This window comes from Caretta caretta, chromosome 22 (genome assembly GCF_965140235.1).
Source record: "Caretta caretta isolate rCarCar2 chromosome 22, rCarCar1.hap1, whole genome shotgun sequence".
NCBI classification, from domain to species: Eukaryota; Metazoa; Chordata; order Testudines; family Cheloniidae; genus Caretta; species Caretta caretta.
In genome coordinates, this window is record NC_134227.1 from 10,707,721 (window position 1) to 10,779,809 (window position 72,089).

Consider the following 72,089-nt stretch of genomic DNA (forward strand, 5'->3'; position numbering starts at 1 on the left):
TAAGTGGAGGGAGGAGTGGTGGTGGTGGTGGTGGTGCTGGGGGGAAGTCACCCTGGAACCTTTCCAGCATGAGAAGGCAAAGCCGAATTGAAAACACACCCCGGTCGCTTAAAATAGAGCGAGCGCGCCCGTGCGCCCGGGATCCTCCCAGCCGCGAGCTGCGGGAAGCATGGAGCGCAGGGGATGAGCGCTGGAGAAGCCGGAGGCTGCCCTGATTGACAGCTGAAGTGTCCTAAAAAGGGCTCGGCGAGATGCTTATCGGGAGGTTTATATAGCAGCCGAGCGAGCGCACGCTGGAGAGCGCTCCCTCGCCCCTGCAAAGCCAGGCGAGCCGCAGAGACCGCGCCTGGGGTGCGGGCCCCCCTTTGGCAGCCCTGCTCCGCTCCCCGGGACCCTCTCCGCTCCCCGGAGAGAGAGAGGTCTTCCCCCCGGCGTCCTAAAGCCTGGGCCGCTCTTCGGGGAAGGAGGCTGAACCCGCGGCGGCTTCCACCATGCACTGCCATGGCGAGCTGAGGCTCGCGTCCCCCGGGCAGCTCAAGGCAGCCAGGAGGCGCTACAAGACTTTCATGATCGATGAGATCCTGTCCAAGGAGACCTGCGATTACTTTGAGAAACTTTCCCTTTACTCTGTCTGCCCTTCCCTCATCGTCAGACCCAAACCTCTGCACTCCTGTACTGGTAAGAGCTTGAATTTTCTCATCTCTTCCCCGCGCCCTTCCCCTTCTGCATCTACCTCCCAGGAAGGCTGGATCTGGGGGGTGAGTGTGTGTGTCTGACCCTGGCACCAAGCTCCCTGGGATTTTGCAGCACCCAGCCACCACAAGGGAAGGGATTTTTGTCTCTGCAAGAACCCTGGGCACTAGGGTTTAGCCTGGGATTGGCACAAGCCAGTGTGTGGTGGGGAGCTGAGAGGGCACAGAAAAGATTTGCAAGCAAAGCCCTTTTTGTGTGTGTGGTGGTGGGGCAATAAAGTAGCTCTGTTTCCCAGTGTGGACTCTGCATGCACAATGACATATTTGTAGCGGAGAAGCTAAGGGAAACCCTTTCCCCTAAACTATCTCCTCTCTGGCCAAAACGTTCACGAACTCCTCAGCCAGTCCATGCATCTTTCCTCTACTCTCTGTATTTTTCTGTGGTTTGCTCAATATCCAGTGACACCCTATTTACTTCCCTATTTACAACAGACCCAGCTTCAGCTCTCTCTGGAACATCCACAAATAAATGGAGGTGGGAGGGGGGGAATCCAGAACATATATACCCCCTACGAGATGGATTAAAGCCCTGATCAAGACTCATAAAGACAGGTTTCAGAGGAACAGCCGTGTTAGTCTGTATTCGCAAAAAGAAAAGGAGGACTTGTGGCACCTTAGAGACTAACCAATTTATTTGAGCATGAGCTTTCGTGAGCTACATCTGATGAAGTGAGCTGTAGCTCACGAAAGCTCATGCTCAAATAAATTGGTTAGTCTCTAAGGTGCCACAAGTCCTCCTTTTCTTTTTGCGAAGACTCATAAAGTCACTTATAAAATTGTCAGTGACATCAGTGGGAACACGAATAAATAATAATTTAATTAATAGCCCTAGTAATAATAGTTCCACTGTTGTTCAATGGCTTGATCTTGCATTATTTGGATACCCAAATCTCCCATTAGCTTTGGAATAAGTTAGGACGTACCAAATGGGAAAATGGAAAACATTCTGTTCATGTTACAAACACAGGGCTGGATCCTATATACAGATTTGCACTAGTAGACCCCTGAACAGTTGTGGAGCCCACTCACTGCAACTGATGGATGCCTTCAGTGGAAGTGATTTACAGAATCAGAGCCATATGTGCTTTTGAAAACAAATTAGTCTGATGCAGTTTGTTAGGCGTGCACCCAAAATAAATGCCACTCTTCTGATACATTATAGGCAGAAAAGTTTTCTCCTCGCTAAGACACTGTGAAGTTTGCAAGACCGCTAAGCAGTTAGATGGCTCAGCAGACTTTTATTCTCCCCAAAACTCTGTGTCCTCCCCACACGCTTTTAGTAGAAACATTTATAACTTTGGAGAATCTAATGATAAAAATGATAATTTTTTTAAAAAAATCAAAGTTATTTCAAAAAAATGTTTCTAAAGGACCAATTCCTGGTGATGCGGATGTGAAAAATTCATGGAATGTTCTGAACCTGAAAATACAAGAAGTTTCTGCTGAAATCAGTGAGGAGTGCTGCTTACAGATTGATGCCCCACAGTTTGGCCCCTGATTCCTCTCTCAATTACCTGGGAGTAAAAAGACAGTAGGTTACCAAAAATGCTCCAAGACTTTCAGAGGGGCAAGAACCCAATAATTTACAGGGCTGTAAAAATAGCTCAGCATTATAAAACAATTCTTAGCTGCTTATCTGGGGTAAGCGCTTCTGATTTAGTTTTGATGGATGAATAAACGGTCTTTAGCTGTTACGTTATCATCAAGCCCGTGGGAAGGTTGAGTGTATTTTTATGGGTGATTCCATGCCAGCTATGGAAAACATTGGTTTTGCAAGGCTGAGATAATAATTCATAGTCAAATGAACTGACTTAGCAGCTGATCATGGATGATGCTATCATGACACACATGTTCTAATTATTTAAACCCTGTTACTTTCTGTGTTTAGTAGTTCATTGAATTTCCACTAGGGATTCTGCTAATAGCCCCAAATCCATCTGATTTATACCATGACTGGGTTGACTGAAGATTCTGGTTTCTACTGGAATATGCTTCATAAAGTTTCATTGGTTGAGAAGCACTGGGAGGGATTTGCTGGTGGGATTAAAACCATAAGAGAAGAGGCTACAATAGTCCACACTTTCAACCTGTAAGCCACCGGTTGTGTGCGTGTCCTCTCAGGTGTAATTCTTAACAATAGCTACAGTTAAAAATTTAGGTCATGTGAATCCTTTTATTATAAGAGAGAGGAAATTCTGTCATTGGCCAAGAAATGGAGTTAAACCCATAAATAAAATAAAGATGAAAGAAAAAAAAAACATAAAGCAAATCAAATAATCACCTACAGTCCACACCAAACATTTCAAAATAAAAGGTCGCACTGTGGCATTTGCCCTACTGCTTGGCTGTCTTTTTACATTTTGATGCATTTACTCTCCAAGCTGGCTAAGGGAGATAGGCCAAAAAATTTGTTTGAGGTCCCCTCTCGGGTTGGTGATATAAAATGTCTTATGTCTAAGCAGCACAGGTATCCAACATTGCCCCTTTCTGATCGGAAGAGAGCTCTTAGAAGCACTGGAAACCAAAGGGAAAACATTTTTCTTTTGCCTACGGTCAAGAGTTAAATATTTAACATGTGCAGTAGAGTTAGCACAGAATGAGCTCACCCTGCAGAGTGTGCTAGAGAAGGAGAATGAAAGTTCTGAATCGTTTCAACGTATCCAAAAGGGGCAGACTGAAGTTCTGATTGAGGGGGATGTTCACATCTCTGAACCTAAGCCTGTTGAAGTCAATGGAAAGACTCCTGTTGGGTTTGGATCATGCCCAGCGTAAAATTGGGAGGGGCAGGGGGAATAACCTCACTATAAAAGAGACCCATTATGATGTCCATACATTTTCTGCAGAAATGTAAATGCCTGACATTTGTTGACAAAAAGCAATGAGAAGGCCCTACAAGTATATAACTGAGCACAAAACAGTTAGCCAGGTACAACTATATGTGATGGTTAAGATCCACCATAATCAGATGCCAAAAATTATATATTCCTAATAAAGAGGAATATTTTTCAGATGGTTGTTAATAGCTCTCTGATGCTAGCTTCTTGGACTCTGATATCTCGGACAGTAAGAATATCCCTGTTCATTCATTTAAATGGTCTTTGCATATTATGTAGCAACTAACTAACTAACCTGACTTATTAATTGCTGTAGTTCTATTGTTTAAAGTTTTCTATTTTGGGGGTTTTGTTACTGTATGATTTGAAGGTCAGAGAAGCCTTCAGACATCACTTCCAACTGAGTAGGAATCCATTATCAAAATGCATAATATTTATCTTAAGTAAACAAAAATATGCTTGAATGAACCTGTATTAATTCTATCCTGTTTATTGGCTTTTTTTTTTTAATCTTGATTTCACTCATTAAACTTGACACCCGGTTAGCTCTTGGGGTGATGTATACTGTAAGTGTTTGGAAATCAAAGATGTATCAGTTTCTAGGGCCAACCTGTAACTTCATTGTGTTTTCCTGGAATTGGTCCCTTCAAAATAAGTTGGATCCTTTGAAAAATAAAAGCCAGGGCACTGGATACTTAAAAACAAAATGTTATCCCTGGAGTCCCTGATGTTAAATAGTAATAAAAACAAATAGTATTTGCTCTACGCAGCTTCTAAACTATTTACATTCACTGGGTTTGTTGAATATAAAAGAACCCCAAGAGCCTTGTGTCAGGGCTCCATTTCAGTTCATCAAAGCTGACATTGCAGGGCATTCATTGTGTTTGCCTACTCTATGTATTCCATCTCCCACAACATCTGTACTGTTGCTCAGCAGAACTTGAGTAAAATTTTCAAAATGCCCTGATGACTTAGAAGCTTGGTCTACACACAGTTTTTGTATCAGGATAACTATTTCAGTTAGGGGTATGCTTTTATTTTATTTTTTTAATTGAAGTAGTTACACTGATACAACCCCTAGCGTGGATGCAGTTATATTGGTAACAAGGTGCCTTTCGCTGGTATAGTTTATTTGCCTGCCCATATGGGAATGCTATTCTAGTATAAGCACTTCTATAACTGCATCCACATTGATGGGAGTTGTACCATTTTAGCTATATCGGAATAGTAGAAGTGCTACAACTTTTGTGTATAGCCAAGGCCTTAAACTCCTAAATCTCCTTCGGCCCTTTTGAAAATGTTAATCCTCTCCTAGTTATCCTCCTTGATAGATACCAATGGAACAGCATGCTTCCAAAGGTGACTTTCCTAGCTTTATTCTGCTCCCACTGAAATGATACTTTCCGCTGATTTCAGTAGAAACATGACTCAGTTCTATATATATATTTTTTACCTGAGACTTGAGAAATATGACTCTCTAATGTAAAACCTATTGGAAACTTGAATAGTTGTTTGACATCTTTCCCTAAGGGAGATAGGGAGAGGCCCAAGTTAAAGCTTTTTGGGCTACTGTTTTCTTTTCTCTCTCTTTTTGGTATGTGGATTAAACTACAGGGCATCTGTAAATGTTGGATCCTATGGGAAGTTGTGGGCTTACGCAGCAAATATTTGATATTCCTGAACTTCTGTCAGGCTTGTCAACTTTTAGGAAACCACATGGTGAACGTAGATTTCTTATGTCTTAACACAGCTCAGTTTTAAGACCAATGACTGCAGAGCAATATGAAATCCCATGTGGTCTGGGTTGAAAAAGCCTAAGAAATGGACAAGCTAACTCCACTTTGAATTTGATCTGGGACACAATTGAAAATCAGGGTGGAAACCAATTGTGTTGGGCTAATGTTTAGCCAGACCTTTTCCTTTTAATTGAAGGGATACTGTTACGGAGTTCCTGGGGGAGAGCAGGGAACTGTGGGAAAGGAAAGGGGAATGGATACAGCATGTGTATCAAAGTGTGGAGAAAAATGAGATCCCCTTCCATCCAAAGCCTATGATCTGAAATGTAACAGCTGTATTAATCCAGTTAAATAAAACAAATGTAAAGTTGTGGGTAATACCTTCTACCAGACTAATTTACACCTGAGTACACCAAAGCTCCTGTCAGTCATGCATCTTCAACTGGGATTGAATTGCCATCACAGGAGTATAACACAACTCTATCTGTCCGGAACTAAAAACCAGAGAGAGAGGCCAAAATCATCAATTTTTTTAATATAGCCCCAAAACAGCAGCAGGTGCAGACTTCATCAGATTCTATCGAGTTCAACATCTATAAAAGGTTCTGCGAACAGGAACTGATACTGCTGTCACTTTCTTCTTGTACAGTGATGCAAACAAGAAAACAAGTCTCTCTTTTTAAAAACTATTTTATCTGTCAGTTTCAGTTACAACGGCAAATAAAATCCTATTGATTGATGTCAAACAGTAAAGACAAAATTCAAAAGAAAACAGTAACCCTGGAAAAAATATGAATAATTATTTCTCAAGTATAAGTCTCCAGATCACTCTGGATCTTTTATTAAGATAATCCTAAAAATAGTTCCTAAATATTCCTAATATTAGTAAGGCACTTGAAGAAATACTTTACAATGTAGGGAGACTGTATGATACATCCATGTTAATATACAGTGAGATATATCAGCATATCCAAACATTGTAATTTTTCTTGAGAAAATCATAAAGGCTAGACTTTGCCATAAGACTCTCCTCCGAACCATCCACGCACACATTGTTCTGCCTTTCAGTCATAACCTAACAAAAACTTGAGCTTTGTCAGAATCTCAAAAGACAAATATCTTCCTGTCTAGCATAAATCAAAGTTTGGCAGGAAAAAGTACTGATGCAATTATTATACCAAAGAAAAGCCAGATCCTCAGCTAGTGTAAATTGGCATAACTCTGTCGACTTCAGTGGAGTTGTGTCAACCTATAATGACTGAGGATCAGTCCCTAACTGATCTAATAATAATAATTTTAAAGATCTTGGTGTGCTTCAGGGTGCCTAGACTTTGTCCTATGTGTTCTGTATATCTGCAGCAGAAAAAATAATTTATAAAGTGGCAAATGCCAAAATATAACACATGAAAGAAAATAAAGAGTTGGCTAATGATAACAATAATTAAATATTTAGAGAAGAGCCTGAGCCAATGTCTCAGACCTGAATACACTCAGTCTTTGACGATGTCTGAGATTCAAAGCTGAATCGGGGGTCTGCATATTGCAAATGACCCTTCTCTTTCTACTGAAACCGAACAGAAAATCCCAGATCTGAACAACTCCAAATTTTGGGGTTTCTAAAATTTGAATCCAAACCTGAATTTTGTAGCTTTAGCCCATTGCTAATAATAATGAATAAAGTAACTAACAAAAGGGAAAACTGCCTGGAATAAAACAGTGGCAAACACATCAAGGGAAGAGGAAATAGGACCACAACACAGGAAGCAATCAAAGTTCAGTCCAGTTGTGGTTAAGTATGATTCAGCATTACAAAGGAGCCCTATACTATATCACTTTTGTATCACTGTGTGAAAAATAAGCACAGACATAAGCAAGCCAAGATTTTCACTTGGACAACACGTTTGCTTAAAAACTTGACTGAGTACTACCTGAGCCCACCCAAGGGTATTTTCAGTGCATTACCTTAGAATCATGTGCCAGTAGGGTGACCAGATGTCCTGATATTAGGGGCTTTGTCTTATTATGCAACTATAACCCCCTGTCCTCCTGAAAAACTGTCCCTCATTTTTCACATCTGGTCTATCCTATGTACCAGAGATTTTTAAATAGAACACCCATTGGAATCAATGGAGCACGCTGTTGGAAAACTGATGGTGTGATACGGCACATAGTATTTTATTAATTATTAATGGTGGTGTTTTGTGGGCATCCGTAAAATGCAGGCACCACAGAATGAACATCTCAAAAGTTTTGAATTCAGGAAGGACACAGCCATCGGCCGTGGTGGGGGTTAATTTAGGGGGCTTGGACGATAGAGAAGGGTTCCGGAATCTGTGATGACCTTCAGATACCTTTGTGTCTTTTGTCCTCATTGAAAAATGTATAAGTGAGGTATGGTTATATGCTATTGGAGGCAATATACAGTAGAAATATGATGTGTGGAATGGGCCCTTGACAATTAGCAGCTGGACACTGCAAAAAGATTACTAGATGTATTCATTGTACATGTTTATTAACCAGTGCTGATGCGTGTTGAGAGGGGGGCCAAACTCTGCTCATGGTTACTATTGTGCAGCCTCCTTGATTTCTGTACATTTGGATACAAGCATTCGGTTCTACTCAGAGGGGCTGCATGGGTGTAACTGACAGCAGAATCTGGTCCACAAAGGGACTGGACCCTGATTTCCTTGCACAGCCCCAATCATTCCCTGATTTCCATGAGAGTCTGGGGTGTACTCTGGGTCGGACCATGGGTCTTCAGAGTGTATAAAAAACAACCTTCCCATCAAAGTGAAAACATGAAGAGTCCCTCCAGCTGGGTTGTGGAGGCTGGTAGCATATACAAGTGTAGGGAGGTACCGGTTTCACTAAGGGCTGTCGATCCTTACCTGTTTTAACTGAATTAGCTAGAAACAGGACATAGGGCCTGATTCTGCTAACATGTACACCAGAGGAAAGCAGGTCTAAATTGATGGAATACACTACAATACAGTGGTATAAGGGAGAGCAGGAGTAGGTCTCATGGAAATGACCTCAACTGATATCCACCCATACCGTTCAACATAGATACAGATGACTGTCCCTCGTTTGCTTTGCTTTTAGTTTCCAGGCCTGATAGGAATGTTTTCATAGAACCGTGTACTTCATCGTTCACACATGTTGTCTGAGTGTGAAGAATGTGTTTCAGAGCAGGCTTAAGTATAGCACATTATCCTGAGGTCTTGTAAGTGTTTGCATCCAGGAAAACACCAGAGGTGGATTCCTGTTGTGTATTTCTGCCTCCGGATGGCTTTTATTCTGAGTGTGCTTCAGTTCCTAGCAACTGAGCAGGGTCTTGCTGGGAAGCTTCTTGTGGGTCAATGTGAAATTGACTAAAAAGTTTCATTTTAGTGGCATCTTTGAAAAATTCTAGAATTACGATCTGGGCTCACAAAGTAAATATTTAATATTTTTCTTCTTCCCCTCATTTTACCATCCATTTTCATTTATTAACTGAATCCTTTCCACTATCCCTAATGGACAGAATGCAGCTCTAAGGAACTCTGGGTAATCAATAACATGCTATGGTGAGGAGGCCATTTAAGTACTTAGGTGGATACTGAGTTTAATATAGACCAGGGGTCACACAAAGGGTTTGATTTTGCTCTCAGCTTCCCTTGTGTAAATCAGGAGCAACTCCAATAAAGTCAGTGAAGTTATACCAGCGTAAAGTGTAAGCTGTAGCAGCAGGAGGGCCAAGCTGTTTATTTTTGAAGAAATATACTTGCTTCCTTGTGACGATTCCCCTCTCCCTCGAACATGAGATGACAATTCAGAATCTTGCTAAGTTATCTACCCCAAATTATTTTCTTTTAGACCATAACAACATTTATTCTATATGTACCTCCACATAGCTGTGCGGTGTATGTATATATATTGCAATAAGGGAATTTGCTCTCAGTGAAGTCAATGACCGGTTTTCTGGGATACCAGGATCATGTCCATTATTAGAGATGGCTGGGAAATGATTTGTTTTTTCTCCTCTGGAAAAATGTTGATTGAAAAAAATATTTCTGTCAGCTTTTCTTTGAAATGTTATGGGTCTAAAAACCACAATCCGCAAACTAACAAAAAGGCTTATTTTCGGGTTTCAAGGTTTTTTTTATGAAAGCCCATTTTGGGGGGACAAAAACGGACATTTTCACCAAAACTTTTGTTTCATTGAAAAAGAGACGATTTTTTTCACGAAAAAAGTTTTGATGGAAAAATTTCAAATGTTTTTGTCTCTGAGGCTTGGAAAACACCCTAACAATAGCTCTGTGTGTGTGTGTGTGTGTGTATTCTAGTTTGCAGAACTTTACCGCATTCGTATTTTTGACTCATGTAATCAGTTGACTGATTTTAATGGGACTGCTCATCCAAGTTAAAACTTGAACTATCAGCTCCTACATTTTCTGGGTATGTCGTGTAGTGTTCTTACACTATTTACAGATTTCTTTCAAAATAAGAGAGAGCTTTCAATATAAACCTAGTCCAAGTACAGTACTTCACTCACACTGCTGTTTTGGAGGAGAAGCCCTGCATTTTAGGGATCCATATATTAATAGAACATTTATACTCCAGATTACGCATGGCAAAAACAATATGTTACTCAGGGCCATATCCTCAAATGAGGCAAATCCCTTGATTTCAGTGGATTCATCCAAAAAATCCTGATCAGCTTTAATCCTCATTATTAAAGCAGAAGAGGGAACAGGATTCTATCTTTTTAGGCATACAGGAGCCTATTCCCTGTATACTACACATATATAATAAAACCTCTTTTAAGTAAACACACAAGGATGGGTGGCTTGAGAGAGGTGTTCTGCAAGGCAAAGAAATGTTTGTGGTTACTTAGGAGATCTTTTAAGATTAATAAGGTTGATCCCTGGATATGATTCATTGTACTAATGTACTTATATGGAAGAGCTAAAAATGTAGCCACAAAGCTATATTGAAATATATAAAAGCAAGCAATAAAAGATGTGAAAAATCTCACTGAAACCTAGAATAATAATGAATAATCTCCTGTTTTATTGCCGAGCGTTTCCATGAATATTTTACAAACACACCTGTCTTTATCCTTCCATCTGTTTTTGTTCAAAACTCCCATTAGACCTCAACAGTTGCAATGCTTTTTATTTTCTGAGGGCTGAATGCTGGAATACTTGATATTTGAAATAGTCTATAAAGCAGGAGGGTGATAGAAGGAACTGTAGATAATTGCAGACTGATGTCCTTTTTACTTGCTTTTCACGAGCAGATTTGTTTTAGATCACTTGATAACAGTGAAGCTTGAAGTGTTGGTGTAGCTGTGTTGGTCCCAGGATATTAGAGAGAGAGAAGGTGGGTGAGGTATATCTATTATTGGACCAACTTCTGTTGGTGAGAGACACAAGTTTTGGAGTTTACACGGATATGAAGAAGAGCTCTGTGCAAGATCTAAAGCTTGCCTGACTCACCAAAATGAAGTAAAAGATATTGTCTCGCCCACCTGCTCTCTCTAATAGCAAATTTGGCCATTGAGTAGAAGGGGACTGTGTCAGAATTGGAATAGTTGGTTTTGCTTCATTGCAATACATTCTAGAACAATAATTAATGATGGAACAGAGTTTGGGATGTGGGTGAAGAACAATTGATGGATTGTTTTATTAAGAATGACTCCATTCCACTCCTACTGAAGTCAATAAAATATGAGTTGGATCAGTGCCTCAATGAGTCAATTTGAATCATGCTTTCATTGTAAATACTTAAGTCACATTATAAGGTAGTTTAGCACCTATATTTAAGTCATGTTACAACAAAAGTTTTTATGAAGACTCAGACTGATAGATTTATTTTTTTAAATTTTAATGGACCCATTTTGTTGTTTGGATTTAGACATCTCTCACAGTACTTGGAAGCAAATGTTGCAGCACTTGGCTGTTGTTAAAGAATGTTATAACAAGTAACGTTATAACTATGTTTCTATCTATCAAAGCCTATATTGTTGAAAATCACACGAGAACAAGCAAGTGAAGTTGACTAGAGAATAACTTAGAAAGGGCCCAACCCTGCACACCTACTTGCATGTGACTTTACTCATGTAAGGCCATTGTGTTAAAGGGACTACTCATGTGAGTAAAGTTATGCTTAAGCATTTGCAAATCAGGTTCCAGCATGATAAGGATTATAGTTTGTTTCCGTTGTCTGAGCTGAGTGAAGCACAAAGTACAAAAGGTACACAACATACATGATAAAAAATGAGGTAAGCTTGTAAATTCTTTCAGGTTTAATAATATAGGTTTAATTGGTTCTACCTTGGGATGGGGGAATAGACTAGATGACCTCTCAAGTTGCCTTCAAACCCTACATTTCTAGGATTCTTGTAAGGAGTTATCAGCAACAAAGGTCAGGGTATTTGCTTTGTAAATTATTACTTTTAACCCTGACTTTCTCTATTTCATGTTATGGGCCTTTAAGTAGGAGAGAGAGTTCCTGGTTTTTTTAAAATCCAAAATATTGATCCTTTTTATATTCAGTGCTTCCCAAAATTTCTCCGAATGTAATTATTTTCTGCAGAATTCAAAGGTATGTTCCCAAATGTGTCTATTTATAGCACTTGAATGCTGACAAGTCTAGTGTCCCCATGCTTGTGTTTGTTCTGAGGGACAGGCCGTGCTCATGGGGTTGGGTTCCTAGTGCTGTCTCCGTCGATCAGTCAAAAACTTTGGACATTGTGGATTGTGACTGTATAAGTGGGAATGAGTAGGGCTCATTCTTATCTATCTGAGTGGACTATATTTGTCCTTCCATAGACAGGAGGCCTTTTACTCTATGCCAAACATTGAAAGGAATTCTGCAGGGTTTGGTGTTGGGGCCTGTTTTATTGTCACACTTTGTAAACAGCTGTGTCAAAATGAAAGATGAAGGGCCCGATTCCCATTTTCACTAAGGTCGCTTTACATTGCTCCGGCTGTGTAAAAGGGTCTTAAAGTGGATGGAAATTCCAGAGCAGTGCAAAGGAGCCTTAGTGTAAATGAGACTGTGGTCCAGAATGTTTCTAATGGCTGTAAGAAAAGGAGTACTAGTGGCACCTTAGAGACTAAGTTGCCACAAGTACTCCTTTTCTTTTTGCGAATACAGACTAACACGGCTGCTCCTCTGAAACCTGTCTAACGGCTGTGTTCACCTTCTACTACTGCCCCGTAGGAGCAGGTGCAAATGACAAGCAGCAGTTAGATTTTGATTATGTTTTGCAAACATTCCCAGATATTTCTCTTCCCTTTCATAAAAAGGAAAAAGCCCAATGGCTAGCGGGACTAATTACGGCCTGATTTTCAGAAATACTGAGCCACCCACATTCCTAGCAAATCGGGAGCTCAGGACCTCTGAAGATCAGGCTATCTAACTCTGTAGTCATTGTGGCCTTCCGCTCATTTTAAAATACAACTAAGGATGTGAGTGAAAAATACTGACTAAATGGATTGAGGTTCTTTTAGGACCATCTCAGGTCTTTTATTTTCTTTTTAAATGAGACTTTCCACTGAAATAAATGGGAAGCTGCTTAGAAATTGAGAGCCCAGTTAGCACAATAGCCTTTAAATTCTGCAACATTGTTTAGCCAGGTAAATTGGCTGTATTATGGGTTTGGCGATTTAGGAAACTGCTTCCTATGAGACATCACATATCATCTTCTTTTGCTCTATCAAATAGTTGAATTGTGATTTCATCTTTCCTTTTACATCTGCATTCTGTTTTCAGTGCAGTTCCATAAGGGACAAGCCCACTTAAGTGGTCTCACAAGTGTTTTACAAAACACTCATTGCAATTTTATAAATACACGCGTAACAGTGCAAAAAAGACACACCCCTGTCTCCCTTTGTCAAGAAGAATGGAATTCCACACCACCCACAGAATTAATGCAGTGATAAGTGCTTTTCATGTTACACATTCCAACTTAAAAAATATTTGCATTTTAATTCTCTATATGTACTCTAAGTCACTACACCAAAAGCAGTCCAAAAGCAGTCCATATTGTATGGCTTTGTACCACATGTAAGAAGACTTGGGTTCTATTCCTGTAATAGATCTCTCTGTGTTCTTTTGCTCTCTGTGTCTCAGTTTCCCCTCTGTAATGTGGACATGATTATACTTATCCTTGGTTTGTAAACTGCTTTGAGATCTGCTGATTAAAAATAATATATAAAACTGAATGTTATTACGTATTCATACATACTGAACTTGTAGACATGACTGGTGTTAACTCACTGGTGATGTTAACCTTGATGCCAGGTTAAAAAAATAGATAAATATAATGTTTTATCTATTCATTCATATTCTCTCTCTCTCACACACACACGTAATGGAACCTGCTTATGATGAATTCACATACAGAAAAACTCCATTGACCATGGCGAACAATGAAAGCCCCAGAATGTTTCCATGCGTTGCAATGTACCAGTTGTAATTTGAATTACACAAAACCTCTGCTTAGAGGGAAGTTGTTCTATGAAAAAAATGCCATTCATAGAATCATAGAATATCAGGGTTGGAAGGGACCCCAGAAGGTCATCTAGTCCAACCCCCTGCTCGAAGCAGGACCAATTCCCAGTTAAATCATCCCAGCCAGGGCTTTGTCAAGCCTGACCTTAAAAACCTCTAAGGAAGGAGATTCTACCACCTCCCTAGGTAACGCATTCCAGTGTTTCACCACCCTCTTAGTGAAAAAGTTTTTCCTAATATCCAATCTAAACCTCCCCCACTGCAACTTGAGACCATTACTCCTCGTTCTGTCTTCTGCTACCATTGAGAACAGTCTAGAACCATCCTCTTTGGAACCCCCTTTCAGGTAGTTGAAAGCAGCTATCAAATCCCCCCTCATTCTTCTCTTCTGCAGGCTAAACAATCCCAGCTCCCTCAGCCTCTCCTCATAAGTGTTCCAGACCCCTAATCATTTTTGTTGCCCTTCGCTGGACTCTCTCCAATTTATCCACATCCTTCTTGTAGTGTGGGGCCCAAAACTGGACACAGTACTCCAGATGAGGCCTCACCAATGTCGAATAGAGGGGAACAATCACGTCCCTCGATCTGCTCGCTATGCCCCTACTTATACATCCCAAAATGCCATTGGCCTTCTTGGCAACATGGGCACACTGCTGACTCTCATCCAGCTTCTCGTCCACTGTCACCCCTAGGTCCTTTTCCGCAGAACTGCTGCCTAGCCATTCGGTCCCTAGTCTGTAGCTGTGCATTGGGTTCTTCCGTCCTAAGTGCAGGACCCTGCACTTATCCTTATTGAACCTCATCAGATTTCTTTTGGCCCAATCCTCCAATTTGTCTAGGTCCTTCTGTATCCTATCCCTCCCCTCCAGCGTATCTACCACTCCTCCCAGTTTAGTATCATCCGCAAATTTGCTGAGAGTGCAATCCACACCATCCTCCAGATCATTTATGAAGATATTGAACAAAACCGGCCCCAGGACCGACCCTTGGGGCACTCCACTTGATACCGGCTGCCAACTAGACATGGAGCCATTGATCACTACCCGTGGAGCCCGACAATCTAGCCAGCTTTCTACCCACCTTATAGTGCATTCATCCAGCCCATACTTCCTTAACTTGCTGACAAGAATACTGTGGGAGACCGTGTCAAAAGCTTTGCTAAAGTCAAGAAACAATACATCCACTGCTTTCCCTTCATTCACAGAACCAGTAATCTCATCATAAAAGGCGATTAGATTAGTCAGGCATGACCTTCCCTTGGTGAATCCATGCTGGCTGTTCCTGATCTCTTTCCTCTCATGCAAGTGCATCAGGATTGATTCTTTGAGGACCTGCTCCATGATTTTTCCAGGGACTGAGGTGAGGCTGACTGGCCTGTAGTTCCCAGGATCCTCCTTCTTCCCTTTTTTAAAGATTGGCACTACATTAGCCTTTTTCCAGTCATCCGGGACTTCCCCGGTTCGCCACGAGTTTTCAAAGATAATGGCCAATGGCTCTGCAATCACAGCCGCCAATTCCTTCAGCACTCTCGGATGCAACTCGTCCAGCCCCATGGACTTGTGCACGTCCAGCTTTTCTAAATAGTCCCTAACCACCTCTATCTCCACAGAGGGCTGGCCATCTCTTCCCCATTTTGTGATGCCCAGCGCAGCAGTCTGGGAGCTGACCTTGTTAGTGAAAACAGAGGCAAAAAAAGCATTGAGTACATTAGCTTTTTCCACATCCTCTGTCACTAGGTTGCCTCCCTCATTCAGTAAGGGGCCCACACTTTCCTTGGCTTTCTTCTTGTTGCCAACATACCTGAAGAAACCCTTCTTGTTACTCTTAACATCTCTGGCTAGCTGCAGCTCCAGGTGCGATTTGGCCCTCCTGATATCATTCCTACATGCCCGAGCAATATTTTTATACTCTTTCCTGGTCATATGTCCAACCTTCCACTTCTTGTAAGCTTCTTTTTTATGTTTAAGATCCGCTAGGATTTCACCATTAAGCCAAGCTGGTCACCTGCCATATTTACTATTCTTTCGACTCATTGGGATGGTTTGTCCCTGTAACCTCAACAGGGATTCCTTGAAATACAGCCAGCTCTCCTGGACTCCTTTCCCCTTCAAGTTAGTCCCCCAGGGGATCCTGGCCATCCGTTCCCTGAGGGAGTCGAAGTCTGCTTTCCTGAAGTCCAGGGTCCGTATCCTGCTGCTTACCTTTCTTCCCTGCGTCAGGATCCTGAACTCAACCAACTCATGGTCACTGCCTCCCAGATTCCCATCCACTTTTGCTTCCCCCACTAATTCTACCCGGTTTGTGAGCAGCAGGTCAAGAAAAGCGCCCCCCCTAGTTGGCTCCTCTAGCACTTGCGCCAGGAAATTGTCCCCTACGCTTTCCAAAAACTTCCTGGATTGTCTATGCACCGCTGTATTGCTCTCCCAGCAGATATCAGGAAAATTAAAGTCACCCATGAGAATCAGGGCATGCGATCTAGTAGCTTCCGTGAGCTGCCGGAAGAAAGCCTCATCTACCTCATCCCCCTGGTCCGGTGGTCTATAGCAGACTCCCACCACTACATCACTCTTGTTGCACACACTTCTAAACTTAATCCAGAGACACTCAGGTTTTTCTGCAGTTTCGTACCGGAGCTCTGAGCAGTCATACTGCTCCCTCACATACAGTGCTACTCCCCCACCTTTTCTGCCCTGCCTGTCCTTCCTGAACAGTTTATAACCATCCATGACAGTACTCCAGTCATGTGAGTTATCCCACCAAGTCTCTGTTATTCCGATCACGTCATAGTTCCTTGACATCACCAGGACCTCCAGTTCTCCCTGCTTGTTTCCAAGACTTTGCTATAAGAGGCTTCACTGGTGTAGTTTTTATAGATGAAAAAAGCTGCAGTTGAATAGCTTCTCTTGGCACTGAATTATTCTCTTTATTTTATTACTTAGTTAAAAAAAACAAAAACAAAAACAGAAGAAGCCTAGAGTTAATTTTTGGCTTCTGGTGTGTAGGACAGTTTAAGGTGCAATGTGTTGTTAAATATATTTTTCTCAAAATGTTGGCTTTTTCACCTGTGCTCAGGGAAGGATAGTCCAGAGCTTAGGGTATTTGCTTAGGATATGAGCAATCCAGGTTCAATTCTCTGCTCTGCCATGGTCTTCCTATGTGACCTGGGGCATGTCACTCAGCCTCTGGGTCTCAGTTCCTTATCTGTGGATGCTTCCCTACCTCAGGGGGTGTTGTCAGGATAAATACGTTAAAAAATGTGAAGTGCTTTGAGATCTACTGATGAAAAGTGCTATAAGAAATAGGCATTATTATTTAGCTATTCTTTACCCATCACAGATCATTCACCTCCAACAACTGGTTCTAAAACTGGAAACACTTGTCCATCTTATGATCAACTGAGGCCATGTCTACATTAGGGGACTATACCAGCATAGCTACAGTACCTACATGGAGGGAAGGTTTTTTCCCCCCATCAGTGTAGTAACACCATCTTCCCGTGTGATGGTAGGTAGGTTGAAGGAAGCCGCCTTCCATTGACCTAGCTGCATCTACACTGGGGGCCAGGCCAGCATAGCTACATTGCTCAGGGTGCCCTGAGTGAGGCAGCTATATAGATGTAAATCTTAAGTGTAGACCAGGCCTTAATATATGTGTCTGGAGAGCTACTACTCCAGTTAGAGCTGGAGCATTTTGTGCTTTGAGACTTGATTCAAAAGTGCACAGTGATCGCTCTGTCTCCTCATTCATTTACGTAATCTATTTTTGCTCTACCCAAGCATTCTCCATCCAAGCTTCTGGCATCTTACAACAACAAGTCAATCAAAATAAAGACTTAGTTAGCACAGATGTTTGAAGGGTCAGTTCAACTCATTGGATGCTGTAGACTGTGCACCCAAATTCTTCTTGACTCAACTCTCCCCCCCATTACTCACTGAAGTCAATGGGAGTTTTGGGGGGGTAAGGAGAGAAGGAATTGTGTCAGTATAGGTATACAGAAAGATCCTGCTAAGCTGGCAGCTTGGAACATGCCACTCTTGTGAATGGAGATCAGTGAACTTCACAGAGTTTTGAGAACTATATAAGAGAGGGCTGAAGGTTTGGAGCTCTGAACTCTTTCCTCAATTCTGCCACTGACTCACTGTGTAATCTTCAGCAAATTACTTCCTTCACCATGCCTCAGTTTCCCCATCAGTAAAATGAGACCAGCACTTACCCACCTTTATAAAGGATTTTGAAGTGAAGTGTCAGAGCAGTGGTTCCCAAACTTGTTCCGCTGCTCGTGCAGGGAAAGCCCCTGGCAGGCTGGGCCGGTTTGTTTACCTGCCGCGTCCGCAGGTTTGGCCGATCGCGGCACCCAGTGCCCGCGGTTCGCTGCTCCAGGCCAATGGGAGCTGCGGGAAGTGGCGGCCAGTACGTCCCTCGGCCCGCGCTGCTTCTCGCAGCCCCCATTGGCCTGGAGCTGCGAACCGCAGCCACTGGGAGCCGCGATCAGCCGAACCTGCGGACCCAGCTGGTAAACAAACTGGCCTGGCCCGCCAGGGGCTTTCCCTGCATGAGCAGTGGAAGAAGTCTGGGAAACACTGTGCTAGAGAAATACAAAGTATTATTACTATCTGGGTTTGCAACATTAGTTCAAGTTAATGTCACCATTTTCTTCAGAAAGGTGATTCAACTAAACTAACTAATTTAATAGCCAGAGAGGCACCTGTGCCATGTAGAAAGGATAGACCAGCCCTCTCCGAAAGTTATGCTGATACATGCAGGAGCGCACAGACAGTATGTACACTGTATTTATTCTTTCACTGAGTTTCTCATTCCTCTCCTCTGGTCCTTTTATCCTGTTAACCTTTCATTTGCTTTTCACTCTGTCCACTCTCTGCTACCTATTACAAGATATCTTTTTGCTGCATTCTCTCTCTCTCTCTCTCTGATCCTTTTTTTTCAGTCTCCTAAGTGGAACGTTAACCCGATGACATTCGAGTTCAAGTCAAACTTTTGAACCTGTGATGTAGAGTGGATTTGGAATTAGGCAAAACCAGTGGGCCCATCCCTCATTGTAAAAGGGTTACTCCTCTTAAACTATTGAGAGAGAAGGGCAGGGAATTATGAAAGGTGCCCCTGTTTTATAAGTGTTTATATTACCAGTGGTTGGATACCAGTAATAAGTAGGTTGCTCCTGTGATTAATGACTGCTTTGCAACATGTTGATGATGGGTGATATGGTTTATTGTTGTAGAAGCCATTTAAGGGTGCAGGCTTCTTATCATGGCAGTGCTGGAAATTAGATGTTAATATCACACAGAGTTATTTGTTTCCTGTGTAAATAATTTAATTAAAGATAATCTTCTAAAGAGGAGGACATAATTGATCATGTGCACTGTTTTCCTTCCTTACATTGTCTAAGACCTCCAATAATTTATTTTTTAACGTAGGCTTGTTTTTACATTAGAAATTCACCTTGTGTCCACCCCAGAAATCTATATGGACCACTGGAGAACTAGTAAGATTATGACATCATGAATGAATTTGATTTAGAAGAGAAATCATTCGTGGTCAGGCTCTTTAAAGCTTTTTGCTTGTTTTATTTTTTTGCTAAGACCATGTTAGGGAAGAGCTGGAACCAAAATCACTAATATGTGATTTGTAACATAAGTAATTTCAGGGCAAGACTCTTATTTTGGATTAGGAGTGTTTTATTTTGATTTATTTTAAATTGATCTTTTGTTGACTTGAGTTAAATTGAAATAGGACACTCTTAATCTGAAATAAGTGTATTCCCACATACATTTGCACCGAAATAACTGAGAGGGTGAATCACAACTGATTTACTTAGTTCAGTTCCGACTTGGGTGTAGACAAGCTCTGGGAGGAAAGACTGCTTTTTAAGAGTTTTACATCCTCATCCCTTCAATGAATGACTGTGAGAGTCCCCAGAACACGTTTGAACCTTTGGGTAAAATCCTGACCTCATTGCAATCAATGGCAAACCTCCCAGGATTTCACCCTATCTATATTCAATGTTGCACAAACTTAACAAAAGATATATTTTTAAATTAGGGCTGTCAATTAATTGCAGTTAACTCACGCGATTAACTAAAAAAATTAATTGCGATTAAAAAAATTAATCATGATTAATTGTAGTTTTAATTGCACTGTTAAGCATTAGAATACCAATTGAAATTTATTAAATAATTTTGGATTGTTTCTACATTTTCAAATATATTGAGTTCAATTACAACACAGAATATGTGTACAGTGCTCAGTTTATATTATTATTTTTTATTACAAATATTTGCACTCTAAAAATTATAAACAAACAATAGTATTTTTTCGATTCACTTCATACAGGTAATGTAGTGCAATCTCTTTATCGTGAAAGTGCAACTTACAAATGTAGATTTTTGTTGTTGTTACATAACTGCACTCAAAAACAAAACAATGTAAAAGTTTAGAGCCTACAAGTCAACACAGTCTTGTTCAGCCAATCATGAAGATAAACAAGTTTGATTACATTTACGGGATATAATGCTGCCCACTTCTTATTTACAATGTCACCTGGAAGTGAGAACCGGTATTCGCATGGCACTGTTGTAGCCGGCATTGCAAGGTATTTAAGTGCCAGATTTGCTAAACATTCGTATGCCCCTTCATGCTTCAGCCACCATTCCAAAGGACATGCTTCCATGCTGATGACGCTCGTTAAAAAAATCATGTGTTAATTAAATTTGTGATTGAACTCCTTGGGTGAGAATTGTATGTCCCCTGCTCTGTTTTACCCGCATTCTGTCATATATTTCATGTTCTAGAAGTCTCGGATGATGAACCCGTACATGTTGTTTGTTTTAAGAACACTTTTACTGCAGCTTTGACAAAATGCAAGGAACCAATGTGAAATTTCTAAAGATAGCTACAGCACTCGACCCAAGGTTAAGTATCTGAAGTGCCTTCCAAAATCTGAGAGGGACTAAGTGTGGAGCATGCTTTCAGAAGTCTTAAAAGAGCAACACTCTGATGTGGAAACTACAGAACCCAAACCACCAAAAAAGAAAACCAATCTTCTGCTGGTGGCATCTGACTAAGATAATGAAAATGAACATGTGTCGGTCTGCACTGCTTTGGATTGTTATCGAGCAGAACCTGTCATCAGCATGGATGCATGTCCTCTGGAATGGTGGTTGAAGCATAAAGGAACATATGAATCTATAGCACATCTGGCACGTAAATATCTTGCGACGCGGGCTACAACAGTGCCATGTGAACATCTGTTCTCACTTTCAGGTGACATTGTGAACAAGAATTGGGCAGCATTATCTCCTGCAAATGTAAACAAACTTATTTGTCTGTCTGAGCGATTGGCTGAACAAGAAATAGGATTGAGTGAACTTGTAGGCTCTAAAGTTTTACAAATTTTATTTTTGAATGCAGATTTTTTTTAAATAATTCTACATTTGTAAATTCAAGTTTCATGATAAAGAGATAGCACTACAGTACTTGTATTAGATGAATTGAAAAATACTATTGCTTTTGTTTTTTACAGTGCAAATATTTGTAATAAAAATAAATATAAACTGAGCACTGTACACTTTGTATTCTGTGTTATGATTTAAATAAATATATTTGAAAATGTAGAAAACATCCAAAAATATTTAAATGTATTCTATTGTTGTTTAACAGTGCAATTAATTAGGTGATTAATTGTGATTAATTTTTTTAATTGTGCGATTAATCACAATTAGCTTTTTCAATTGCTTGACAGCCCTATTTTAAACTGATTTAGTTATACCAATGGAAGAACCCTGTGTGGACACTCTTAAATCAAATGATGCAAAATGCATTTGGAAACTCTTAAATCAGTTTGAGCCTCCACACGAGCGCTTTGAACAGTTTTAACTAAACTGATTTAAAAACTGGTTTTTAGCTAAGCTGGTGCATCAAACCATTAGCTTCCCGAAGTCCTCTAGGAAAGATATGACGGGAGGACTACACATATTGTGGCTGATATTTCTCAAGGGAATTGAAATGTAAGAGCCCCCAAACCAACAGCAACAAATCCACATTTCAGACCAACTTTGTGCATCACAAAGAACCCATGAAAAGGTCACAATTTACTAACTTGATATTTCTTCCATGTGCAGGTTGACTTCCAGGGCCTAATTCTCCTTTCATTTGTACCAGTATAAATACGAAGCAGCCCCATTAATGGAGTTACAATGGTGCAAAACTGGTGTAAATGAGAGGGTAATCAGCTCCTCGGTAGGGAGAACCTGCCTCTCAATGGAGCCTGATCTGAAACCCATTGAAATCAACAGAAATAATCCCATTGACTTTTGTGGTGTCTGGATCAGGCTCTGAATGAAATGCCTGGTTATCACAGACATGCAAAAGGCAAGCCAAGAAAACCTGGAACTTCCACATCATTTGCTGTCAAACGGAGAGGATGTATCTAGTGGGGTTCCACAGGGATGTATTCTGCATTATGTACTATTACATATTTTCATTAATGACTTGGATAATGGAGTGGAGGTTATGCTTATAAAATCTATGGATGACACTAAGCTGGGAGGGGTTGCAAGCACTTTGGAGGACAGGATTAGAATTCTAAAGGACCTTGACAAATTGGAGAATTGGTCTGAAATCAACAAGATGAAATTCAATAAAGACAAGTGCAAAGTATTTCAGTTAGGAAAAAAAATCAAATGAACAACTACAAAGTGGGGAATAACTGGCTAGGTGGCAGTACAGCTGGAAAGGATTTCCATCCTGGGAGTTGTAGCAGATCACAGATTGAAGGAGCCAACGCTGCGGTGCAGTTGCAAAAATGGCTAATATCATTCCGGGGCATATTAGAAGGAATGCCAAATGTAAGACACGGGTGGTAATTGTCCGGCTCTATTTGGCACTGGTGGGGCCTCAGCTGGAGTACTGAGTCCAATTCTGGGTGCCACACTTTGGAAAAAATTGAAGAGTCCAAAGGAGAGCAATAAAAATGATAAAAGTTTTAGAAAACCTAATCTGTGAGGAAAGGTTAAAAAACTGGGTATGTTTAGTCTTGAGAAAAGAAGACTGAGGGGGGAACCTGATAAGTCTTCAACTATGTTGAGGGCTCTTATGAAGAGGATGGTGATCAGTTATTCCCTGTGTCCACTGAAATTAGAAGAGGAAATAAGGGGCTTAATCTGCAGCAAGGGAGATTTAAATTAGATATTAGGAAAAACTTTCTAACTAGAAGGGTAGTTAAGCTCTACAATAGACTCCCAAGGGAGGTTGTGGAATCCCCATCACTACAGGTTTTTAAGAACAGGTTAAACAATCATCTGTCAAGGATGGTCTATAGATATACTTGGTCTTGCAGCAGTGCAGGGGATAGACTAGATGACTTTTCGAGGTCCCTTCCAACCCTACATTTCTATGCTTCTCTGATTATTGTCTAATAACATATCAGCTGTTCTCAAGACATAACAATAAACTCCGAGGAGTTGTCTGACCTGGTCAGTGATTGAAATTACAAGTGGGTCATATCACCTGTTAAGCTGAATCTTTGAAAGTGTAGTAAGGGCTCCAGCAATGCAAAGGAACTCCCAATTTTCAGAGTGCAGCAGGAAACTGCCAGAACACCAGATCTTTCAGAGTTCCATCCGGACCTGAGAAATCTGTTTGAGAAGTGTCAAAATATTTGCTTTGGATTTATGCCTTTAAAAAATGATCATGCCATAGAATATGGGAGAGGTGGTTGATGCTTGGCTAAGTATGCTGCTTTCTTTCTCAATTTGAAAATTATAGATATGCACAAAGTGTTATTTTGGTTTGAAAATTTCGCACAGCATAAGTGCCTATTATTGGAGGTGGAATACAGAGATTGCTTGATTATTAGCATATATATTAATGGGACACTAAGGAATTTCATAATCATATGACACACGAGAATTCACAGTGTGATGTTCGTGCAATTTACGTATGCGGAAATGGGCGTAGCAAACTGTGGGATAAGAATATCTTCCCTTAGTGCCTTCCATTTGAGGATCTCACAGGATTTTTACAAGCACCCTGGTGTAGTAGGTACCATCCTTATTTTACACATGGAGAATGTAGAGGCACAGGGAGGTTTAGAGACTTGGTTGAGGTCACACAGGGAAATCTGTGGCAGAGCCAGGAATACCACCAGGTCTTTCTCTTTCCAAACTTGTATCTGAACTACCAGACCACCCTAGTCTATCATGGGGCTTCTCAGAACCAGATTAAACTATATAGCTACAGTAATACGCTGTTTTCTATTTCTTTTTTGCTTATACACTTTGTCATTAATATTTAGTTCTCTATAGAGCCATAGGTTTACCTACTGCTTCACAGAACAGCACAATTGTCTAGTGAGCCATTCCCTGTCATCCCGTCCCAGCTTCTGGCAAGTATACATAAGTTTTTCAGGATCAGGGCCTATGTGTGTCATGTGCCCTTTACTGGCCGGTCTACATAGAGGATAATAGCCTGCTACTGCTACAAAAACGTTACCTCCTTTCACTGAAATGGTACAGGCCTGTGTTTTGGTGCTAAAATTTTCATCAGTGCTAGAAGCCATGTTACAGCAGTAGATTTTGATGAATTTGATATTAATAAATTTTAGCCATCTGAAAAATGAGATTTTTATATGACTTAAGTCTATTTTGTTGGTGTATGATCAAAATGAGCATGTACATGTGTGTACTACTGCTCTTATCGGATGAAATGAAAATAGCTCATCCATATGTCATAGGTCTTATACTGCTGACAGCTAGGGGAGAGTTTCTTTTCATTCAAATAGCTGAGGCCTGTGGGTTTGAAGCTTCCTGGGTAGTCATGGGCTTGTTACAGTAGAATCTACAGCTTGAATCTACAGCTTGAATCTATTTGTTCTGAACACATCACATAACATTTAAAGGAAACACAAAACTGACAACATCATCATCAACAACAAATGTCAGGACTGGATGAAATCCCTGAGCTCATGGAGTCTGGCCCCAGACTATACTCCACGTGGCTATGGATTCCAGCATGCATGCTCTGGACTTCTTTGAATAACACTGCTGTTGGCAGTATGAGTATCTTTATCCCTGCTGTATGTTGTTCCTTCATTATCCAGCCATGAGGGATTTGTCTCTGTTCTAATTGTCAAACACAAAGGATGAGAAGGTTGGACAAAACTCGCTAGTGTATCATTTGCATCCTTCTAAATTGCATTGTGAGTGCAGCTGTTCAGTCAAATTGCCCACCGAGTTTATTTTTGTCCCAGAGAGGAAACGGAGACGGGTGTTCTCTCTCTTAGGGCAGATCCGAGATCAAAGAATCACATATGCAGCTCAGGAGACACCTTTGCTTGGAGTTTTTGGGTTGGAAAGAGATTATAACAGGACAACATTTGAGATAATAACAGGCAAAGTTTTAACCAAAACTCAGCACATCTCTAGCAGATTTACACTGGCACCTGTTGAAATGCTCCTTTCATTTCATTCACAGAAAGTGGGGTTTCTTCCAAGAAAGCAAGAATTAAAAACTGGTCACTGGCCCAGAAGATAAAAGCATTTTGCACAAGGCCTGTCAAGCCAATATTAAATGGATCTCTGTTTAGCAATAATTAAACTCTATTTCTTCCCTTGTGTCACTCACCAATTTGGTTTATGCCTCTGAAGCAGGAAGAGAGAGTGACATTTATGGCCAGCTTTGTGTTGGCACGAAAGACAAGAGTGGGCTTATGAAAGCTGAAGAGTGCTTTTGTGTGAGCTGCTAGTCAGCTGTCCAAAGTTAGTGTTTGCTTATGGCTGTTGTGATAACAATTAACAGAACAGGAAATAAAGGACTGATTGATTTACGCACACACAGCATGATGCATGTAATTTAGACACAAACAATGCCATCCAAAGTGGGAGTTGACCTGCCTTTCAAACATGTGTTTCTAGGGGCACTTCAGGGTGTTGCTTTTCAATCAGTAAACCTACCAGACTACTTTCCGCCTCACTTAGGGACAATGGGCCCGTGCAAGGGAGAACTCACCAGAGGATGTGCTCCCCTTGCAGCTGGGCATGGCCTAGCAGTCTCTCCTCCTCTAGTACCTTCTGTTGGTGGTCGCTTCTTCCCTGCAGCGGTCTGCTTCTTCTTGTGACTCAGCCCTCCAGCCTGAATCCCACCTCTCCCAGGGTAACAAAAAGTCCAAGCGAATAACTGTCCCAATTCTTATGTCCAGTCTTCAGCCCTCAACTCTGGGGTCACTGTACCGCTCCTCTCAGGACTTTCAACTGCCCTTTATCCCCTTCTCAGGGCCTCCCACTACACTTGGTTCCAGTCTAGGGACCCTATAAACCAGCAGCTCAGGCCTGCCCCATCAGACCCCGTGCTGCTACCCCCGTACCACAACCTGTCAGCAGGCCTCTCCCACAACCCCTTGAAGTTTCACCCTTCTTTCAGGGCCACAGCTCGCAGGCTCTCCCCTGGAATCCCCCAATAAACCCCCAAACCAAAAGTATAAACTTAACCCAACTTCTGCCCTCCCTCGGTTTGACCTTTCCTACCTCTGAAGTTCCCCTTGCTCTGTTCTTCAGTTGAATGCCTCACAGGGCTCTCTCCCTAGGAGTCCAGATCCTGCCATTTTATCAGGGATCCTCATCACTGGAGCTTGTTATACTTCCCATGGCTGCTCCATGTCTCTCCTGGCCTCTTGCCAGACTTTGCTACTCAAGAGAGGGTCCCCAGGGCTTCTTCTATGACCCTGCTGCTCTCTCAAATGCCTGGAAAGGGACTGTAGCATCCTTTCCCTCTGTCCCGGCAGCCTCCTTCTAATCTGTGCTTCCCTTCATTATAGTCACTGTCCAGCTCCATCTTTAATTAGGCCAGGCTCACCCAGCTGGGTTAACTGGCCACTCAGGCCCAACTTAACCCCCTCAGATCTAGTATATAAACTATTACAGGGCCACGGTTCTGTCAGAATAAAAGAGCTTCACCAACTCAAGCTAAATATAAAGGGGCGCTTTATTCCAAAGTAAAACCATCTGCACACAGACTTGCACTGAAGGAGCAAAAGGTGCAGATTCAAACCCTTATTATGGTGCAAGTGGGCAGTCCTTGTTTTGATGGCCTCGCGCGAGTGCACTGGCAGATCCCTGAGTCTGAACAGAGCTGAGTGGAACCTGTTTCTGTTGTAGATGAATGCCTCACAATCGTTTTAATGGGGAAGCATTATCCCCATTGTACAGAGGGACAGAAAGATGAAGTGACTTGCCCAGCATCATCCAGACAGTCTGTGGCAGAGCAGGAGGATTGAACCTGGGTTTCCAAATTCTTCCTCAATGCGCTGAGGTTTCTTTTCATCTAACTGTCATCTGTGTAAGACAGACGGTTGCTGTGGGCTAATCTTGAGTACACCGAGAGCTGTATCTCCTCCATGCAATATTCCCTTCCTCACCCCCAATAAACAAGACCAGATGCTGTTTGCAAATCATTTCACCGCTTTTAAGCATTTGATTCTGTAATCTTTTGGCTACTTTGATTTACTGAACTTGGTCCATAAAACTCTGAAAGCTAGAGCAGGATTTTATTATTGGTAATGGATGAAATAGTTGGCCAGAACATTTAGCATGACTTAGTTCAAGAGAATGATCTTTAAATTGAAGTTAACTTGCTGGAGCTGAAAGGTCCCTCAATGCAGACATATAGAGCCCTGCAAATCTGTGGATATCCACAGCCATGTTTGCAGATTGGATACAAATTTTGTATCTGTGCAGGGCTCGACAGATACAGTAAATGGACTGATGGCTTGTATCCCAGTAACTTTCCTGCGTTGTCCAAATGCTGTGGTTTACAGAGATGTGCTTATATGTATTTCTCTGGGACTGACATACCCTGGCCTTAAAACTCCCTCAGAGTCCAAACGCGAAAGGTCTGGAATAGGAGCTCATACCTAAACCCGCAGCTCATTTGGAACTGGTTCCAAACAACATGGCTTCAGGCCCATTCTTCTTTCTAGGGGACATAATGGGCGACCCTCTTAGGGTTGTGAGCACCCCCCCCCCCCGTTCCCAATTAAGTCCATGGGATTTGAAAGTGCCATGTGCCAATTGTAAAGAATCCCAGAAAGAGTCACTTTCTTCTAAGACTGATCAAGAGACTTTATTAGAATAAAGAAAATAGTGTCACCTTTAAAACTATTCTGCCTCTCTCTCTCTCCCTCTCACTGCTTTCCTGTACAGCTTCTGCCGAGAACCTTTCCCCACCCACCTCACCTGTGCTGTCTCCTGCTACAGATTTAAAGAAACAGCACACACCTCCTCTAAGATGGTGCTCAGCACCTTTCAGGATTGGATCCATACGCAGCTATGGAGTATAGATTATCATAAAGGGGCCTGTCCTTCCAAGGCAGAGATTGTGGCTTGAATATATGAAGCAGGGTAGATTAATTAGGAAAGCAGTGTGTATTTTCCTTAGAAATGGTTAGTCCAGAATCACTTGTGCTGTGACATTTGCTACACAGGATTTCTTGAGAGCCAACCTGATGGTTTTCTTAAAAGCTACTTTGAAAAAAAAATCCACCTTCTCCAATGCGGGTAGAACAGGGCTCTGGAACACTCTCCAACTTGACAGGGAGTCTGGGATAGAAGATGCTAAACATAGCAGTAACAATACTTAGCACCTACATCGTGCTTTTTCTATCCTTAGACCTTAAAACACTTTAAAAATGTGGCTAAGCACTATCATCCTCTGAGATTGGGAAACTGAGGCACAAAGCAGTTAAATGAGTTGCCCAAGGTCAATGGCAGAGGTGGGTCTTCTGACCCCCTCCACCTCCTGTTCGGTGCCCCGCCCATACTGCTTCCTGAATAGTACAGAAGTACAAAGCATTATTATTATTATAGGCAAGAGTTACTGGCATCCATCAGGGCTCTGCATTCAAGACCTTTATGGATTTTGGATTGTGTATATTAAAGTAGAGTTAGATGCAGGGGGATTAGCTATCTAATGCAGGGTTTTATACTCAGTTACCTTTGCTGCAGTCACCTAGCTGAGCTCTTGCTCTGGGAGTTTCTTAGACTTGTCCCACGTTCTGGGCTAATTAGTTAATGTCTGTGCAGTGTCTTGAAGATTTAAAAAGCATGGCATAAATATTAAATGTAATTATTAGCAAATAAGTATTAATTATCCTTCTGGTTAGTTTTTGTTAAGGCCTCCAAAGGCCTTCAGGCATGGGTGCCTCAATACATTCACACTTATTAATTAGTATTATTATGTAACCATGATAGAGAAATATTGAGTTGACAGGTTGCTAATGGGGATGGGCCTGAATCAAAGCCCTGGCTCTCAACAGCTCCAAACTTTGGGGAAATTTCATGTGCGGGTTATCTCCTAAATTGGGCCAAACCCAAACCCTCCAGAACTTTGGAAACGTTCAGCTATGGAACTAGATCTGAATTTGTCACTAAGTCCTATGCCTAGTAGATAAATGTATATGCAGTTGATTTTTATGGGTTTATTTATTTGCATTTAATCTCTGTGAAGCACGTTGATGAAAAGCAATGTTTAATTGCTAGGTATTATTATGATAACAACAACAACAACTAATATTTACACAAATTGGGATAGTTAGTCTTCTGCTTGCAATTGATTCCAGGTGCAAAACTACTGACACAAAATTGAAATCTGCTTTTAAAAACTGTGATCTGTACTTCTTACTTAGTCAACTACTTTCAGCTGTGAGACTCTACAGTGACTATTACTGTCGGAAGCCTAAGATAGCTGGATACTAGTATATCCATACTTTTCCTTCCTTGTCTCCTTCCTCAATAGCTTCAGAATATGTGGCAACCTGCAACTTATGAGAAATGAACAATAACAGCCATGAATATTGTCAAGGCAACACACTGTAGAACTGGCCCCTAATTCTCCTGTGTCTTGCACCCTGTGTTGTCATTTACCCCAGTGCAAAGTGGGTGTAAAATACCACATATTCCATCTGATAGCATTTTTATACCCCACATTGGAGGTGTATAAATCACTACACAAGGTGCAGGGCAACAGAGAATAGGGCTCTTGGTCAGAAAATCTCAACAGCTGAAAATGGGCATTTTAAAGAGAAATTGCCACAAATGTTTGTTTTCTTCCCATTTTCCTCCAGCTCAGGACACACGAGGTGAAATCCTGGCTCCATTGAAGTCAATGGGGACATTGCCATTGATTTCAATGGGAATCAGGATTTCTCCCAAGGGAGAGAAACCACTGGTTACTGAGAAGCCCTTTGATACTTGATTGGATTGCATTTAACTTTGGCAACACTCGTCTTCCTTGTCAGGCTAGTAAAGCTCAATGGACTGAAATGGAAACTGAATACGGTGCAAGCTGTACCTGTGAACTCCAATGGGGAGCTGTTGGACTGTGCACCCAGTGAGGAACCTTGATGAAAATGATTCTCTGGCACCAGCAGGAATGATTCTATGCTTCTATCTGAGCACTAACTGCTGCACGTTTCCCTCCAGCCTCCGTGAGACTGATGATTCCCATGGCTCTGTGACCTTTGGCTGAGTCTTGGGGCTATTTTTGGAAACTTTCAGAATGTTCCAGGAGTGCCCTTTGCCACTGCATATGTACAGAAACTTCGGGTTAGCTACAGCAGGCCTTTGTGTGCAACCAAAAAACAGAGAGCCAATTAAAAATCCTGGCTATGAGGCCTCTCTTTGATCATCCAAGTGCCTGTGCTCCCATGTACTGATCCCGAGTATAGGAATTGTAACGAGGTGCAGGCCTGGAACAAAGTAGACTCCTCTTCAGAATCCCTGTTTAATACATAATAACTAGAGACGGGCCTGAGCTGTAAAGCTGAGATCTGGTTCCAAAGTCTGGGTCAGAGGATTTGGATCCAGAGTTTCAGTTCAGTCCATTATACAGATGGGAGTCAGCTGAAAAATGCAGGTCTGGATCAAAATCCAAACTGTTCCTAAGTTCTGGGTTATTCAGATCTCAAACCTTGATCACTCATCATTAATATTAACTGTTTCATGGCTGACTTCTGAACCAAGTAACTGTACACCCAGCAAGTGTGATTTACCCATCATGAGCCCCGTCTTCACTAGATTTTGTTTGGCCCTCTAATTCCCAACAGGTGCAGCTCCGCTGGCAGAAACTGCACTGTGCTGGAGATGAGACACACTCAGACTCAGGTACGTCTACCATTGTATCATCTAACCCTGTTAGGTGAAACAATGGTAACAACAGCTGCACCCTCTCTACACCACAGATGCAACCACTGGAGTAAGTTCATCCCTGATGTAAATCTACTCAGGCTCATGGTTTGAAACTAGGGATAGACTTGACTCTTTGTTTCTGTGCTGCGCTGTGCACTGTTTGGGCCAGATCCTCAGCCGATCCAATTACTTCAGTTGACCTACACTGACTTACCCCAGCTGAGAATCTGGCCCCCTATCCTCCATTATTGTAATTTCCTGGTTCATACTGGTGAATATTTTGAGGGATCCAGTTAGCCCCAGAAAAGCTTGAATATCTTAATTATTCCTCATGTTAGCTGGAATCTCTGTGTGTAACATTGTTGCTGTTATTAAAAAACCTGATGGGAACCCTTTAACTCTGCCTGGTTTTGGCACAAATATCTGCTTGCTGAAACTAAGGGGGAAAGATATGGCATCCTGGGGAAAACTTAAAATAATTACTGCGGGTTTTTGGACGCCACAGCAGCTGCTGCTGTCTGATCAAGCATCTGTGAGAGTCTGTTCCGAACATGACAGAAGATTGCCCATGTAGCACAGGGATAATACCTACCATCAGCAGGTTTGGTCAATGGTAGCAACTGCATGAAGACCTGATCCTCCTCTTAGGCCAGATGTACGCTATGAGTTATGACAGTGTAGATAGGTTGCAGTAGGGTGGCTGCTTTCTATATTGTCAGAAGGAGTTTTTCCATTGCTGTAGGTAATCCGCCTCCCTCAGCAGCGGTAGCTAGATCGACAGAAGCATTCTTCTGTCAGCTGAGCATACTGGGGGTTAGGTCTCTCAGGCATGTGACTTTTTCACATCCCTGAGCAACCTAGCAATTTCAATCTAAATTTTAACTGTAGACCAGGCTGGATTTACACTACTGCCCCACCATGACAATCGTCTGATACTCCAGTAGAACCGGAATGAGTGAGAGGAGAGTCAGTGTCTTAAGTCATCACCTTAAAGCATCCTCTAAAAGTTTTCTTCCAGTACAATTTTGTGCAGACTTTAGTTGCCGAGCAGGGTGACAGGTACCTTGAAAATACTTATGTAGACACAGATAGATACATGTCACTATGGCTATGTCAGGACCAGATTCCCATCTGGTTTGCACAATGGCACATGGGTAGCAGATCATGGGTTACAGCTGCCCAGAGCAGGAGGAGAGTAGCCTTCATGGGGCTGTTCTGTTCTATCCTCACACAACTGGGTAGGAGTGGATGGGGAATGGGGAAAGTCTGGGCTCTGCTCACACAATGCACTGGCTAGAGAAGCTAGGTTGGTTTGCTGTGGGAAGTAGCTCCACCAGGTATTGGACCTGGTAGGAATTTCCTCCCCCTGGCAGGGGGTAGCTCTGATTCTTCCGTGGGGCTTTTGGCAAAGTCATGGAGGAGTCTTAAATCTGTCCCTGTGCTGTGCGGGGGTAGAAGAGACTGGAATCGTAGAATCATAGAAGATTAGGGTTGAAAGAGACCTCAGGAGGTCATCTAGACCAACCCCCTGCTCAAAGCAGGACCAACCCCAACTAAATCATAAATCATTTGTCAAGCTGGGCCTTAAAAACCTCTAAGGATGGAGATTCCACCACCTCCATCAAAAGCTTTGTTAAAGTCAACGTATACCATGTCCACCGCTTTCCCCACATCCACAGAGCCAGTTATCTCATCATAGAAGGCAATCAGGTTGGTCAGGTGTGACTTGCCCTTGGTGAATCCATGTTGACTGTTCCTGATCGCCTTCCTCTCCTCTAAGCGCTTCAAAATGGATTCCTTGAGGACCTGCTCCATGATTTTTCCAGTGACTGACCAGTCTGTAGTTCCCTGGATTCTCCTTCTTCCCTTTTTAAAAGATGGGCACTATATTTGCCTTTTTCCAATGGTCTGGGACCTTCCCCGATTGCCCACAGTTTTCATAGATAATGGCCAATGGCTCTGCAATCATATCAGCCAACTCCCTCAGCACCCTTGGATGCATTGCATCCAACCCCATGGAATCCAGTATCGCTAATCCAAAGGTTCAAAAAGCATGAACCTGGACCCCCCTCAAATAATGAAATTTGTCTTAAAAATCAGGAGATATTTTAAAAAGAAATAATACATGCTGTTTTATTTGCCCTTTGAATTTTGAGACTTTTGGGTGCATTTGGGTCACTTTTTATAGCTTTTCTCTGCAACCATAAGAGTTCAAAACATACCTTTCAAAAAAACCGAAAGCTGAGATTCCCATGCCGTCCCACAACTCCAGGAGCTGGACCTTTAAGTAAAATGCCAAATATCCTGAGACTTGTGATAAAATTGTGTGAACTGGCAAAACTGGGAATATCCATTGCAATTCATGGCTGTACAAGCAACCTAACAGAAGCCTGGGTGGCAGGTGTTTCTTTGCTTAGCTTTATGAATCAAGAAGAGGTGCCGATCTGAGCACCTCTGACAATCACCTACAATATACTAGAAGTACTTGTGGCACCTTAGAGACTAACAAATTTATTTGAGCATAAGCTTTCATAAGCTACAGCTCACTTCATCGGGTGCATTCAGTGGAAAATACAGTGGGGAGATTTATATACACAGAGAACATGAAACAATGGGTGTTATCATACACACTGTAAGGAGAGTGATCACTTAAGATGAGCTAATACCAGCAGGAGAGCGGGGGGACACCAATATCTATTCAGGGGACACCATCATAGGGCCTAATCACATCAGCCACACTATCAGAGGCTCGTTCACCTGCACATCTACCAATGTGATATATGCCATCATGTGCCAGCAATGTCCCTCTGCCATGTACATTGGGCAAACTGGACAGTCTCTACGTAAAAGAATAAATGGACACAAATCAGATGTCAAGAATTATAACATTCATAAACCAGTCGGAGAACACTTCAATCTCTCTGGTCACTCGATTACAGACCTAAAAGTCGCAATATTACAACAAAAAGACTTCAAAAACAGAGTCCAACGAGAAACTGCTGAATTGGAATTAATTTGCAAACTGGATACAATTAACTTAGGCTTGAATAGAGACTGGGCGTGGATGGGTCATTACACAAAGTAAAACTATTTCCCCATGTTTATTTCCCCCCCCCCCCCCACTGTTCCTCAGACGTTCTTGTCAACTGCTGGTAATTGATTATCACTACAAAAGGTTTTCTCGCCCCCCCCCCCCCCCCCCCCGCTGGTATTAGCTCATCTTAATTGATCACTCTCCTTACAGTAAAAAGAAAAGGAGGACTTGTGACACCTTAGAGACTAACCAGTTTATTTGAGCATAAGCTTTCGTGAGCTACAGCTCACTTCATCGGATGCATACTGTGGAAAATACAGAAGATGTTTTTATACACACAGACCATGAAAAAATGGGTGTTTATCACTACAAAAGGTTTTCTCTCCCCCCGCCCCACTCTCCTGCTGGTAATAACTTATCTAAAGTGATCACTCTCCTTACAATGTGTATGATAATCAAGGTGGGCCATTTCCAGCACAAATCCAGGTTTTCTCCCCACCCCACTCTCCTGTTGGTAATAGCTTATCTAAAGTGATCACTCTCCTTACAATGTGTATGATAATCAAGGTGGGCCATTTCCATCACAGGGCTTAATAACATCAGCCACACTATCAGAGGCTCGTTCACCTGCACATCTACCAATGTGATATATGCCATCATGTGCCAGCAATGCCCCTCTGCCATGTACATTGGGCAAACTGGACAGTCTCTACGTAAAAGAATAAATGAGCACAAATCAGATGTCAAGAATTATAACATTCATAAACCAGTCGGAGAACACTTCAATCTCTCTGGCCACGCGATTTCTGATCTCAAAGTGACTATCCTTCAACAAAAAAACTTCGAAAACCGACTCCAACAAGAGACTACTGAATTGGAATTAATTTGCAAATTGGATACAATTAACTTAGGCTTGAATAGAGACTGGGAATGGTTGATTCATTATAAAAAGTAACCTATTTCCCCTTGTTTATTCCTTCCCCTCTCTCCCCCCCACTGTTCCTCAGACGTTCTTGTTAAACCCTGGATTTGTGCTGGAAATGGCCCACCTTGATTATCATACACATTGTAAGGAGAGTGATCACTTTAGATAAGCTGTTACCAACAGGAAAGTGGGTTTGGGGGGGGGGGGAATAAAACCTGGATTTGTGCTGGAAATGGCCCACCTTGATTATCATACACATTGTAAGGAGAGTGATCACTTTAGATAAGCTATTACCAGCAGGAGAGTGGGGTGGGGGGAGAGAAAACCTTTTGTAGTGATAAACACCCATTTTTTCATGGTCTGTGTGTATAAAAACATCTTCTGTATTTTCCACAGTATGCATCCGATGAAGTGAGCTGTAGCTCACGAAAGCTTATGCTCAAATAAATTGGTTAGTCTCTAAGGTGCCACAAGTACTCCTTTTCTTTTTGCGAATACAGACAAACACGGCTGTTACTCTGAAACCTCTCCTTACAGTGTGTATGGTAACACCCATTGTTTCATGTTCTCTGTGTATATAAATCTCCCCACTGTATTTTCCACTGAATGCATCCAATGAAGTGAGCTGTAGCTCACGAAAGCTTATGCTCAAATAAATTTGTTAGTCTCTAAGGTGCCACAAGTTCTCCTTTTCTTTTTGCGAATACAGACTAACACGGCTGCTACTCTGAAACCTAAAATATACTGACAGGTTTCAGAGTAGCAGCTGTGTTAGTCTGTATCCGCAAAAAGAACAGGAGAACTTGTGGCACCTTAGAGACTAACAAATGTATTACAGCATAAGCTTTAAAAACAGACTCCAATGAGAAACTGCTGAGCTTGAACTAATATGCAAACTAGATACCATTAACTTGGGTTTGAATAGAGACTGGGAGTGGCTGGGTCATTACACATATTGCATCTATTTCCCCATGTTAAGTATCCTCACACCTTCTTGTCAACTGTCTAAATGGGCCATCTTGATTGTCACTACAAAAGTTTTTTTCTCCTGCTGATAATACCTCATCTTAATGAATTAGCCTCTTACAATTTGTATGGCAACTTCCACCTTCTCTGTATATATATATTCTTAACTATATGTTCCATTCTATGCATCCGATGAAGTGAGCTGTAGCCCACGAAAGCTTACACTCTAATAAATTTGTTAGTCTCTAAGGTGCCACAAGTACTCCTGTTCTTTTTTCTAAAATATACTAATCCCCAAAGAAACCGACAGCATCTCCATATCCTAGCATAACAATTAAATAACCAGCAACACAGCCATAAACCAAATCCCCCTATAGATCACCCCCAACAGTTTCTACTTCTTGAGCAGCACTTCTAAAATGATGAGTATTCTGCTATGCCCTGAAGATTGACAGATACATGCTATCGCAGACCACAGTGGGGAATACGTCCCAAAGAAAAGGGGCCTGACAAGGAATGCTCTCTGCGGAAGCCCCTTCACATTTATACTGAGTGGAGGACCCAGTTCTTGAATCCCTGCTAATCTGTTGTGGCAGTACGGCACAGTGAGAGAGCTGCTGCTGCAGGTAGGAAGGTCTGAAGATAGTTAGAGCTTTCTAGTTCAATACCAATGGTTTACTCTCCGCCCCGAAATGCATAGGCAGCCAGTGCAGATCTTGGAGCACCAGTTGCCTATGCTTCCGGCAAGAAATTCTGCACCATTAGCAGCCTGCTGTGTCCTGCACTAACTTTAACTTCCAAATGAATTTTCACCTCAATGCCTCCTTCTGTGATGGGAGTGTTCTGTGTCTATATATGTGGAAATAGCCCGTTAATAGACAAGGTCCTAATAGATGGGGCTCCAGAATCTGTAGCATATTGTGAGGCTAGGAACTATCAAGAGATTTTAAAAAAAATAGACAGTACATTTTGGGATCTTTTTATTTGCCTTCCATTGTCAGAGCATTTAGGGTACATGTTTTCCAGCTTTTCTCTGCCACCACAAGGGCTGGCACCTTAAGTTTTATTTCTAAATGAAATCTGAAATTCCAAACTCTGACCGTGGGATCTTGAGCTCTAAGAGAAACAGCGCATGCAGCTCATGCGCAAATAAACTGGTTAGTCTCTAAGGTGCCACAAGTCCTCCTGTTCTTTTAGCACATGTCGTGAGACTTGCGATAAGATTGCACGAATTGGCAACACTGCTGTTCACATTCAGACCCCTCTTAAACACCTGCTTCTCCCATGCTCCTTACCGTGAACCAAGCTTATTTGTGAGTATGTGTGCTGACTTGCAGTATCATGATACTCCACACCTGAACATAGCCATGATATGAACAACATACCCCCATATCTCAATGTCCGTACTTTGACCCGTTAAACCCGTTAAACGGGGAGATTGCAGATTATTCCTTACGCCACCCGCTCCTAAACCGAATTTTGCACCCCTTGATAATCTGTACCTTATTCCCTGATAACTAGAAACTTCTGTACTTAAACTCTGTACCGTTTTCTTTTTACTTCGACATCATCTTAATAAAATTATTAAATCTATTGCCTATTTGGTGCAACAGGTGATCTTGGCCAGAGAGCCAGACAACAGGCAATTATATATATTATTGTCATTCCTCTTTCTCCTTGCCTCTGAATATGTGTCTGTGCGTAGACTGTGACCCCCTCTGAACACCATCTTTCTCCAGCATTTGGAAATCGCTTGGCAAATATTGGATGCTACCCTGATTACATAATACATAATTACAGAGTGTGCTGGTCCTAATATGAGAACTTAGGTTTCCTTGTACATTTGAATATGGGTCATGAAGGAGAGGGCCTATAAAAATGTGACATCAGAGCTGGGAGTAGATAAGACAGAATTCAGGGGGGCTAGACCAAACAGCAGGAGATTTCTGCTGTGTCGGCGGGAAGATAGCAGTTCCATGAGCTGTGCGGGCACACTGCCCAGCCTGTTGCTGCCTGACTGCCATCCTGCCCTGACACACAGCGTTATCGCCAGTGCGACAGGTGCATTTGGACAGAGAGAACCAGCCATGGGTACCTATGAAAAGGCTGATGAAGGACTAAATGAGCCCTGCCCGGTGCTATAGGAAATGTCCTCCTGGGGAAGTGGGGCATTGTGTGCCTGCCGAAGCCTTGGGCTGCCGTGGCACACTGCGAGAGGGGAGAATGCACACAAGTGCTCTCTGAAAGAAGGAGGCATCTATGGATAGTTCTGCAGCCAGCTCCAGTGTGGCTGGAGCAGGGAGGGATACATGCTTGCTCCCCATGCCAACGAGGCTGAAGGGAGAGGGTCAGCCCGCGGGAAGGTGTTATCATTGCTGCCCTCCATCTTGATTTCTGCTGGGGGGGAGAAAGCGGGTGCTTTAGGTTATGTCTGTGGCTCCATAGAAGGCCTGTTGACAGAGGCTGCTTAGGGGGATGGTGAAGCCGCAAGTCCTATGCTGCCTTGATCATACTACCTCCCTCCCCAGTACTGACCGGTTCTTGGACAGCACGAGCCCCTGCAGTGCAAGAAAGAAACTATGCTATGACATCCTCTCCTCCTGGGGGTTTGCTTTCCAGGGACCCTGCACTAAGACCCTGCACTCAGGTTTGCACTAGCTTTCTGGCTGCTGGAGCAAATCAGGGTTACTACTCCTGTTGGGACAGATCCTCACCTCCCACTTCAACAGAGCTTCACTAATTTACACCAGCTGAGGGTGTGGCCTGTGAATAATAAATGCCCTTGCAGTGAAATTCACCTTTGTGCAGACAGCAGGCACAAGGACTACGTACCACCTAGATCTCGCTTAAAGGCCAGATCCTCAGCTGGTGTAAAATGACTTGGATGCTGATGTGCATGAGCTGAGGATCTGGCCTGAGGAGTGACATAACTAGACCACAGGCTTTGTGCTGGTCCTCTGCCCCAGGGTGAATTTCACCCACTGCCTGTTTGCTCCAGCACTAACAGACTCAGTGGGATTTTCAGAAGCACTCAGCATTGGCGTAATCCTGCTCCCATTGAAGCCAGGTGTAAAACTCTGCTTGATTTCAGTGGGAGCAGAATTAGGCAACCCCTGAGCGATTATGCAAATGATTTATCTTTCCTTATTTCTAAGCAAGCCTGGTCCAAAAAAATTACCAGCAATTTTTTTAACAAAAAATTGGATTTTTGATTAAACAGACATTTTTGTGGAAAGTATTGGCTTTCCTAGAACATTTTTCAATATTTTTGTTAGAAAAATGAAAAATGACAGCCAAAATTTTTGGTTGCTGAAAACTAATTTTATTGTTCTCTTTTCAGTTTTTTGATGAAAATTCCCCATTTTCTGCTCAGCTCCATATTTAAGGTTTCTTTTCTTCTCTTTGAGGCTAGATCTTTTCTTCCTTCAGGCCGCCTTCACTTTCACCGCAGTCTGAAGCTGACATTTCATTTGGAAAATGAACTAAACTCCTCTTTGGTTTCCTTTTGTTTTGACACTTAGGACGGTGCAGATTTATAGACTTTCCTGTGTCGTAAGTTCATTTTCTTCTTTTATTTACCTTTCGCTGCAGCGTGTTCTGAGTGAGATCTCATTCTGCCTCCAAGCTGAGCTAACCTGCCAAGGGGAGCTGATCCATAAATCTTTCCTTCCTTCTTCTTTCTTTCCAAAACAGAATTAGCTGACTTTGCCCAGGAGGAGAAACTGTTCTGCCATTGCCGGCAGTCACAGTGCAATTAAATAGTGCTTTCCCTTTTCTCCCCTAGTTTCTATTTGTCTGTGTCAAAGGTATGCAGCATAGATCGCACAGAGCCCAGAGGTGGAAGGAAGAAGTTAAAAAAAAGATTTGTTTGAAGTATTTAATTTTCATTAAACTTTTGAAATGTGATCCAGTGGGGGTTGTGGTGGTATATATTGTGTCATGTCCAGTGGTCATAAGAAGTTTAATCAAAACCTTCCAACAGATGGTTGGAGCGGACTTCAGGTCGGTCTCATGAAAAGCAAGTGTTTTCAGTTCCTGTTAGCACATCTGGGCTCAGAAACGGCTCAGGGGAACTTGATTCTCCGTTGGCTTGCACTTTGTGTTCATGTCTGTGGGAAGTGGATGTAACATGCTGCTGGAGCAAATCAGGGTTACTGCCATATGGATCTGAGTTATACCTCAGAATGAGCCTGATTTGACTGGTAAAAAGTCTCATTCTGGATTAAATCCTTTTGGGGAAATGGGATGATTTTCCTGGTGTTTTCTTGGTGTTCATGATGAAAACTCCCCACAAAATATCCTTCTGAATTCTGAGCCTTTTTGTATTTTGTTATGAATATTTTACATGCCTCTAACTTGGAACCAGGACTCCTGGGTTCTATTCCTGGCCCTGCCACGGAGGCAGTATGTGGCTTTGAGCAAGTCAGTTAACCTCACTCTGGCTCATTTATTCACCAGTAAAATGGGCACAATATTAGTCATTCATCTCATAGGGACACTGTGAGGCTTGACTGATTTCTTTTAAAAACACTTGGAAATGCTCAGACGAAAAGTGCTATAGAAATTCAAAGTATTAGTATTATATGACAACCCGTGGATAAATCAGCCTTAACATCTGGTCACTTCAGGGACAGTCCAACTGTTGTTGGTGTTGGGTACAGTGATATGGGAAAGTCTATAGTCTGTATCCAACTGAAACTGTTCAGTAAGACAGAGCTACCGAGTGGAAAAACAGCTGTCTCAGCTCCTTTACGTTTGAGACTGAGCAAGTCATGACAGCACTGAGCAGACGGAGCCATTTGCCAATATTTAATTTGTTGTAGATTAAGAAATTGTTTCATTTCCACAATTACTGTGTCTGTCTAGAGAAGGATCCAAGCACTGTTGAACTCTGGGATGTTCAGAATCTATATCTGGATCCAAACTTAGGGGTGTTTGAAATCCAGAACTGTGTTTGGATTTGAATTGTGCGAATGGAATCTAGATACAATAGTGACTGAAACATTATCAATGGTATATCTAGACAGAACAGGAAGGGCTTTGTATCCAAACACCCCCAATCTTTGAGGTATCTAGATTCAGATCAGTTTGTACCCTAGCTTTTTACTTTATGATCTAGAGCCTAGATTCCTCAGTGATCAATGCTCTATAAATGTATCTAGCTAGTCAGACCCATGGGGCCTCCTCAACGCCTCACTTACACCTGTATGGCTGGGATTTTGGGAGTTGGGTGCCTAACTCTCTAAGGCTCCTTTGAAAGTCTCAACCATGTCACTCTGCTGGCTACAATGCTGCTATCCCTGATTTAAACCAGTGAAAGAGGAGACCAAGGATCATAGACTTTGGCCCATTTCTGTAACTGTAACCTTCCCTCAGACAGTGTAAGGTAGTCTCAGATCCCAAGTATCTTTCTGAGTGCTCGCCTTGCTGTATCTCTCAAACATCCTGCATGGCAAATTCTCCTTATTCCTTCAGAACTAGGGATGAGAAATCTGAGAAACCTTGTCAGGTGCTGGAGTGAAGATGAGGCATCTTCACTGAATTATAGAAATGTAGGGCTGGAAAGGACCTCAAGAGATCATCTAGCCCATTCCTCATGCCAAGACAGGACTGAGTATACCTAGAAAGAAGCTTAAACATGAAGCTTTCATTGGGGCAGAGACCATCTTTTTGTGCTATGTTTGTACAGCACCTAGCACAATGGATTCCTGAACTATGAATAGGACCCCTAGAGGCTATGGAAATACAAATAATAAATTATTATTTATTATTATTATTAATAATGGTCAATTAAAGAGATGCTGCTACAATTGTTTGGCCCAATATTTGATCTACAGTTTTTTTTAATATTCCTAAATAATAAATGAATAGAAAATAGTTAGAGCCAATGGCTCTAACAAGCTGCTTACTGCCTAGCACTCTTGAGCAGCCTGACAATAGCAAATCCTGACTTGCAACACAGCACTCATGGGTAACAGACCAGATTTTCCAAAGTAAGTGCGTGCTTCTGTATAGAGACCAAAATAAAAAGGTGCTGAGCTCTTTTGAAAATCTGGCTAGATGTGTCACAACAGGATCTGCTGGGTGCTGAACACTTTGGAAAATACATCTCTTATTTAGGGGCTTAAATGGGAGTTAAGCACTTAGAAATATGGTCCCAGTTGAGGGGACTGAGTACTTGAAGATCTGGAACCATTTCTCGTGAAATCTGGTTCCTTGTGCTTCCCAGCATTCATCAATTGTGTCTTACTCTGCACACCTAACACTACAATAATAAACATACACATAGGCCAGTGATCATGGTACAAGGAAGGAGATTCCCCTTTCCCCTCTACATATTCCTCTTACATAAGTAGCTTCCGGCAGTCTAAAGAACAATCCCTGATGTCTGAGTTTTTCCTAGCTCTGGAAGCTGCTCTAGTTCTCCCACTGTGCAGCCCCATGTGCCACCCCTAACCCAAAGAAGAATGCTGATTGCTCTGCTATAAAATACCCTTTGCTAAGCTTCCTACAGGCCAGTCCCTTGTAAAAATGCTTCCCTCTCAAGGTTTCAATCAGCTGGAGCCCTTCAGAAGTTTCTGAGCTTGGGTGATCTATTGCTCTTTAACAATCTTGTGGTTCCTTCCCTGCTACACTGGAAACACGCAGGGGTGTAAGGGAGAAAGTATCAGTGAGATGTCTGGCTGTGGCCAAAAGCCACTTGTGTGCAAGAATAGGAATGGTATTTTGGGCTATGAGAAAAGATTTGGAGTGTGAGCCCTGCAGCAGAGCAGGGAGGTCTTGAGCTCTGTACCAGGGTTGGGAAGCTGTTAACCAAGATCTCCTGATATTGGAGTAGGAGATAGAGTGGGCCATATCTATTCCTGTGTTGGCACAAGGGATTGTGCTTGCCCTCTCCCTATCCTGGGCCTGATGGGGGCTGGTAGGGGCCCTTGAGGCTGCCCTATTATAGCCCAGCTGCTATGGCCCCCGTGGATCATAGCAGCAGGACAAGGCTTAGGACTGCCACCCAGCCACTCCACCAACATGTCTTTGGTCCCACCCAATATCATCCCCTGTGCCAGGACTTCCTGCCAGGCAGGGCAGGGGTAGAGTTGGCCCCATGGTTCCTGCAGAGGGCCTCCTGAATTGGGGGTATTCTCCAAGTGGGGGGCCCTGCAGCTTGTTTGCCCTGGTGTAACTGGCACAAAGGAGGCTGCAGGCTGGGGGCGAGCACATCGCCGTTCATAAACCACAGTGGCAGAGAAAGAAATGGCAGTGGTCTCCTGGCGAGATGGTTCCAATGCAGTGGGCGAGGTTCTGCCCTAAGTTACTCCCATGCAACCCAGCTGGTGTCAATGAGGCTGCGGAAGTATCAGTGAAGGCAGAATTCAAGACACTGGGCACTGGAAAGTGAAGGGCTGAGTTGTACCTAAACTTACTCTTTGTACAGCCATTGGGGGGTAAATTGGGGCAGAATTTGGCCCAGCGAGCTGGTGGATTTGTAAATCACCGTTGTCACGAGGTGCCAAAGGATCCATAGAAACAAAACATCACTGTTTTTTCCTATTACACCAGTTAATGGTTGTTGGTAAATTCTTGTCTTGTCTTCTCTTGGATTTCAGGTTTTGTTTTTGTTTGAAATTGAATAAAGTTTTGATGTGAAGGGAAAAATAGTGGTAGAGATCACAGCAATCAGCTGGGTTTTGTAGATCGCTGCAGCTACTGGAGGGGTTTGGATAGCACTGCAATCATTTAGTCAGATATGACTAAATTCAGCCATCTTTCTTAGAACTGCCCTTTTTTAAGACTTCACCATGATTATGTAATTTTTGATTATCGAGCTGCTAAGTGCAGGCTTATTCTTTGGCTTGCTCTGCGCTACTCACCATGGGGAGCATGACTGATTACGTCTGACACCCCTGTCCTCTTAGCTCAGAGGACAATAATAGAATCTAATCCTGGTTGCATGAACAATGAGATTCTGAAAGGATAATTTATCCAGAAAGAGAGAAACTCACAGGCTTTTAACAGCATTTGTAACGTGGTTGCTCATTCTCTGAGCCAGATGGTCAGCCCCTTACTTTCAATGGTGAACAGTTGCTCATACTAGGCCCAATGAGATCCACAGAACTGCTTGTGTAAACAGGTGCTCATCAGTAGCAGTAAGAGGTTCACAATCTGGCCCAATGATGGTACTCATACCTGGCCTTTCTAGAGCACCATTTGTCTAAAGATCTCAAAGCACTTTACAATCATTAATTAAACCTTAGGTAAGTCTTAGCTCTGAGGTAAGGATTATTATTCCAGTGTTACTAATGGGGAAACTGAGGCACAGAAAAATGATGTGACTTGCCCAAGATCACACAGCAAGTCAGCTGTAAAGCAGTGAATCGAATCCAGGATTCGTGACCCAACATTTCTTGTTCCTATCGCATCACAATGAAACACACATTCCCCACAAATTGGTCCAGTTTCACTGTACAAAGGTGTAAGAGGATGCCTGATTTATAGGGCTTAGGACCTGGGATGCTGCTGAAGTAGACTCAAGCCTGGGTTGGGAAGCCTGGGTCGGAATCAGAACTTCCACGAGCGTTTGGGCATGTTTGGATTTGATGTTCCAGAATGGCCCCCGAGCCACAAAGATTGGTGCTTGAGCCAGAGCTGAACGTCTTCCTAGTTCTGAGGGTTAGTACAACCCTGATGGTTCAGTGTGGGCCCATTTCTAGGGATTCATTCGGTGCTGACAGAGAAGGAAAGTTGCACAGATTAAATGACTGATGGGCATAAAGTTTGGTTTGATTTCATCTCTCAGCGAAACTACATGGTAAACTGAACCACCTCTACTGCATAGATCACTCACGGCTAGAACTGAGCAAACAATTGTTTTTTTTCGGTTTGGTGGCTGAACCTAACAATCCAAGAAAAAAATCATCATATCGGGTCGACCCAAGACAATATTTTGTTTTTTTTATGTTTTAGTTTTTGGATTTTTTTTTAACCTTTTTATTTAAATAGATCTAATTACATTTAGAAATTAAATCTTGTTTTGAAATGAAAAATCAAAATGTTTCATTTTTGAAAGTGTCTAAATGAAACGTTTCAGATGTAAAAAAAAACCAAACCTCCCCCCTGATTGTTTTGGCTAAATCTGTTTGCCCAGTTTGATTTGAATTTGCAAATAGTTTTGGGTCATCTCCAACTGCATTTTTTTGGGCTAATTAGACTCTACTCATCTGAAACGTTTGGCCCCGCTCTGCTCATGACTGAATAGATTATTTATTAGTTGTATTACAGTTGCACCTAGAGAAGGCAACTTGGCAAACACACAGTAGAAGACACTCCTTGCCTCAAGGGTCTTACAATGTGAATAGATGAGACAGACGAAGCGGGGGGCTGGGGGGGTGCGAGGCGGGGGGCGGGGTGGGGGGGGGAAGGGAAGAAACAGAAGCCCAAAGAGGGGAAGTGTCTTGCTAAAGAAGGTCACACAGAAGGTTAGCAGCAGAGCCAGGAATGAAAACCAGGTCTCCTGACTCCCAGTCCAGGGCACTATCCACTAAACAATTCTGCCACTGAACTGTACTTCCCTTCTCTGCTTCCTCCCTCCTAGGGTCCCCATCTCTGAGGGCATATCCTCTCATCTCCGTCATCACCCGGCAGCCCTCTGTGGTCCCTCACCTTGTCCCTGCAGCTCCCAGCTCCCGAGCACTGTCACCCCACTCCTCCTTGGGAGCCACCAGTGCGGAGACACCAGCCAGCGAAACTCATGCCAGCAGCGAGTCAGAAGGGGAGCAGCCCACCCCGCGGTTGAAAAAGCCTCGCCGAAGCCGGACCATCTTCACAGAACTCCAGCTGATGGGGCTGGAGAAGAAATTCCAAAAGCAGAAGTATCTGTCCACGCCAGACAGGTCAGAGGAACGGGATTGGGGTGTGACTGGGGGTAAGGCTGGGAAAGTGGCTGCAGGGCCATGACCCTTAGGGAAGAAGCCTGCAACTGTGAGTTGCAAATCCGGGCTCATGCTACAGCGCTAAAAATATCTGTGTGGAGCCTGAGCTCTAGGAATGGGGGTAGGCTTCAGAGCTGGAGCCCGAATGTCTACACAGATATTTTTTGTGCTGTAGTGTAAACCTGAGTCTGTAAACCTGGGCTCTGAGACTTGCGGCTGCAGAATCTTGCTTGCTGTGTAGGTGTACCCTATGAGACCGAGCCATCTACAGGGGATTTACATACATGACTCTCAGAAAACCAGAGGAAACGTAGGTAAAACTCTGAGCTCACAGAGGAGAATATAGGGCCCAGTGCAGCCTTGAGCAGGTGAGTGAAATCACAGACTCATAGAACTGGAAGGGACCTCAAGAGGTCATCTAGTCCAGTCCCCTGCACTCATGGCAGAATTAAGTATTATCTAGAGCAGTGGTTCCCAAACTTGTTCCGCCGCTTGTGCAGGGAAAGCCCCTGGCGGGCCAGGCCGGTTTGTTTACCTGCCGCGTCCACAGGTTCGGCCGATCTCAGCTCCCAGTGGCTGCGGTTCGCTGCTCCAGGCCAATGGGAGCTGCTGGAAGCGGCATGGGCCGAGGGACATACTGGCCGCCGCTTTCAGCAGCTCCCATTGGCCTGGAGCAGCGAACCGCAGCCACTGGGAGCCGCGATCGGCCGGACCTGCAGACGCGGCAGGTAAACAAACCGGCCCGGCCCGCCAAGGGCTTTCCCTGCACAGGCGGCAGAACAAGTTTGGGAACCACTGCTCTAGACCATTCCTGACAGGTGTTTGTCCAACCTGCTCTTAAAAGTCTCCAGTGATGGAGATTCCACAACCTCTCTAGGCAATTTATTCCGGTGTTTAACCACCCTGACATTTAGGAAGTTTTTCCTAATGTCCATCCTAAACCTCCTTTGCTGCCATTTAAGCCCATTGCTTCTTGTCCTATCCTCAGAGGTTAAGAAGAATAATTCTTCTCCCTCCCCCTTTATCAACCTTTTATGTACCTGAAAACTGTTTTCATGTCCCCTCTCAGTCTTCTCTTCTCCAGACTAAACAAACCCAATTTTTTTCAATCTTCCCTCATAGGTCATGTTTCCTAGACCTTTAATCATTTTTGTTGCTCTTCCCTGGACTTTTTCCAGTTTGTCCACATCTTTCCAGAAATGTGATGCCCAGAACTGGACACAATATTCCAGTTGAGGCCTAATCAACGTGGAGTAGAGCGGAAGAATTACTTCTTGTGTTTTGCTTACAACAGTCCTGCTAATACATCCCAGAATGATGTTCACTTTTTTTGCAACAGTGCTACACTGTTGACTCATTAAGTTTGTGATCCACTATGATCCCCAGTTCCCTTTCCGTAGTACTCCTTCTGAGGCAGTCATTTCCCATTTTGTATGTGTGCAACTGATTTGTTCCTTCCTAAATGAAGTACTTTGCATTTGTCCTTATTGAATTTCATCCTATTTACTTCAGACCATTTCTCCAGTCTGTCCAGATCATTTTGAATTTTAATCCTATCCTCCAAAGCACTTGCAACCCCTCCCACTTTGGTATCATCCACAAACATTATAAGTGTACTCTCTACGCCATTATCTAAATCATTGATGAAGATATTGAACAGAACTGGACCCAGAACCAGTCCCTGCGGGACCCCACTCATGCCCTTCCAGCATGACTGTGAACCACTGATAACTACTCTCTGGGAATGGTTTTCCAACAAGTGTTTTACCCATCTTATAGTAGCTCCATCTCGGTTGCATTTCCCTAGTTTGTTTATAAACAAAACCCCAGACCTCTAGGCTGAACTGTCAGCAGTGATGTATATGGTCGTGTAAGTCGCACATCGGGGGCCTGATTCTCCAGTGGCTAGCACTAAGTGCAGTCATTGACCCCAGTGCAAAGTGCATGTGTGACTCCCATAAAGAAACGTGATCTCCATTTACACACTGCTTCATCGGGTACCTTTAACATTGTCTTTAAATACTAAAGACTGTCTCTGAACTACAGTAGCTTTTCCAAGGCGAGGGGACAGCCAGCATCCTGGAAACTATATCTGGCTCCTCCCTAGTTTACTTCTATTCATTTCAAATGGATCAGGGCACAGTGATGCATGGCAAGGGCTGGTTGGAGGACACTTTGGCTGTGACTAGCAAGGGCTTTCTGCACTGAGGGGAGAGTGTCTCCCATGGCATTGCCTATCACGACTACTTTAAAAAGACACAGGACAAAAACGTTCCTTAAAGTGGAAAAAGCAGAGGTAGCAGAAGGGCTGCTCAGCCGTTGTGGTGCTGAGCTCTCTCTAGTTGAACTGTGACGTCTTCTGGACTGAGAAAGATGACTTTGCCATTGGTGGAGGACTTGGGCAGAAGACCGGATTCGATTAAGGCTAACTTTTCCCAGGATCAAAGGTGACCTGAATAGAATGAATGAATGAAAACCACATACCGCGCGCATTATATAAAGAGAGGGCTCAATACATGTGCATAGCAGCATGTATTTATGTAGAGAGATACATGCAAGGAATAGAGAGCAAAGCATTTCCCCCTGCTTCACCCTTTGAAAGGGCACAGCGTGTTTTCCCTCTCCCATGCTGGCTCAGTTCCACTGGCTAGTGCAGGTGTGGGTGTGGGTGTGTAGGCAGAAACCTGCCCATTACCCAACCCCTCTAGAGAAGCTAGTTCCACTATGAGCACTAGACTGGAGCAGTCTTTGCCCTCAGGGAACATAGAGGACCGTGACTGTGACTAGCCCATAAACAAGAGGTGTAATGGGGAGCTGGGTTTGCTGAGCAACAGCCTCACTGCAGCCACCAGTAGGGAAGGTCACAATCTCTCCCTGAGTGTCTCTTGACCAATACTGTTTATGTTTATATTTAGAGCTGGTTGAGATGTTTATACCTTACAATTTCCCCTTTGGAAAATATGGTTTTGGTGAAACTGAAATTTTCCACAGGGAAATTTTAATTAATTGTTCCGATTTCTGACTGGAAAACGTAACCCCCAAATATTCATTTTGAAATCAGTGTGTTTTGTTTTCCAAAAACTAAAACAAAAATGACATAAGAATGGCCATATTGAGTCAGACCAAAGGTCCATCTAGCCCAGTATCCTGTCTTCCAACAGTGGCCAATGCCAGGTGCCCCAGGGGGAATGAACAGAGCAGGGAATCATCAAGTGATCCATCCCCTGTCGCCCATTCCCAGCTTCTGGCAAACGGAGGCTAGGGACACCATCCTTGCCCATCCTGGCTAATAGCCATTGATGGGCCTATCCTCCATGAACTTATCTAGTTCTTTTTTGAACCCTGTTATAGTCTTGGCCTTCACAACATCCTCATAAAGAGTTCCACAGGTTGATTGTGCGTTGTGTGAAGAAACGCTTCCTTTTGTTTGTTTTAAACTTGCTGCCTATTCATTTCATTTGGTGACCCCTAAAACGGTAACATTTTAAGTTGAATGAACATTTTTGTTTCATTTTGAATCAATGTATGTCTAAATGACATGTTCATTTTCACTTAAAATGTAGTTTCCTTTCAGGTTTGGGAAATAAAACATTTCAGCTGTTCATTTTCAGCTTTTGGATTGGGGAAGTTTTACCCATTTCTCTCTCTTTTTTTTTTACATTAGAAAAAGGGAGCAAAGGTAAAAAAAAAAGCAAATGAAAGTGAGGAAAAAACCCACTTTTCACATTTTTAACTGTTTTCTAAAATGTTCATGTACTTTTTCACTATTTTCCAATTTGTTTTCAGTTGGAAAAAAGTGTGAAATTTGTTTTCATTCCCATTTCACATACTTTTTACTCCACCCCTCCAATTTTCCCAGTGGAAAAAAGATAGAAAAAGTAATAAAAAAAAAGAGGGGGAGAAGTGTCTGGGTTTCCTGATCAGCTCTAGTTATACTGAATTAGGCTTGTTTGACTGCTGTTTGTCTGGAACCCTCACAAAGGAGATCTGAGACTACCCTTTGAGGCAATGTGGCTCTGTGAAGTGTTTTCCAATGGACACCTCATTGGTGTGGAAGCCAGGAGACTTGAATTTTGTTTCAGGCTCTGTTTCTAACGTGTTGTATGGTAATCTTGGACAAATTGCCACTCCGCTCTGTGCCTCAGTTTCCCTTTTTGTAACTACTGACTTACCTCATGTAAGGAGTTCTGAAGCTTGGTGTATTATTATTTACAAAGTGATTTGAGATTTACATATCATGTCAGCCTAACTTTTTGGGTTTATTCTGTGCCAAACGCGTTACACGTGCCTCTCGTTAGCGAAAAAAGAAAAGGAGGGGTTTTTTTGGTTTGTTTTAAAGAACTTGAATTACCCATGTGTTGGGGTGTGTGGGGAGAAAATTGTTGGTTTAAATTACAGGAGAAAAGGTTGCCAACACAGAGTAGCTTTGCAAACCTAAAGAAAGTGTTTGAGAGGTTCACAAAACCTTAAACCCCATGTGTCACCAAGCCCTAGTTTAAACAATTTTTAAGGCCTAAGGTTGGAAGGATTAGATTTTTATCAGTCAGTGAATGTTGTTTTCACTGTACACACACAAACTGACTAAATCCCCCCCACTCCACCCCCCGCCATAGATAATAAACAAAATTTACAGATAGACAAAGTAAGAAAAATCCTGCTAGAGAACTTTTTATCGTTTGATTCAGGACATTTTACTTTGTATATTTTGACGTGATCTTGACATTTATAAAGCTTTAGCTTTTTGAATCTTGACAACATCTGTCATTTAAATTATTATTGTGTGACTGCCTCCTTTTGCCTGGCCCTCCCCCCCCATAATTTTCTGCAACTGTGAAAATTTAAATTGATTAACAATACAAAAAGCTTACAAATAAATATTATCTGTCAAAAGAAAAAAAATACATATGGAATTCTGCCAAGCCTGCCTCTAAGCTATATGCCTATTTTTTTCATCTGATGACGCATGTCACCAAAGCACAGGTCACATTGGGCCAGATTTTCAAACACTTAGGACCCACAATCAAGGACAGGTTTTCAAATGAGTGCAACTCCCATCTAAGCATCTAAATGGGGTCAAATTTTAACTAGCTCCCATAGTGACTCCTACGCCATGGTTTTTTTGAAAGAGCTCAGTACCCAGCATGCTGGGCTCTTTTGATATCTGGCCCATTTGGCATGATTCTCTATCCCCTAAGGCTCAGGTGTTGTGCTGACTGGCTCAGCACTGCCTCATGTGACCAGCTGAGTGACACCATCAATCAAAGCAGTCTTGGCTGCTGAATTAATTAGAGACATGAAGGTTTCTTGACTTTGTACATGACCAAGGCTGATGAGCAATCTCTGCTCCCCTAGCTCTTCCTTTCTCTCTCTCTATTTGTTTCTTTGGTTTCCTAGGCTAATGCACATGGAGAGAGGTTGTAAAGGTTACAGGTAATCTAGGTGTGACAAGACACAGGCTTCCTGGCAGGAGTTCGTCAAACAGACATATTTCCCATGTGAGCTCATGAGTTGGTAACGCAGTGGCAAGGGCATGGATTGAGATCTGCACTCACTCTTGTGTCCTTTGACGGGGGCTACATTGAGGGGCATGGTGAGCTACTTAGTCGCATGGCTAATTAGAAGCCAAGGAGTGCAGATGGGATAATGTCTGGAACCTGTGGGCTTGATTCTGATCTCCCAAACTCATCCATGTAGCTCCTTTGACTTCAATACCCCAGCTATTAAGTATGGTGAGTGATATAAGGTGATGGAAAATCAGCCCCTTTAACTGCAAAGGGGTCCCAAAGTGGGGAAAGCACGTGCGGGTTTGTTTGTTAGGGTATTTGAATATAGGTGTGTGTGACTGTCCCCACTATCTATCCAGTTGGATCACAACTTTTGTTATGAAAAACTCAGCTTTGGAAAACGTGTTTCCAAAGCTGTTTAAGGGACATACAACATGTTGTTTCAGGGGCTACAAAAAGAAAGTTCACAGGACCTAAAATATGTTTAGATGCAACTCCATGTTTGCACCTGAACCCATCTGAGTTTTGCATGGCTTCACATTGTTGCAGAACATTTGCCCAGCTCTACTTAGAATTTCTGAATCACATAAGGCCAAATTCATCCTGAATGCAGCTCCACTGCACCACTAGGTCGAGATTTGTTCTCACTTAAGTGACAAATAAAGGAATTTCATCAGGGATGAATCTGGCCCAGGATCTCCAGATCTCAGGCTTTGTAAAGAAATAAATAGATTAATAGTCATAAAGGAACCATTACAGATTTGGAGGTTTGGCCCGGATAAGTTAGGATAAGCATTTGTGCTGTCTACTGTAGCTCCCCGGAAGGCCCAACACACATAAATTTATTTATAGGCATTTCTAGAGCTCTCATCACTGTAATATCAGCAAATTAATAAATTCAGACACACAACACCTTTTTGAGGTTAGAAAGCATCCTTATCTCCAGTCTATATATAGAGAAAGTGAAGCACAATAAAGGCAGCCAAAATTTTCAAAGGTGGCCTCTGATTTTGGGTGTGAATTCTTGGGTGCTGTCTTGAGACACCTAAGGCCTGATTTTCAGAGGTGCTGAATGTCAGGGCCAAGTTGTCTCCAGCTGGATGACTGAACTTTTGTCCTCGTTCACTTGCCCAACAAAACACATAGGATAGCTGGTCTGTTTCCATCTCTTCCTATCTCCCTATTCTGCGTCATAACCACAAAACCATTCTTGCTTCCTTCATAAGACCATACTTCTTTGGATCCTAAATTTGGATCATGACTGTTTATAATGATTTGTAATTCTCCTCTGAACTGGAGAGAAAAGACGAGTTAGGAGAAGCTGATAGCGATCTTTTTCTGGAATTTACTTCACTGTATGTGAGCCCCCCATTCTCTCTACAGGATACAATCAGGGATTGGCTACTGCAGTGCATCTGGACTCATTTCCTTTGTCAAGTCTCTGTATCTCTTGTCTTCTAGGCTGGACCTTGCCCAGTCACTGGGGCTGACTCAGCTCCAGGTGAAGACTTGGTACCAGAACCGCAGGATGAAGTGGAAGAAAATGGTAAGAGATCAAAAGGTTCCCAACCAGGCCTCCAATCTAATGTCAGAGAGATGAATCCTGAGCTGGAGTAAATCTGGGTGTACATTTGGAAGTCTTTGGCATAAATTCTGCCGATGAAGCTATGCTGATTTACACCAGCTGAGGATCTGGTCCAGAATTTTAAAGTTCAGTTTGTTACTGCTAACTGGTTGCTCAAAAGCTCACATTGCTGAATGTATGTTGGGTAAGACTGGCCATGGATAGCAGTGCGGATTCAAAGCAAAGGGACAAAAGGGGGAGGAGCAGAAATTTCTCCCTTTTCATTTTTTGGCAACCCTGGGGTCTTTATTGCTTGTGGGAATTGGGGGTGCACCTGGATCATAAAGAGACTTCAACTCAATGAAGCTAAGTCCAGCTTTGATAAGTGATGTCCCTGCTTCTCACTTTTAAAGCTGTCTTTAACTCTGACCCTGCCTCCAACTCTTCCTGTACACCTGCTCCTGCTCCCTATGGTCTGCCCACATTTCTCTCCTGACTTTTCCCTTTATCTCCTTCATGCACTCCCAACTTCAAGCCTTTACACGCAGTTTCTCAGTTAGTGTACACCAAGCCTCCTCCCTGTCCTTCAGAAAACATCTAGAATGCCCACTTGTCCAATACATCACTCCAGCTGCAATAATGACAACACTGTGTCTGTCCTGTATTGTATTGGAGGAAAGGAAGGGCAGTCAGGTCCCATTAGTTCCATTCTGGTTCCGTCACTGACTCACTGCATGACCTTAGGCAAGTTGCTTCCTCTCTTTGCCCCAGTTCCACTGTATGCAAAATGGAGATAATAGAGGTGGCAGAGCTATTTTGCTGACTCATCCTGGTAGGAAGACCAGGTGGGTCTCATTAGTTCCAAAGCAGGAGTAAAAAGAATTGAGTCTCTAAGAGACAAGAGAGAGCTGAAGGGAGGAAAAAAATTCACTTTGGAAACTCAGGTGGAGGTTTGATTGTTGTTACTTAAGCTAAGAATGAAAAGAAAATCTCAGTAAGGGAGCTGAATTTTGGACAAGCCTGTACGTGTGCTGTATTGAGAGTTGGGTCCCTCCCAAGTCCTCCCCAGCCTGGTGAAAATGAGCGAGTGAGTGAGGATGCAGGAGAGCGAGCGACAAAGGGAGGGGGGAAGATGGTATGAGCAGGGTGGGGCCTTGGAGAAGAGGCGGTGCAAGGGTGTTTGGTTTTGTTGAGTCAGGAAGTTGGCAACCCTATACTGAGACCCCTTTACAACCCGCCTTGAACTCAGGACCCTACATAAAGTCTGAGATATTAGTGTTTTCTGGGTTTGTACTTGCCTCCATTTAAATTAATTAATCCCCATTTAAGCCCCACAAGGCCTACGCATCACTTAAGTTCTACTTGAGTCCGGAGTAGGAGGTAAGGGTGCCTAAACCTTGGGCCCGCTCTTTGAACAGGGATAGATTTCATCCTAATGTTAAAAGTACCATCAGGAACTTGGATGGCAGACACCAGTGAGTTCAGAATGGTCCAAACACTTATTATCTTTGTTCCAGGTACTGAAAGGTGGACAGGAAGCTCCGACAAAGCCCAAAGGCCGCCCGAAGAAAAACTCCATCCCCACCTCAGAAGAGATTGAGGCAGAGGAAAAGATGAACAGCCAAGTTCAGAGGCAGATATTCGAGACATCTCAGGCCCCAGAAGAGCCTGAATTGACAGAGGAGAAGCCTGAAGTCTCCTTGGAGACAGGAAAGTCTCCGGAGCACACAGTGGAGCCCTCCCCAGAGGAGACGACGCCCTCAAGTTAAAAGAGGAAAAACAGAAAAGAAAAAAAAAAAGAAAGAAAAAAAAACACAGAAAAAGGAAAGAGAAAAAAAACATACATACATAAATAAATAAATAAAACAAAAAGACCTTGTGTATAAGTCAGGAGCTTGTGCACTTTGTGCCATTGGGAATCAACCAGCACGGGCCACCGTGGAACAAAGAAACCCAATGCATATGGTGATAGTCTTTCCCTTCCCAACAGCATGTGTAAGTCCTTCCTGCAGATAACAAGGGGGCCTGAGTACTTTACTGCTATCTTCCAGAAGAAACTGTGTCTAGAAATGTGAGACAGCCTGGAGAATCAGGAAAAGCCCAGGGTTCCTTTCATGCCGTGGGAGGTGGTTGTGTAGTGATATGACCATCTTGGAGGGTTCGGTGTGTTCGCTTGGCCGTATCTTTGCCTTTTAAGGTAGAAATGGACAGAGCACTTAGTCTGGCCTCAAGGCAGTGACTGCCAGGAACAGGGGAACTTTTACAGCACGATTTCTCATTTAACCAGCACTTATTTCTGTTAGGCATGGGCCCAAGCGAAACAGTTTTTTGGAGGATGCACAGACCTAGGGTTTTGGTTCAGCCCATTATAAAGATAGGTGCAAGATTCAGACCCAGGTCATGGTTCAGATTTCAGATCTCTCCTGGAGGTTTGAGGTGATCAGATCTGGGTTGTGGGGCAAACCTTTATAAAGGTATCATAGAATCATAGAAGGTTAGGGTTGGAAGGGACCTCAGGAGGTCATCTAGTCCAACCCCCTGCTTGAAGCAGGACCAATCCCCAATTTTTGCCCCAGATCCCTAAATGGCCCCCTCAAGGATTGAACTCACAACCCTGGGTTTAGCAGGCCGATGCTCAAACCACTGAGCTATTCCTCCCCCCCAGTGGTAAAGGCCACTGGGTAAAATCTGGATTGAGATCACAGTTTGGATTTCAAGCTGCTCCAGAACTGGGATTTTTGCTTCAGACCCATTTCTAATTATTGTAGGGTTTGTATTTTTTTTCCCCCCCAAGAAGCATTTAAATGTTTTCAGGGTTAGGGGAAAGTAATGGAGTTAAGAAGCGGCTGAAGAAAGTTCGCATTTGTTTTTAAGACCTGTGTGCCAAGACTAGATATGCATCGTGTTTCCTAAAGTCTTGTTGAGGGTGCATTTTGCCCGAAGGCTGCAAGAGATGTATTAAAATAACCTTTATTTTTTAATTAAAAATTAAATATATAAATAAGACTCCGTGTCATTTCTCTTCCAAATCCTACTTTAGGGATTGTGCTGAAATTTTTCAAAATTTTTGAACAGGTGCCCATTCCACAAAGTCACCAAACACTCGGCGATGCAAAAGAAAAGGAATGAGTATAAGAGTGGAAGGCCAGAAGTCTGGTATCTGTCCTATCAGCTAGAATATAGGCACAATATGTTGTGGTGAATCCCTGGAAGTTAAATAAAAACTGGGTGTTTTTCAAACATATGCTCTAGTTCAATCACAAGTAATGACTTGTTCTGGTGTTCTTACTACATGGAAGTCCTATGACATGTGTTATGCAGGAGGTCCGACTAGATTATCACACTGGTCCCTTCTGGCCTTAAAAATCTATGACTTCCTAGTAGCCATAGATTCAAAATTTTGTAAATGAAATGTATTTAAATGTCTCAAATCCAATCATTTTCTGTGCGGACTAGAATTAGGAACATAATTTGCTGTGAATAGTTTAGCTAATGAATTTCACCTTTCTATTTGCCAAGTGTCTGTACATGTCTAGCAGTTTGTCAAGTTTATTTGGAATTCAAAATCTTTTGCTAAATTATTTTTGATGTGCAAATCCTTTGTGGAGCTGATAACAACAACTTCACAAAAATGTCAGTTATTTCCATTTTGCAAAGTTGGAAATAGAACAATTTTTCCTTTTTTTTCAAAACTTTTTTTTAAAAATGCTGAATTTCTAAAATTTTGAAATTTCATTGTCCACCCTTTTTTTTTTTGCCACTCAGCGCCATGCCATGAAAAAATGTTCAGGGCGGTTTGTTTTTAAAGTTTTCCTTTCCTCAGTCTAACTTCTCAAAGTTCAGGACGTTTTTAAATGTGACAGTGGAAAAAGGGAAATTGAAAGAAAGAAAGAAAAAAAAATGAGCCCATCAAAAAAATAAAAATAAAAGGAGAGGGGGACAAAAATATAAAAAATCTGAAGTTTCAAAAAAAATTCAGTTTTCAAAAACCTATAACAAAACGAAAACGTCAATTTAAAACAAAACAAAAATTTGTTTGGCTTTGAAATTTCCTATTGAAAAATTAATAGCGTAGAAAATGACATTCCCTGCCCCCTTCTAAATTGTTTTTGACAAAATGCCATTTTTCAGTGGGAAAAATCTTAATCCAGCTCTAATCACTGTGAATTATTTGCTGTGGGTATTTAATATTTAACTGCACTGGTTATTTTTGAATGCATCCATAAATCACTCAGAGTTTCTGTTCTTCTTTTGGATGAGCATCATTCTTTGCATCTAGCTTTCCAGTGTGATTTATATTTACGAGTTCAACATTTACTCTACAAATATTCTGATATTCACTTAAAATCAGTCATTTCCACCATCCTTCCTGCCAGCGAACTCGACCTCTAGAAAGTTCATAGAAAACAAACTCAAATCAAAAGAGGAGAGAATACTGTCAAAGCCAGGTAGTTTATAAACTTTAAACTACTTTTGCCTAAATTACTGTTCAGTATTTGCTCAGCTGATACAAAACCCATGAACATTGATGGGACTCTTTCTATTGATTTCAATGGGCTTCGATCAGACCCTAATATTCAGAGATCCCACCTTCATTAAGACCCAGTATGAGAGGCAGTGTGGCCTACTGGATAGACTGGAACTCAGGAGACGTGAGCTCTATTCCTCACTCTGCAAGTGGCCTGCTGGGTAACATTGGTCAAGTCATTTCAGATCTAGATCAGATTTAGGTTAGAATTCAGGGTTTGGGTTCAAGGCTGAATCAAGACTATATGTGGGTACAACACTGCCAAAAATCTCATAGAATCATAGATATCAAAGGGAGAAGGAGACCTGTTAGAACACCCACTCCATCATCCTGCCAATGCAGGATCACTCCTCACCGAACATGCTTGCCCAGTCTCCCGCCTCCCTCTTGCCCCAGAATATTTCCGTCCCTTTCCCCCCATGCTTTCCCCTCTCTGCCACCACCATGTTCCATTGCACTCCCTCAGTGTGCCTCATTTCCCTACACTCTCCTCAGTCTGCCTCGTGCTGTCTACATTTCTTGGATTTCCTATACTTCCCTGTTGCATTCCCTCTCCTTGCTGATCCAACAGCTCCATTGATGGCACCTCCACATTATCCTCCCCCTTGCCTGACTCTCTCACAGGGTGTTAAGGGGCCATCATCTTCCTTGAAGGCAACTTGGTGTTAGCTCTATTAGAAGGGCTGGATGGAGGTGGTATCCATTTTTTGCCCAAGACCGCCTCAAGCTCAAAGGGACATGGCAGCCATCTTACTAAGGGAAGAGTCCCACTGGCAGTAATGGAAATAGCAGCCATTTTGGATAAGGGCAAAATGTGATGAGCTTGAAAGGCATAAATCAGAAATTAATTAGAACACCCCAGACTTCAAAAGAGAGTTGGGATCACTATATATTCACACCATAGTCTAGTAGAAGTGAAAGTTCGGGGTCGGGGGGGAGGTTTGAAACCTAACCCAGGGTGTTTTGGGGCATCTCCAGAAGATATTTCTTACTAAACCAAGAGGAATCCCTCTTTCCTCTCAAGCAGGTGCCTGCTATGAGCAGGAACGCTATCCGAAGCCCCTGCCACACTGCTACAGCAGCATGCTTATCTGAATCACTGGAACAATAATGCGGTCGCATAGCAGTACTTGCTACAAAGGAGGCCTCCTGCGGCTGCTGTGATCTGCCCAGGCCAAGCTAGAAAGGTATGCTGCTAGGTTGTTGCCAGTCGAACGAAGTGAGCTAACCCCCGTCCAGTCTGTTCCAGCACATCCATTATCTGCTGGAACCACTGATTTTCCTTTTTTTTTTTTTTTTTTTTTGTCAAACAACCTACGGCAGGAGGAGGGTGAGTGGCTCCACAAATACTAGGGAGCTACTCCCAACCTCAGGTGGTCCGGGGCTGACTCAGCTTTTTGTTTGGCTTCCTGTGGTTAGCAAGAATGTTTTAAAAAATTCATTAGACAAAGGTGTTTCCGAGAGAAGAAGGCTGGTGGGAATGCCAGAGTGCAGGCGCTAGCCGCAGCAACCTTTGGGTAAATGCTTCCCATATGTCCATGAAGTAAAAGAAACCAACACACCCAAGACAAAATCGCACCCCCCACTTTCCAGGTCTACTAAAGTCCTTCCCAAACATTAGCTAACACTCATGTCCAGTAGGATGGGTAGTAATGAGTTCATGGCCATTTATGCTCTCATAGCTGTCAACACAATGTTACATGCACTGGGAGCTTCATGGCGGCACCGACAGAACTGTCATCTTCCTGTTCCAAAATGCGGGCCCCTGACATTTGAGCTAAAGGAAAATCTTCAATAGCAGTGTAAGGCCTGTGACACACAGATGAGCAATTCGGAGTCAGTGGATGTGCACCTGTACCCCACGTGCTTTAGGCTGCAGAATTTGACTTTGTTTCTCTAGGGGAGGGGGTGAGAAACAGTGGGGAGGAAACATGGATGTTAGCTGGATATTCTCTCTCTCTGCAGAGAGTAGCACAGCAACTTCAAGAACAGGAATTAAAGACAGGCAGCCCTGTGGACTCATCAGCTGATCAACACAGGACCAAGCGATGTGCCTGCTGTGACGGCTGGATCCCACTCCCTGCCCCACTTTGGATACAGGTCAGCGTTCTTCCAGGTTTATTTACCAGTGGAGCTCTCCATTAGAATAATGTTTGGTCCACCATGGAGTATTTTATGGACCTGTAGGAAGAGCTGGGGGGAGAAGCATTTGTCTCCTCTAGAGGCAACAGACCCTGTGGAACTCACACTGAGCTATCCGCTAAGGGCTCTGAAGTGGGATTCTGCCTCAGAGAGAGAGAGAGAATGGGGCAGCACTTAACGAGGGGAGGATTTGTGAATTCTTGTCTGACTTGGCTGGGTTTATGCGGGGGAAGATGGTGCCCTACAGGGTGAGAGCCTTACAGAGATCCAGAAGTGGATCTTTTATATGCTCATCCCAATCTGTGCACCGCTTTGGACACTGGTACAGATTCTGTTTCACGAGCAATTGTGAGGACTAGTCAGCTATTGACCCCAGGGCTGGAATGCTGCTAGCTATGAGGATCCCCAGCCTGTTTGTCTGCTGACGGGGTTCTGGGGAGTGTGAAAGGACTGAGACACTGCTTCAAGCAGTGGCGGGTCCAGGTGACACACCCTAGGTACTATGGTCTGGCCATAAAGACTGAGCAGTCACCTCTGAGAGAAGATCAGAGGGGACGTGTTCGGATGTGTGTGCTGAAGCATAGACCATGTGATGCTGAAACCTTACATTTGAATGTTTGGAACAGAAACAAAAGGGGGAACATCTGCACAAGGCACACCAGAGATTTACTGGTTTTACTGCTTTTGTTGAAAAGTTATTCATAGGATTCCAAACGCTGTTTACAATATTTTATATGATTTACAGTGTGTTTTGGGTGTACTACATGTTTGTTTTACTGAGGAAGTGTATGGTGTCTCTCTTTGAAATTGTGTGGGGGCTATTAACATCTATTTGTCGGGGGTTTACATCCAATAGCTCTGTGCAATGTTTTCTGAAAAGGTGCAGGAGGAAGGGGGGTGGATAGTTATACAGAATGTTGCCAGAGCATCCCCTTTCCCCATTACACACAGAGCCAATTTATTGTAATAGTTTCCTCATTAACAAATGGAGGCCTGGAGAGGTGAAGTGACTTGTCTACCATCACAGAGCAAGTCAGCAGAACTAGGGATAGAACCTAGGAGCCCTGGGACCTCATTCATCCTCCAGGATTGTCCTGGAGTCTCCAAGAATAAAAGATTAATCTTTAAGTAAGATTCTGTCGTGTGATGAAACCTCCAGGAAACCTCCAGGAATATGTCCAACTAAAACTGGCAACCCTATATCATTGTTGACCTGTGGCCCCTTTGCGCAGACAAATGGGCTGGTCTACAGGCCTAGGCCACTGCTTGGAATTCCCCTGGTGCAGTGGGATCTCTATGACTGGCAAAGAGAGGGCCCGCTCAGCTCCACCCCCTGAGCAAGGCGCATTCTGGGGTATTGTGGGCTGGGGTGGGGCAGGGTTGGGTTTGGGTTGGGTAGCCCTGAGCCTTGGAGATTCTGCACCCCTCCAAAGCCTCAGAGGGGCCTTTGCAGCAGGTGCATAAGTGAAGGCAGCCCAGGCCCAGAACACAAAGACGGTCCCTACTCCAAGGAACCTACAATCTGAGTAGCCCAAAGATAAGCCTGGCTCCTTGTACTCTTCTCAATCCCTAGGACCATTCTGCCTGCTGAACACCATGTTTACTGTTCATCAGTTTGGTCTCTTTCCTTTTTGTGGGTATACGAGTGAGGTGTTCTTAGCAGCCAGGGGTGGGGACAGGACGACAAAAATGTTTGGTATTTGGATGATTAGTCTTTCTAAACTCAGCCAGGCCTCTATCTTCAAATCTCATCAGAGCAAGCTTTCTTGTGGGATTACCTGGTACATCCCAGTTCCACACTCAGAGTCAGAAAAAGACCAAGAACAGACTTTCTCGTTGTTTCTGGTTCCAGACTAATCTAAACCCACGGAATGTAAAGCAGTGCAAGAATCACAATAGAAATCGAACGCTTTTCCAAACTTGGAAAAGAAAGTTTTGGTTCATATACTTGGTGATGGCTCAAGTCTGGTTTTACCTTATTTCACCCAGTTAGTTAGTCCATCCCTGTTTAAATATGAAAGGGGTTGAATATTTGCATAGATGTCCATTCAATGGGAAAAAAATTCTAATCTGAGCCCTTTCCCATGACAGCCAGAAGTAGAGTGACGGGTCAGCGGACACTTCCAGAAATGTGATCTGCATTATAACCCATGAGATACTTTTTAACAAAGTGTAATATAATGGCAATACTGTAGTGTCTCTTGCAGCAGAAAAACATCCCATCTTAACTTAAAGATAGTCAGTGATGGAGAATCCACCATGACCCTTGGTAAACTGTTCCAATGGTTAATTACCCTCACCATTAAAAATCTATGCTTTATTTCCAGTCTGAATTCGTCTAGCTTCAACTTCCAGCTGTTGCATTGGGTTATATGTTTCTCTGCTTGACTGAAGAGGCCATTATTAAATATTTGTTCCCCACGCAGATAATTATAAACTGCAATAAAGTCACCCCCTAACCTTCTCTTTGTCAAGATAAATAGATTGAGTTCCTTGAGTCTATTACTAGAAGTCACGTTTTCTAATCCTCTAACCATTCTCCCGGCTCTTCTCTGAACCCTCTCCAAGTTATCAATATCCTTCAAAGGCACCTAGAGCTCTGGATGGTTTGGATACTCTTTTAGATTGAAATCAAAATAACTAACTAATTCAAACCCTTGTTTTTTAAGGTAAAATTAAGATATTTTAAAAAAAATATTCCTAACTAGAACTGGTTGAGAAATGAAAACCCATTCTCACACAAAACATTCAAAGATGTTATTAAGAGTTTGAAAGGAACCCATGTTTTGCTTTTTCAAAATATATCATGATTTAAAAAAAAAATCCCCCAATTTTTATTGAAAGCATTATGGAAAGAGTTTTCCAAATGGGTTATTGAACATTTTTGTTGACCAAACCCCCAGCTTTTAGGGTTTTTATAATGTTTTCAACAGTGATTTTATTTCAGAAAAGATATTGAAAGGAGGGTTTTTATTTATTTGTTTAACAAAAATAAAAGCAAAAATTCCAAATGTCAACAATTTTTGACAAAAAAAATAATATTTTTAAAGGGTTATTTTTCAACAAAGAAAACTTTTGCTCAAAAATTTGCAACTAGTTCTATTCCTAACTATGGTCCCAATCCTGCAATTGGATCTGTGTGGCTGGAGTCTGACACTTGTGCAGAGCACCATTCATATTAAGATGGCTTTTAATAAACAAAAACACCCCAACCAACCAAAAGCCGCATCTGTGCATGTGACAGGTGCTGTCTCAATGTTTAATCCTTTGTATCAAAACAAGCTTATTAGTCTAATAAAAACAATTCTCTCCCTCCTGCAAAGGAGGTGCCCCGTTGTGAGCTCTCCAAATATTTGCTTAATTTGTCTCAACATTGTAAAAGTAAAACATAATATTTGCCCCTCTGGAACATATCAGGGGCTCTATGTATCCCTTGCCCCACCATACCATTGCCCCATTTCTCCCGCTGTGGAAGGGTGGACTCACCACTCGTGTACCCCTCGTGGCTGGATATGATGTGGCAGCTCTTTGCTGTCTGGCGTCCCCTACCAACAGTCTCTCCAGTCCTCTGGCGGCCTGCCTCTTCTTGCAACTCAGCCCCTCGGCCAGGTCACGTTTTAGTTCCACAAGTCGTCCAGGTAACTGAGAGGCCAACAAACAAGAGTTCAGTGAATAATTCCAAGACCTTTTGTCAGGGCTACCACTGCTGAATTGAGGCCCAGTGGTTCTTACACTCTTCCCTCTGGGCTCTGAATTGTGCTTGTCCTCTCAGGTCAGGGGGCCTCATACCACTTTCCCCAGTGGCTGGTTGGGAAACCCAGGCTCTCCCACCACACAGGTTCCAGCCCAGAGACCCTAGGATGAGCTGCCAAGGTCTGTTCAGCCAGACACCTTGCCGCTGCCTCCTTAACATTAGCCTTTCTTCAGGCCTTTTTCCAAGCCCGTTCCTGGGCTCTTTGTAATGAGCAACATCGCCTGGGCTTCTCCCCACAGGGTTAATCGCAGCAGCTTGTTCCAGTCAGGTGCCTGTCAGGGATCTTCACTTTCTAGTGCCCTGATAGTGACTGAAAAGCTTTTCCCTCTTCCCTGCAGACCCTCCAATCTGAATCTGAATGCCCCTTAGGCTTTACCATCACTGCCTCTTGAGTTCACTGCCTCCAGCTTCCTCCCGCCTGAGGACAACCAGCCTCTAGCCCCAAGCTGGCGGTAGCCTCCCCTGAGGTAAAAAAAGACAGGACATGCAGGATGGTCCTGGGCCTGTAAGACTGGACAGCTGGCTGTGTGTTTTGAGCACCTTACAGGTTTCCTTGGACAGCTACCTCAGAAAAGGGATGATCCTGGGAAAGCCTGGACAGGGTGGCAACCCTACTCCAAGCTTCATTACCCCTGGCCTCCTCCTGACTTGGGACCCTCTGGTTCTAGCTCCAGACCTCTCTCAGCCCTGCTACCTCTCACACGGGTCTCCCCATAGGCCTCCTCAAGCAGCTTTTCCCCTCCCCTATGCTTCTTCCTTCATGAACACCCAGTTTCACCCCAACTGGGTTTGATCACCAATTATGCCTGACACCCCTCCAGGTGCTACCCAGTAGCCTAATTAAACTCAGGCCCCTGTTAACCCGTGGCTACCTAGAGTGGGGTTTATACACCCTACCGCACACCCCCATGCCAGGGCTCTTTGGGCCTCCCATTCCCACCTTTCTCCCCATTTTCCAATGTAAGGACCCCCCATTTTCCCCATTAGGGGTTCTGAATGCCCCTCTTTCCCCCATGGAAGGGGTCTGTGTGGCCTCCCATTTCACTTATGCCCTCCATTCCCCCTTTCCTTGCATGGCCAGGGCTCTGTGTGCCCCATTCCTCCATTCCCCTAATGCCCTCTTTTCCTCCATGCACCCAGTTCCCCCTCCCCCCCCATACCAGATTCCTCCATTCTTCCTCCTGCCAAGGATTCTGTGTCACCCATCCCCTGTTCCTCCCATTCCAGTGTCTTTATGTGCCTCTCTATTCCTTCTCCCATCATAACAGCTTCCCCTATTCTCCCCCGCCCCATACCAGGTGACCTGTATGCACCCCCATTCCACTCATGGGCCCCACTCTTCACCCTACCATTCTTATTTCTTTTCTTTCTGTCAGGCAAATATGTCATTCATGATGTCAACATTTTAAATCTGTATTGGAGGAAGAGCAGAACTGAATGGGGGGAGGTATTGTTATGCTTGAAACTTTTAATGGCTGCCATCCTCTCCTTTTTTGATCTATAGAAAGCAACCAGATGCCAGGGGATCCATGAGTCCCTCATTTCCCCCTCCCAGTTCCAATTTTAACCAAAATCAATATGGTTCTGTCCACTGATGCCTAGAACGGTCCCTGAAATTTTGGAATTGATGGGGTGCGGCATTCAAACATTATTGCATTGCAGACAGATAGACAGAGAAATGCCATTGAGTTGAGTGTAAAACCTCACGTCACCTGGCAAATTAGCCTGTGAAACTCAATGCCACGTGATATTATTGGAGTCAAGGATTTAATAGGATTCAGCAGTGGATCACATATTCATAAGAACAATGGGAGGATCCACGGTTACATCAGACAGGATGAAAAATGCTCTCCTGAGCATTAGGAAGAAATCTTGGTCGGCTATTGGGAAAGAGACATAAGGATCTACCATTATGTTATCTCAACAGCAAGCCAGCACTGCACAAGCTCCAACTCTGTGAATGTAGTTTTGGCAATTCAACGGGGTTGTTTGTGATTCTTCAGGACACAAGGAAGTACAAAGTATGTTATGCCCCACTTATCTCAGTAACCTTCCAAGCAGCTGGCTCTAATCCTTAATGAACAAAATATGAACTTGCAAGCATGACTGCAATCCACAAACCGATACCTTGGGCCAATTTTGAGCTCAGTTACATCATTGCAAATCAGACACAATGGCAATGGGTACCCAGACAAGAACCCAGCTAGAGCGAGAGCTATTGGAGCAATGGAGTTACTCCAAATTTACACAAAGTATAACTGACAGCAAAATTCCAAGTATCAACCCAACCCTTTCCCTTTTCAGCCAAGAAGGGACAGGAAGTTGGAGTAAATCTGAACAACACTACTGCAGTCAGTTTAAACGAAAATCTCCTTGCATACCTACAAATTATTTTTTTTTAGCTCTCTGGCTTTGTTAATTTTTTTCCTTTTCCCCTCTGTTTATTTTTGTTGCAGATTTATTAGGTGCACAGATAAGTGCCATTTAGCTTTGCAGAACTGTCATCACCAGCACTTTATGAATGGGATCATTCACTGACAAACTATTTAAACACTAAAAGGGGGAAAAATTTACTGCCCCAGGTCAGCGAGGAGGCCAAGATCAACCGAAACTCGGCTGTATTTCTCCTTAAATATAGGAATGTGAGGAGGACGCTGAGAGTTTTCTTTAATTTTATCCTCAAACATCAAATGTAATGTCACTTTGTCTGCAGTGATACTCTGTCTAGAGCGCATGCCTTGATTTTAGCTGCTAGCAAGCATGGGATCTAAAAATATCAATAGACAGGGAATCATGCATCTGCTAATAAGGGCTGTGAAAAATATATTTTCAGTCATGCAATCATGCTCTCAAATAAAGTATGAGGCCTGCACCCCTATTCATCCCACTGTTGCTGCCACCAACAATCAGTTCAAGGCAGTGAAGTTGTTAGAAAATGACACAAAGTCTGGCAAGTAAAGCAATAAGCCTGCCTGCAAGAGATCTGAGTTCAGGTCTTACGTCTGCCCCAGCATTTATATTTGACCTTGCACAGATCATTTAACCTCTTTGTACCACAGTTCCTCACCTATCGAAAGGGGATAATAATATTTCCTTTCTCCCACCTATTGTCTAGTTGGATTGTGAGCTTTTTGGGGTCAGTGACTGCCTCAACTACTTTTGTACAGTGCCAAGCACAATGGGGCCCAGTGTCAATTGGGCCTTTGGGCATTACCATCATACTTCTAATAATAATAATTTCCATAAAATGCCTTAGAATGATGATCTGATGTGGCTGTTTTGGAGATGTGTTAACAGAAACCATGTATATTCTCCATGGGCATAAAACACTTGCAATTTTCATTAGAGCAGAAGTTTACTCCAGTGTCTTTGGCCACCATTTCTCCTCCTTGACTGTTGTGCAAGGTATCAGAAACATAGGAATTAAGGTACTGGATCAACGCAGTGATCCTTCTCGCCCAGTATCTGGTCTCCAATGGTAGTCAGCACCAGCTGCTTCAGAGGAAGACGCAAGAAACCCTGCAGCAGGAAGTTATGGAGTAACTTTAGGGAAAGTTTCCTTCTAACCCCCAATATTTAGAGCAGGGGTCTCAAACACATGGCCTGCAGAGTTATTTCCTGCGGCCCGCCATAGCTCCCCTCACTCCCTGTTCCACTCCGCCTCCACCCCCCCCGAGCGCGCTGTGTCCCCGCTCCTCTGTCTACCTTCCAACGCTTCTCACCACCAAACAGCTATTTGGCAGCGCTTAGGACTTTCAAGGAGGGAGCAGGGAGGAGCCGGTATGCAGCGCGCTCAGGGGAGGAGGCAGAGAAGAGGCGGGGCTCGGCTGGGGATTTGGGGAAGGGGTTGGAATAGGGGCAGGGAGTGGGTAGAGTTGGGGCGGGGACTTTGGGGAAGGGGTTGGAATGGGGGCAGGGCAGGGGTGGGAAAAGGTGGGGCAGGGCGGGGCCTCATGGAAGGGATGGAGTGGGGGGGGGCTTTTGTATCTTTGTATGAAAAGGCGTCAGTGATGTGGCCCTCAGGCCAATGTACTAGTCCTCATGTAGCCCTCATGGTGATTTGAGTTTGAGATTCCTGATTTAGAGGTTGGCTTATGTCCTGAAGCAAGAGAGTTTGCATGCCTTCCAGAACTCTTGCTTTTTGTTTTAATATTTACTATTATAACCTGGAATGTTCTTGTCATCCATGGAAATGTCCAATCCTTTTTATGAATCCTTGTAAACTCTTGGCTTCAATAATATCTTGTGGTTGTGAGTTCCATAGGCTAATTAACCATTGTGTGAAATAGCATTTCCTTTTATTCATTTTAAATTTTGTCCCTTTCAACTTGTTCTTGTATTATAAGAGGAGGATGAGGAGAAGATCCTGATATACCATCCATTATTCTGTACACTTTTATCATGTCCTGTTTTATTCATCTCCTCTCTTAGGTAAATAATCCCAATCTTTGCAATCTCTCTTCCTAGGAGAGCTTTTCCAGGCCTCGAATGATTCCTGTTGCCTATTTCTCCTATATGCTGTTTGAGATGGTGTGACCAGAAGTGAACACAATATTCCAGGGAAGGTATATTGTTACATAATGGTGTTCTAATTCAGCACCCGGGTACCCCTGAGGTAGCAGCAGTTTAACAGTGGGATATACATACCAGCTGAGATTTTGATGGGAATTGGGTGAGCAAATCTCTTAGACAGTTTCGAAACGCTCTGCTATAATTTGTAAAGTACTTTGGGACCCCATAGGATGAAAACCGCTGTAAAAATGCAACATTTCTTGCTGGAAGCCCATTTAAAAAGGACTTGGCAGAGCCTTCGGGAACAGTCTGTAAGGAACAACCCTGAATTGGCCAAGTGGTGAGTAAAGGAGATGGCCTAAGATTTCCCATCTCCAACTTCTATGATGCCGTGACCCTATGAATTCCACTGCTTTTTTCCCTGGTGAAAGTTTTCTCTTTACCTGATCCTGGGATATTGCCAGGCTTACAGCTCATTATACATGGGGGATCAAGTTGTATTGTAAAGTTGACAAAAATAACACTTTTATATTTTTTTCTCTCCCAGCAATTCCAAATCACCATGCAAAGCCTCTTGACTAATATGGTCAGATTTAGAGTTAATCCTTGCCTGCTTGGTATATTTGCATGTAGGTATTTGAGAGATTTAAATAGACACCATTAGCTCCCATGGGGCCTCATTTCATAACATACCTTAGAAACACAATCTGATGGAGGAAGATAAGACACAAGGGCTTCTCAGTAGCAATCAGCTTTAATTCTGCTCTCCTTACAGTATGAAATCAATGAAAACAAGGCCTCCATACCCTTGGCTCATGAAGTGCTTTACAGACATTAATTAAGTTGCACCGTACCCTTGTGAGGTAGGTGAAACATCCATTTTACAGCTGGAGAAACTGAGGCACAGAGAGATTAATTGACTTGCCTAAAATCACTGAGAAACTCAATGGTAGAGCTTGGCACAGAACGCAGGAGCTCTGACTCCCAGTTTCCTGCTCTGACCACTGGACAACATTCTGTTAGGATAGAAGCAAATTTTTCAGGTGCTTATATTAATTTGATTGAAAGTCTTTGGCATGAGAACCAGGCTAGAAATCCCACCAACTCAGGCCTGCTCATAAGTTTTCCTGAATGTCTATGGTTTTAATGTGAGTGGAAGTATGACAACAACCTTTCTGGTAGTATTTTACCACCTGCAATTCCAGGCAAAATCAGCAGGTACAGAGGAGAGTAAAATTTAGAGATTGGGAACAAGCTACAGAATTCAGATCTGGATCTGGATTTTCAATGTGCAACAGTTTGGGGGTAGTTGGAGTTCGTGGTTTTGGCTCAACCTACTGTAAAGGTAAGGGGTGACATTTTCAAAGGAACCTATGTCACTTAGGCCCATATCCTCAAAAGTATTTAGGTGCCTAATGCCCATTGACTTCTCTTTAATGAGAATTAGGCACCTAATTATCTTTGAGGATCTGGGTCTTAGCACATTAAGTGCCATTGAAAGTCTTTGTTACTTGGGCTCCTAAGTCACTTAGATTCTTTTGAAAATGTTACCCCAGGGCCATTCATGAGATTTGGACATGGATTCTGGGTTTGATTTCAAAGCCCTGGATGTTTGGGGGTGTTTTGATTCAAGCACTTTTCCAGGATACCAAACTCTTTTGGGCTCAGACTTACTTACTGTTTTAATCTCAGTTATCACAGGTCAGGCCCTCCCACTACTGTTTTATTGGACTGGTTCACTAGCACCACGAGAGTGTGGTCCAAAGACTATTGAAGTCAATGGGTGTCTTTCTGTTGACTTCAGTGGCTTTTTCCTATGTGAACTGGCACTGGCATCTGGTGGTCCCAGCAGAAAATGACTGTATAATCGCAAGTGCTAATTTTTGAGTAGTGCACACCTGTGTATCAATGAGCCATGTGCAAACAGAGCTCACTCCTCTTGCACGGAAGCTGCATTTTGGTGTGGTCACACCAATATGAAGGTCGGAGCAAGGCCATGGTTCAAGGTCATCGTTAAAAACACACTGGCAATAAAATTAGCCAATGAGCAGAACTGCAAATTGTGATTGGAGGCACTGTGTGTGTGTGTGTGTGTGTGAGAGAGAGAGAGAGAGAGAGAGAGAGAGAGAGAGACTAACTTATCCCTCACCAGAAACAGAGGCTGTGACTCTGGAATAAGATGACAATAGTTTTACCAGCTGAGCGAAAGGAAGGCTTCCTATTTCCTGAACCCCAGATTCATCCTTGGTGTAACTCCACTGAGATTACCCCCAGGATGAATTTGGCCCTGAGTTAGTAGAAGCCGTGCTATGGTTTCTTAGCTGAAAGTTGCTACAATTTACATGCTAGCTGACTCCATCCCCAGCACCTTCCTCTGGTTTTGGTTGCTAGATGCATCCCTTTCTCTATCTGATTTTTTATTGTTTTTACGGTATGTAAAAAATGAGGCTTGCCAGAATTGACAGTTTTGCTTTAAGTGGCACGTAAAGAAACCATGTGACCTTTATATTTCCTTAATGCATTCAGACAGACAGATTTTATCCTCAGTTTTTGTTTGTAGATGTACACCATTAGGCTGAGATCTCATCAGAGCTTATAAACTAGAGTTCAGATGGGTGGTGCTTGGGTGGGAGACCAAGATAAACCCAAGAGCTACTGCACAAGGCGGTGTCTGTGAAAGTGGGTGGCTTCCCTTTGAACCAGACTGAATCAATGTCCTGGAATGTTAAGGAGTGCTGTGCTGCCTTTTGGGTGGGGTTTGAAGCCAAAGTCCTGAGAGTTCATAGTAGTTAATAATCTCATGGTACTTTTAGCACTAGTAGGTATGTTTCTCTGGGCCAAATTCTAACACTCATTCGTTCCACCTATCTAAATTCCACCTGGTGCTTAGAATGGAAGTGGTATTCTTCACTTCTTGCCCAAAAATACTGTGCAATTTAGGAACAGAGAAATTGCCAGACTGGATCAGTCCTTTCACCATCTAGTATCCTCCCTGTGACAGGGCCACTCCACTACCAGAGGAAGGTGCAAGAAACTTCACAATAGGCAGATGTGGAATAAATTCCTTCCTTGAAGGCTTCAGCCTAACCTCTAGTAGTTTGCTTAACTCAGAAGCATAAGGTTTTGTATTCCTTAAAAAAAAAAAAAATCTTTGCATTCACTATAACAACCCTGGATATTCTTGTTATCCCTGTAAATATCCAATTACTCTTTGGATCTTGCTAAATGTTTGGCATCCTGTGGCAATGAGTTCTACAGTCTATTGCTTCTACTTGGCCCAAATGTGTTACTTCTTTGTTGCTGTGTTCTACCCTGGAGATTTCTGCATTTCAAAGATGGGTGATACAATCCTTGTATGGATAGCTTCTTGAGAGCCTTTGGATGCTATAGATGCCTCTCTTACACAGGTGTAATACCATTGTAACTCCTGATTGAGACCTCTGTAAGTGATAGCAGACTCAGACCCTAAATGCTGTCAGATTGCTGGGCTGATTATTATGAATAAGGTTCTAATTTTATCCTGGCTTTTGCAAGAGCTACAGATTGACACAATAACAGGCTGCATATTAAAAATAGAAGAGGTTGTTAAAGAGATTGTTAATAGTCCTGTTATGTTCAGTTCCATTTTTTAGAAAAATGAGTGGAAGAGGAGAGAAATCTATGTTTGCCTAATGAATTAATAATAATTAATCATTGCTACTATTATTATTCCATTTGGCAAACAGAAATATTCCCCCTTCCCTTACTGGGTTTCTGAATGGAGCTGAAATTAATATGGCTGTGTCTGTATAACAGCTTCTATTTATAGGACACAATCCCTTCTTGTGTCAAAATAACTTTATTTGTGCACCAGTTCCATTCTCAATGGAGTTAATTAACTTTTGGTGCAGATACAGAAGAGGCAACAAAAAATGAAGTTTGGCAAGATCTAGAGAAGTAATGGCTGGGGCTTTTTAAAATTAAATTATTTTTTTTTAATTCTGTGTAATGGAGGAAGAAATGGAAATATTTTTTTAAAATGATTTCAAACCCCAGATGACTTTCTCCATTGATCAGAGTGGAAGAGTGATGAGTGCGTGTCTTCAGACTAGAAATAAGGCCCCGTTTTTTTTAACAGGGAGGGTAATTTAACAGTGGAACATTTTACCAAGAACTGTGGTACATTCTCCATTACTAGCAATTTTGAAAATCAAAGATGGGATGTTTTTCTAAAAGACA

The 72,089-nt window shown here is 42.9% G+C and overlaps 1 protein-coding gene across 1 annotated transcript; it reads left to right on the forward strand.

Moving 5' to 3' along the window:
- Window positions 1-233: 233 nt before the first annotated feature.
- On the forward strand, window positions 234-55,939 carry BARX2 (BARX homeobox 2). The gene is made up of 4 exons (XM_048827363.2): window positions 234-678; window positions 45,531-45,828; window positions 52,833-52,917; window positions 54,453-55,939. The coding sequence occupies exons 1-4, from the start codon at window positions 492-494 to the stop codon at window positions 54,702-54,704; spliced, it is 822 nt and encodes a 273-aa protein (XP_048683320.1). The 5' UTR covers window positions 234-491; the 3' UTR covers window positions 54,705-55,939.
- The last annotated feature ends 16,150 nt before the right edge of the window (window positions 55,940-72,089 follow it).

Coding starts and splice junctions, on each gene's coding strand:
- BARX2 (XM_048827363.2), top strand. CDS start 492: ATGCACTGCCATGGCGAGCTGAGGCTCGCGTCCCCCGGGCAGCTCAAG. Junction 679..45,530: donor ACCTCTGCACTCCTGTACTG/GTAAGAGCTTGA, acceptor CCTCCCTCCTAG/GGTCCCCATCTCTGAGGGCA. Junction 52,918..54,452: donor GGATGAAGTGGAAGAAAATG/GTAAGAGATCAA, acceptor TCTTTGTTCCAG/GTACTGAAAGGTGGACAGGA.